This window comes from Gymnoscopelus microlampas (genome assembly GCF_963454915.1).
Source record: "Gymnoscopelus microlampas genome assembly, chromosome: 1".
NCBI lineage: Eukaryota > Metazoa > Chordata > Actinopteri > Myctophiformes > Myctophidae > Gymnoscopelus > Gymnoscopelus microlampas.
In genome coordinates, this window is record NC_139962.1 from 60,849,784 (window position 1) to 60,921,872 (window position 72,089).

The 72,089-nt window shown below is 41.4% G+C and overlaps 2 protein-coding genes across 2 annotated transcripts in view; both read left to right on the forward strand.

The window, feature by feature from the left end:
• Window positions 1-51,334: 51,334 nt before the first annotated feature.
• On the forward strand, window positions 51,335-52,501 carry LOC311044386 (ATP synthase mitochondrial F1 complex assembly factor 2-like; the record flags this gene model as incomplete). The annotated part of the gene is made up of 2 exons (XM_084055918.1): window positions 51,335-51,384; window positions 51,637-52,501. The coding sequence occupies 2 exons, from the start codon at window positions 51,335-51,337 to the stop codon at window positions 52,403-52,405; spliced, it is 819 nt and encodes a 272-aa protein (XP_083912044.1). The 3' UTR covers window positions 52,406-52,501.
• An 18,782-nt stretch (window positions 52,502-71,283) lies between these two features.
• LOC311044392 (octanoyl-[acyl-carrier-protein]:protein N-octanoyltransferase LIPT2, mitochondrial-like) overlaps window positions 71,284-72,089 on the forward strand; it is a gene marked incomplete at its 3' end in the record, with an annotated part of 5,734 nt that continues 4,928 nt past the window's right edge. Inside the window, exon 1 of the mRNA XM_084055930.1 lies at window positions 71,284-72,033. Coding sequence (XP_083912056.1) covers window positions 71,337-72,033 — 697 coding nt within the window. The 5' untranslated portion in view covers window positions 71,284-71,336. The remainder of the gene's footprint in view (window positions 72,034-72,089) is intronic.

Below are 72,089 nucleotides of genomic sequence, written 5' to 3' on the forward strand. Positions count from 1 at the left end.
GATATTTAAATCAAATATTCATCAAACTCCCCTCTATTTGACACCCATATATCTATAATATAGTGTGTGTCAGAGGATGAATTTGTTGATGAGAAAGAAAATAAATCAAACTGAAAATCAAGAGAAACATTTTTTTTTTAAATGAAAAAAAATTACAAAAATGTTAAAGTTATAATTAAAGTATTTAAAATTAAAATATAACAATGACAAATAAGGAATAAACATCTTTGTTCTGAAGAGTATATTAGTGTTAGATAAAGTATACCAAAATAAATCGAAATTTAAAATGTTCACACTGAAGACAGTGATGAGTGGGAGCCCAGTGTAGATCAGTCACCATTAAACACACTGAAGTCACACAAGACACAATATGTGGAAGGACAGAGATTGTCTTTGAGCAACAAGATGTCCCAGGACCTGAAATCATCGAAAGAAACTCACTCCATGCTGAGTTACACAAGGAAAAAAAGATTTAGTTGTACAGTGTGTTGCAAAATGTTTAATCGTAAGGGAACTCTAAAGACGCACATGATGACTCATACAGGGGAAAAGCCATTTACTTGTTCAGTTTGTAACAAAGGCTTTCATGACAACGGTAATCAAAAATACACATGAGGACTCATACAGGGGAAAAGCCAGTCACTTGTTCAGTTTGTAACAAAGGCTTTAGTCACAACGGTAATCTAAAAATACACATGAGGACTCATACAGGGGAAAAGCCATTTACTTGTTCAGTTTGTAACAAAGGCTTTTGTCATAACGGTGATCTAAAAATACACATGAGGACTCATACAGGGGAAAAGCCAGTCACTTGTACAGTTTGTAACAAAGGCTTTTGTCACAACGGTGATCTAAAAAGACACATGAGGACTCATACAGGGGAAAAGCCAGTCAATTGCACAGTTTGTAACAAAGGCTTTTGTCACAACGGTAATCTAAAAATACACATGAGGACTCATACAGGGGAAAAGCCAGTCACTTGTACAGTTTGTAACAAAGGCTTTAGTCGCAACAGTGATCTAAAAACACACATGAGGACTCATACAGGGGAAAAGCCATTTACTTGTACAGTTTGTAACAAAGGCTTTAGTGACAACAGTAATCTAAAAACACACATGAGGACTCATACAGGGGGAAAAAACCTTTAGCTGCAGTTTGTGACAAACGCTTTGGTCCAAATGCACATAGATTCATACGCAGAGAAGCTGTTAGTTAAATGGAAACAATTGTTTTTTTCAAAGGATCAATCTGAGTTGATAAATGACATCAAACAAACATATGATCTATCACCATTATTTATAGCTTCTGCCTCGATTATTTACGATTAATGAGCAGTGATAATGCATTGTATAATTATTATAATGTATTACAACTATGAGAATTATTATGAATCAAGATCCTGGCCTAAATAAAAAGTCTGTGAGTGACCTTTAATTATGAAGCTGTGTGATACTTGACCTTATACATTATAAATAAGTAGGTCGGGAGGTGGCTTATTGTCGGTATCAGCCGAGTAACACGCAGGAGTCTGTCCCCGTTACCCCTGGGAGATGGATTGCTGACCTATCCTCAGCTCCCAGTACTTACCGCACGACTTACCACACCCAAGCCGTGCTACTCATGCACTGAGTTGGCGGTGCCCGGGATCGAACCCACGACCTTGTGGTCTGAAGGCTTTATAATGTGTTACGATTATTGTTATTAAGCATTAGTATTTATGGGTTCTTATAATTATACAGTATTATAAGTATATTTATAAAGCTTTATAGACAAAGAATCCATAGCAAGTGTTACCGTCTATACAACATACTACCTACATGTAGGCTATACAACATACTATGATCACTACCTACATGTAGGCTATACAACATACTATGATCACTACCTACATGTAGGCTATACAACATACTATGATCACTACCTACATGTAGGCTATACAACAAGGCTATAACCACTTAAACACCTGTAGTATTAGAGAACTGGATTGAGTTAGCGTCTACTCCAAATGTCTTCGCCACAAATAGCAGATTTACAAGATCACAATGTGTCACAAACGTGAGGCATTGTTAACTTATAGATCTGCTATTTTGGCTAATGTTTCCCCCTAGAATATGGACGCTGGGGTTCAAGTGGTTAAATCAGTAAGTGTTCAACAGGCTGTGTGTTAAGGGTTAAAGATGCTATTTGTTGTGGCAGCTCAGGGGGAATGGAGGCAGGCCTGACAATAAAGTAAGGCCTTTGTTGATTTGTTTCTCAAATCTGATCTTTAGGACTGACTGTTCACACTGTTATTTGCAAGTGAATCAGATCAGATTTGTGCACTCAAAAACAGCCAATCTACAAGTTCACAATGTGTCACATTGTGAACTTGTATATCGTCTATTTTCGGCAAGGGACACTTGCTCGTTGTACAACAAAGTATGAAAATACTCTGCTTCAGTGTCAGAATGTCCAGACTGAGACACATCTTTTGAAATCAGATTTGAATCACATTTCAAACAAGAATCAGTCTCCATCAGGTTTTATACTGTTTAGACCTGATCAAATACATCTAGTTCCAATCTGGATAGGACAACAATGTGATTTGGGCTGCCAGTCTGAACAGGGCCTTTTAGTGAGCAGAGAGACCAAGGATGGAGAAAACAGAACAGCTTCATTACGTTGAAGGATGTTGTAGAAAGCTCAACTTCCAGATGGTTCCATGGTTAGGTTCCTTGCCTCTACTACAACACATACAGGTTGTTGCCTCTGTTGTCCTTCTGAACAAAGAGAACTGCCTGTGGGGAGTTGGGGGCTTTTAAGGGTTCCTTCATTGATTTGCTGCCACAGGTGAGTCCTGGTTCAAAGTACCGATTGGCTGCAGCAATAAGATAACGTTTCACTTCTACCACCCGCCTAGCTCCAGTTGGGGGCGCTGTTTGTCTGGATGTCCTTAAGATAAATTACTGGACATAATAATGTAATAATACTAGTTTAATCTTAGACTGGAATAGACCTTTTCAATTAAACAAATTAACACTGTGTTTCATTCAAGTCAACGTAAACAGAGTGGGTGCTGAGGACGCATCTTTTAGTCACACAGAGGAATGTCAGTCCTCAGAATTATAACAATGTGTAGAAACTGTATTTAAGCTGCCCCAACATCCAGATTATCATAAATAGCATTACAATGTGTATGTATCCTTGTAGAATCTGTATTTAAGCTGCCCCAACCCCAACATCCAGATCGATGTCAGACTCCCGTTGCCTTCCAAGACAACAGGACCCTGTCCACCTTTTCTTCTTCCATTTTCTTCACTTTTCCTTTTCCCTTTCTATTCTTTACTCTCATTTTCTCATTATAATATTTCCCATTATTACACTACATAATTATTGTCATATTATTGTCATCTTTTGTATTGAAACAATCTCCTAAAATGCATATTAGTATAAACTCATTCATTCTCTCACAGAGGAAATGTTACATTTCCACAATAATAACTAGTAACTGAAGCTGTCAAAATACGTAGACACGTACATATTTGGTACTTGTTTTTTATAATATCAACATTTTAATTAAGAATATAATAACCTCACTTTGCGTCTATATGTAAATGATATATTAGTATCATTTTTGTATAACATTCATGTTATTCAAAAGAAAGTGGAAGGCAGTCCCTCCCTCCCTCCATCCATCCATCTGTCCTTTACTCAGTTACACACGTCCTCCACCAGGTGGCGAAAGGCAACAGTGCCTGGATCCTTTGCTGCTCGTGCTTGTAAAACGTTGACCCGGAAGTAAATGCGTGTTGTTTATTTTCAGGAGCCCGGCTATCGTTATCGTTTCATTTGTTTGGGATCCTCAACGTAGGAATAGAATAGACTTATAGAGAGCTTGGTGGAAATGTCTCATAAAGATAAAGGAGGTAAAATGAGTCAAATGGAGTCTGTACGGCTGAAGATAAATGAACACATGACGTCGGTGGGAGAGGAGATATCGCGTGTTTTGGAAAAACAGCGTGGTGTTGATGTTTGTAGTGTGAAGCTTAATGTCAGAGTGTTTGTGTTGGAGCGCCTCAGTGCGGCTGCAGAGTTCATGTGCAACCTCTTCCAGAGAGAGATAGAGACACTAGAAACTCTGCTGGAGAGACAAAACAAACTGCTGGACGTTGACTTTGATATGGACATCCATCCTTACACTGCAGGTTGGTAAACACATTCTATTCAACACGAGCTGTGTGTGTGTGTGTGTGTGTGTGTGTGTGTGTGTGTGTGTGTGTGTGTGTGTGTGTGTGTGTGTGTGTGTGTGTGTGTGTGTGTGTGTGTGTGTGTGTGTGTGTGCGTGCGTGCGTGCGTGTGCGTGTGTGTGTGTGTGTTAAGCTAAGCAGAAATAATAAATATGAACAGAATCAGAATCAGGTTTATTGTCACATCACAGGTTTACAAGGTAAAAAAAGTGGGTGAAATTCGTTTTTTTTTTTTACATCATTCCCATCGCAACGTTAATTTCCATAGAAAGAAGAGGGGGGAGGGAGAAGAAGAAGAAGAGTGGGGGGGAACAACAGAAGAGAACAAGAGAACAACAGAAAGGCCAAATAAGTTTTCTACATATTTACAAAAGTACCTAAGATACACAAACAAACTAAGGTGCCTGAGCATAGCAGCAATGTATGTATACTGTGAATGATATACTTGAGTCAATATCACCATAAGGTAGGATGTCCTCACCACAATCACTCAAATATCATGAAAATGTAACAAAAATAATGAAACTCTGAGGTCTTATTATGAATGGCCAAACATTTACACACTTATCAGTACAATGATGAGTCTCTGGAAATGTGTTTCCTTCATTTTATACAGATCTGTAACATTGGATGTATATGGTTTTGGCATGTCCCACACACCACTCTGCTAACTACAGTGTGTCTAATAAGTGGTTCATTTTTTGATTTTTCTTTTTCTTTTTACATAGTTTGATTGTCCACAACACCTTATTTGATAAAACAAGTCATTTTGATCTTAAATCATATGATATAGTCTGTTTTTATAATCATATTGAACATTTTTTGTGTCCCTGACATTGCTGTCCACCCTGTCATTTGGGGGTAAACTGGCCCTTTAAGAAACTTACTTAAGTTTAAGTTCCCTTGTTGTCTTCTTCCTGTCTTACTTCAATGGAGGCTGAAGCTGTGGCAAGTTGCCAGTAAATATTTACACTTATATATATATTGTATTTTTCATAGTTTATGTGTGTAGTTGTATGTTGTCAAGCTTAGCATGTCCACTCTGTCATACTGAAATATCAATGAATATAAAAACTTTTCTGAAATTTGAAATATATCTGTTTAAAAGTATAGAGTCATCTTGCTAACTGAGCTAAGTTGCTAACAGAAGGTCCAGCATGTGCCAATTAAATCCTAAAACTGACCCAAATTTTCCTGACAGGGTGGACATATTTTACTGTTGACATATATTACAGTTCATTCATAAAAAGTGTGGGAGCTTGACCAACATGCATTTCTAACTGTACAACATCCACTTAAAAAAAAGTTAAATGGAAAATCTCAGTAAAAAAAAAAAAAAAAAAAGCTAAGTCATATTGACTCACTTATGGACGTTAAGGTGCTTAGAGAAAAAAAAGGGCACAATAAAAAAGACAAAAAGTCAGTGCGTTATACATGGGATTAAGGTGCAAAAGGTCAGTGCGTGTCCCTGAAGGTGGACTGACCCTGGTATAATCCGCAAGTAGCTCCATGAGGGAGAGCAGCAAAAAAAAAAGTCATTGTACCTGGTGTAGTCCACAGGTATGTCAACATTAACATAAAGATATTGATATCAAATGCAGTCCATATTGTCCAGCATTAATGAAGTGACGTACTGGTAAAAAGACATCTGGTTTCACTGTCCAGTCTCACTTCTTCACAACCTCTGTTCATATTCAACCTTCATCACATCAAAGTCCTTATTAATAAAGGTAAGGTACGCGGTGTGTTCTGGTTAAAACAAAAAAAAATGTGTTAAAAGGTTAAAGCTCTATATGCTGATAGTTATCATTGCTATAGAAGGGAAACATTCAGTTTAAATGTCCAGTTTGCTAATTCTTGTCTACTACTACTACTTTTGTATTTGAAACTTTAAACTTCTCTAAATATTATAAACTTTCAGGACAGCCTAAGTACAAATATCATTTATGAAAAGGTTACTTTTAAATTATATTTGTACTTAGGCTGTCCAACCTGTCAAATCAGAGACAAGCCAATTAGCAAATATCTAGTCTGGGAGACTTCGGCTTAGATCCTGGACAGCAGGGGCGCGGCCACTGCGTTCTGATTCAAATCAATAGCCAATGAAGAAAAGGGGGCGGGATCCACACGCAGTGGGTGTTGCATGTAAATAGGAGCGACTGGAAGCAATTTCTCCTTGAGAAATTGTGGCCGCCATTGTTTTGTACTGCTGTTTGCCTCTCGTCGGACTGTTTAGACGAGTTGCACAGCTCTCAGACCGGTAAGAGGCGTGTCCGCTCAGATTCTGAGCGTAAGTTACATCCCGCCCACAAATATAGGGGTTCTGGCCCAGAAGTTTCCTCGGCCGTTTGTATGCGAGAGCCGGCGAAAACCTCTGGGAACTCAGATTAGCGAATATCTGCTAAAACAAGCTGTGCGATGACGTCAGATGTAGGCGGATCCGTGGATCTCTTGTGATTGGTTTAGGGAAATTTTAATCCCCTCCCCCAGGTAATCCCGGACACTGCAGCCAATGTCAGACTGAAGCTCCACTCAGATTCAGGCTGATAATCAGGCTCATCTCACTCCGCTATACAGCTCCGAGATGAGGTCCTATGCCGAGGTCTCCCAAGATCGGTTGAACAGCCGCAAAGGGTCCGCTGTTTACCCTTTTCACCACATCGTATCCATAAACTAATGGTAGATTCCAAAGCGTACGGATGTTTAAGGTTTGGTTGGGCACAAAATATTTTAGGCCGGGGACGAAACAACCCGTTTAAATGGCTTATTTAGTCAGCCTGTGGCCATGTTTCCCATTCAACCCGGAAAACCCCCCTACGTCCGGTGCCAGTACTGCTCCCGGTTCGGCTACAATGGGAAACCAAACCTTAAACATCTGTACGCTTTGGAATCTATCATTAGTTTATGGATAAGATGTGGCGAAAAGGGTAAACAGCGGACCCTTTGCGATTCTGGGAGACCTCGGCAGAGGACCTCATCTCAGAGCTGTATTGGAGTAAGAGGTTCTTAATGGGGTTTTGTATTGTTTTATTGGATCTTGTTTAGTCGATACACTTATTTGTTTGAGCTCGTGCTCATTTGATTTTGCTATTTTGTCTCATCTGTTTAAGAAAGTAGGTAGGTGATATATTGCACTTTTACCTTAGCGCTAGGTATACTCTTGGTTGCTTGTTTTTTGCAGAAAATGCACTTAGGACTTCTGGTGATTAGTAGTTTTCGTTCCCTACCTATGTTGAATACACTTATTGGAAGTCGCTTTTGATAAAAGCGTCTGCTAAATGACTGTAATGTAATGTAGCCTAATGTAATGTAAACACAAAACACATTTCCATCCTATCAGGAGAGAGTACCCATTTATCAGCTTCATATTCATAGTTTGTTCCAGTTCCGATTGTGTCTGCTCATTTATGTGTGGGGAGGGGGCGAAGGAGCTTCGGCGTCCCTATAGGGGGTGGCCTGGTCCCCCCTCCATTCTATTCAGTTTGCCGGCATCTCCAGGCCTCCTTTTGGTTCATTCATTTGGTAAAGTATTCCTCATATTGTTTGTTTATTTCCATTGTGGCAGTTAAATAAAATTATGTAAATCTTTGCTAATTGTTTTGTGTCCAATTTATGTTGGGGTCTCCACCTCGAGCCATTGGTTTATTATATTACTTTGTGGAGACCGTAACATAATGGGGGCTCGTCAAAACTATTTTTTTTCTCTAGTTGAGTAAGTTGAACTTTGTTGGTGTGCACATTTAATTTGAAGATTTGGATTTATTTTGTCCACCTTCATTAAAATTCAATTAGTCTGGGCTATCTTTTGTTTACATAATAATAAGTATATCAGTTTCATCAGCAATAAGTTAATTTAACTTATGACTACTGAGTTTCTGATAAATGTGTTATTTGCATTGGTAGACCCAAGTTTGTACACACCACTTTATTAAGACACCACTTTTGCTGAGTGTTGTGTTGGGCAGTGTTTTTCACTTGCTGGTTCTGTGTCTCATCAAGCGTTGGCTTTTTTGCCTATTTGTATTTTTTTCTCAAGCGTCTTTGTGGTTTACGCCAATATTGCTTTTTTGCAATTTATCCGCTTGTTTTTGTCGCTTTGCGATTTAAAAGTTTCAATACAGAGAGGTTAAAAATAAATTTCAAAATGGAGTTTAAGCTGGACGATTTTGTCAAACAGCCTTCCCTTGAAGCATTTAGAAAATGTACCAAGGATAATTTAATTTCTATTGCTGATCACTACAAGGTCACGGTCTCAAAGACCCAAGCAAAGAAAACTGTAAAGCATGAATTGCATACTGCATTGTTTGGGCAAGGCATGTTGCCAAATCCTGGTATAGCCGCTTCACCGGCAAAACAGGCTGCTCCTGATCAGAGTATTAGGAGGTTGGAATTGGAGCTAGAGCTGCGCCGAATAGAATTGCAGGACAAGGACAATGAGAGGACAGCCAAGCTTAAAGAGCAGGAGTTGAGGTTTAAGCAGATGGAATTGGAAGAGCAGACTAAAAAGGAAATCCGCCTAAAAGAGTTAGAGCTAAACCAGCCCTCTCCACGACATTCAAGTGGTACCAAATCTGATTTTGATGTTAACAAATGCATTCGAATGATTCCTCCATTTAATGTTAAGAATGTGGATAATTACTTTGGTCTGTTTGAGCGCACGGCTGATGCCTTGAAATGGCCCAAAAAGTTTTGGCCATTATTACTGCAATGCGTGTTAACTGGGAAAGCCCAGGAGGCATATGCATCTTTGTCACCAGGTGACAGTCTCGATTAGGACAAAGTCAAGGCTGCAGTGCTCAGAGCATTTGAATTGGTTCCTGAAGCCTATAGGCAAAAGTTTCGCCGGTACAAGAAGTCAGACAGTCACTTGCAATTTCATGTGACTGACTTCCTGATTGGATAAAGTTGGTATCCCAACCTCAATATGCACCTGCTGTTTAATAAAGAGCTGGAGAGACATGGAGACTCCTGTTACTGAACAAACACTCTATAGAAATGAGTACCATCAGAATATTGAGCCATTTAACACTTATTTTAACCAAAGAAAATCACTTACCCTACCTTTGAAAGTCCTTATTCATGTCACATCAAAGTCCTTATTATTTAAGTTATTATTCATGTCACATCATATAAAGTCCTTATTCGTGTCACATCAAAGTCCTTATTATTTAAGTTATTATTCATTCCAGACCAGTGTGTGGAGTCCAGTCTGCAGGTGAAGATGAGTTCTCCAGCCAGGACTGTTTCTATTAAACAGGAACCTGAAGACCACCTTAAACAGGAACCTGAAGACCACATGGATCTCAGTAGGTTTAAAGCTCTTTGCAATTTTCTATTTAGGTATTTAGCAGACGCTCTTCATCCAGAGCAACTTAAAGTAATCACGGTAAACACATTCATCAAATGTATAGAGACAGTGTAGTGCCTCAGTAATCTAAGGTCATAGGTAAACCAAGAACCTAGCATCAGTCGAAACAGTATAATATCACAAAATAAATAATCTGTATATTGAAACTATACAAACTATAGGATTCCAGGTCAACATATGAATCTATCTAAATAACATGATATCTAAATTACATTTTAACCTCTGCTTCTTTTCCATGATTTGGTTTCTGGATGCACTAGTTAGGGTTAGTCACTAGTCACTCACTCGTTTAAGACTCTCTCCTGGTGAGAAAGCTTGAATTTACCTGTTTGATTAGTTGTGAGTGGAACGCACATTGTATGCTCCGAACACAAACACATCTACACACACACACACACACACACACACACACACACACACACACACACACACACACACACACACACACACACACACACACACACACACACTTGAGGCAGAATATCAAGCAGACAACAGGAGATATTTACTGTATGTAAAAATCAAATAAAACAGGAATGATGTTTTCTGTATGTAAGGTTGCTAAGTTGTTTCTACTGGTGATTTCCACAGGCCACAGGGAGAGGTCTACAGTATCTAGAGAGATGGCCTCCAAAAGATATTCAACGTTGTCAGAGGAACAGCGAGAGATGGACGAGGGACGTGGACTGTTTGATGCAAGGATGCAACCTGTAATAAAGTTGTACAGGATAAGTATGTACTGTAGTGTTATTTACTGTGGTTAAACCTGTAATGAAGTTGTACAGGACAGTGTTTTATTTACTGTGGTTTAAACCAGGAATCCACAGAATATATTTGGCCGAATAAGGCAACAAAATGCATATTCGGTTTTCGGCCGAAATGATTTTCAGGACGAATAAATATTACATAATCTTTAGAAGAAATACACAAACAGCACAATCCGATTGTTAAAACACTTTTGAATGGAGAAGTATACAGCAGCTGCTTCTCTCAGTTAAGTCCAGCTGACATTCCTAGTCATAGAGCTATTTAACACTTATTTTAACCAAAGAAAATCACTTACCCTACCTTTTAAATTCCTTATTCATGTCACATCAAAGTCCTTATTATTTAAGTCATTAGTCATGTCACATCATAAAAAGTCCTTATTCATGTCACATCAAAGTCCTTATTGTTAAAGTCCTTTCTTCTATTCCTTCATTCCAGACCAGTGTGTGGAGTCCAGTCTGCAGGTGAAGATGAGTTCTCCAGCCAGGACTGTTTTTATCAAACAGGAACCTGAAGACCACATAGATCTCAGTAAGTTTCAAGCCCTTTACAACAGTGTTGAACCAAAGTGCTGTACACTTGGTAACAAAAAAATACTAAAATATGCAATAGCAAAACAATAGAGCACCGAAGTCTGACGTCACTGCCAGTAGAGGGCGCTGTTCCAGGGTTTGTGGTTTCATTTTTTGTGTAGAAATCCCCATTTGGGAATTTTAGATCACGTCATATAAGAACTGTGTTCCAAACATGAACACACCACCCTGGCGTTTTTTATCAGGGGGTGGCTCTGCATCGTTTATGATATTCATTCATATTTGATAAAGCCTGTTTCTGGCGAAAATCGAATTAATTCTGCCTTAAAAGTCTTAAGAACTACTACTTCCGGGTGTGAAATCACTGTCCCCACAGCAGCCGCGTTCATGGGAAATGTAATCTTTGGCTCGTTTCTAGTGTTTATATTGTGTTACTCTTTGGGTAAATGTGTACATTTACACCTTCAGTCGATGCTTTGTATCCATATGAGTAAAAACGCCAGGGTGGTGTGTTTAGTTTTGGAACACAGTTCTTATATGAAGCGATCTAAGATTCCCCTACTGGCAGTGACGTCAGGACTTCGGTGCTCTATAGACAATGCCTTGTGGAAACAGCAACTCTGTCAGAATTTTTGAATGCCAAGGAGTACAAGTGAGTTTTCAACTGTGATTTAAACACGGGCAGAGGTTGAGATGCTCTAACATGGGGTGGAAGCTCGTTCCACAGTTTGGACGCTACGTCGGGTCTTCAGTTTTGTTGGTGGGACCTTAAGAAGTGACTGGTCAGTAGACCTCAATGCCCTTGTAGAGTTATTGGGAGGTAGAAGCTGCGACATGTACACTGGTGCCAACCAATTGAAAGACTTAAAAACAAACATTAAAGTCTTCAACTGAATCCTGTAATGAACAGGGAGCCAGTATAAGGAGGTAAGAATCGGATAGATCATACTTCTGTTCCCTGTTAACAATGTGATTACATCAATCCGTGTCAGATCTTCATCAGGAAATTGAGAGCGCAATTCATTTGTTGAGAACTGCAACCTGGGGATGTGTGTGCAGTAGCTTTTCATTCAACAGAGGAAGCACTGCATGAAAATAATGTTCAAACCTTTACCGGTCTCTCTTTGTATCTATTTCTTAGACGTCCTGCACCTCCCTGTGTGTAAAGAGGAGGTTTCCCCTGAAGAGGAGAGGAGCCGCAGTCTGGTCCAGGAGGAACCAGAGCCTCCACACATTAAAGAGGAGCAGGAGGAGCTTCTTCAAAGACCAGAAGAGGTTGATAGGCCAATGCTGACATTACTAGCAGTGAAAAGTGAAGGTGATGATGGTGAAAACAGAGACACAGAGCCTGTAGCCAGCACCTCAACTGAACACATGAAAACACAAGCTGATGTAGAGGACTGTGGAACATCACATCCAACTAGTGATGACCAGCTCCTCTCTTCACACTGTTCTGAATCTGACATCACTGAAGACAGTGATGAGTGGGAGCCCAGTGTAGATCAGTCACCTTTAAACACACTGAAGTCACACAAGACACAACATGTGGAAGGACAGAGATTGTCTTTGAGCAACAAGATGTCCCAGGACCTGAAATTATTGAAAGAAACTCACTCCATGCAGAGTCACACAGGGAAGAAAAGATTTAGTTGTACAGTGTGTTGCAAAATGTTTAATCAAAAGGAACATCTAAAAATACACATGAGGACTCATACAGGGGAAAAGCCATTCACTTGTACAGTATGTAACAAAGGCTTTTGTGACAGCAGTGATCTAAAAAAACACATGAGGACTCATACAGGGGAAAAGCCATTCACTTGTACAGTATGTAACAAAGGCTTTTGTGACAGCAGTGATCTAAAAAGACACATGAGGACTCATACAGGGGAAAAGCCGTTCACTTGTACAGTTTGTAACAAAGGCTTTAGTCGCAATGGTGATCTAAAAAGACACATGAGGACTCATACAGGGGAAAAGCCAGTCACTTGTACAGTTTGTAACGAAGGCTTTTGTCACAACGGTGATCTAAAAAGACACATGAGGACTCATACAGGGGAAAAGCCATTTACTTGTACAGTTTGTAACAAAGGCTTTAGTCGCAACAGTAATCTAAAAACACACATGAGGACTCATACAGGGGGGAAAAACCTTTAGCTGCAGTTTGTGACAAACACTTTGGTCCAAATGCACATAGATTCATACGCAGAGAAGCTGTTAGTTAAATGGAAACAATTGTTTTTTTCAAAGGATCAATCTGAGTTGATAAATGACATCAAACAAACATATGATTTATCACCATTATGTTTAGCTTCTGCCTCGATTATTTACGATTAATGAGCAGTGATAATGCATTGTATAATTATTATAATGTATTACAACTATGAGAATTATTATGAATCAAGATCCTGGCCTAAATAAAAAGTGTGAGTGACCTTTAATTATGAAGCTGTGTGATACTTGACCATATACATTATGAATAAGTAGGTCGGGAGGTGGCTTATTGTCGGTATCAGCCGAGTAACACGCAGGAGTCTGTCCCCGTTACCCCTGGGAGATGGATTGCTGACCTATCCTCAGCTTCCAGTACTTACCGCACGACTTACCACTCCCAAGCCGTGCTACTCATGCACTGAGTTGGCGGTGTGGTCTGAATGCTTTATAATGAAGGCTTTATAATGTGTTACGATTATTGTTATTAAGCATTAGTATTTATGGGTTCTTATAATTATACAGTATTATAAGTATATTTATAAAGCATTATAGACAAAGAATCCATAGCAAGTGTTACCGTCTATACAACATACTACCTACATGTAGGCTATACAACATACTATGATCACTACCTACATGTAGGCTATACAACATACTATGATCACTACCTACATGTAGGCTATACAACATACTATGATCACTACCTACATGTAGGCTATACAACATACTATGATCACTACCTACATGTAGGCTATACAACATACTATGATCACTACCTACATGTAGGCTATACAACATACCATGATCACTACCTACATGTAGGCTATACAACATACTATGATCAATTACACTCAAAGGTGATGATGGGCCAATACAAGGTTGTTGTTTTTAACCACTTAAACACCTGTAGTCTTAGAGAACTAGATTGAGTTAGCGTCTACTCCATCTCTTCGCCACACATAGCAGATCTACAAGTTCACAATGTGTCGCAAAAGTGAGGCATTGTTAACGTGTAGATCTGCTATTTTGGCTAATGTTTCCCCCTAGAATATGGACGCTGGGGTTCAAGTGGTTAAATCAGTAAGTGTTTAACAGTCTGTGTGTTAAGGGTTAAAGATGCTATTTGTTGTGGCAGCTCAGGGGGAATGGAGGCAGGCCTGACAATAAAGTAAGACCTTTGTTGATTTGTTTCTCAAATCTGATCTTTAGGACTGACTGTTCACACTGTTATTTGCAAGTGAATTAGATCAAATGTGTTTATTAAAAAATAGCCAATCTACAAGTTCGCAACACGTCACATTGTGAACTTGTATATTGTCTATTGGGAGTTTGGGACACCGTTGTACAACAAAATATAAATCCTGCTTCAGTGTCAGAATGTCCAGACTGAGACACATCTTTAGAAATCACATTTGAATCACATTTCAAACAAGAATCTGTTTCCATGTGGTTTTATGCTGTTCAGACCTGATCAAATACATCTAGTTCCAATCTGGATAGGACAACAATGTGATTTGGGCTGCCAGTCTGAACAGGGCCTTTTAGTGAGCAGAGAGACCAAGGATGGAGAAAACAGAACAGCTTCATTACGTTGAAGGAAGTGATGTTGTAGAAAGATCATCTTCCAGATGGTTCCATGGTTCCTTGCCTCTACAACACATACAGGTTGTTGCCTCTGTTGTCCTTCTGAACAAAGAGAACTGCCAATGGGGAGTTGGGGGCTTTTAAGGGTTCCTTAATTGATTTGCTGCCACAGGTGAGTCCTGGTTCAAAGTACCAATTGGCTGCAGCAATAAGATAACGTTTCACTTCTACCACCCCACTTAGCTCCAGTTGGGGGCGCTGTTTGTCTGGCTGTCCTTAAGAAAAATTACTGGACATAATAATGTCATAATTCTAGTTTTAGACTGGAATAGACCTTTTCAATGATACACATTAAGGCTGTGTTTCATTCAAGTCAAAGTAAACAGAGTGGGTGCTGCTATCTTGCATGTTTATTTAATTAGTATCATTGGTGACACCTGTACAGGGTGTAACATTACACAACTATTTATGTTAATATTCAGGCAGAAGAGAAGTGCTGAGGACGCATCTTTTAGTCAATGACAATGTGTAGAATATGTATTTAAGCTGCCCCAACATCCAGATTATCATAAATATCATAACAATGTGTATGTATCCTTGTAGAATCTGTATTTAAGCTGCCCCAACCCCAACATCCAGATCGATGTCAGACTCCCGTTGCCTTCCAAGACAACAGGACCCTGTCCACCTTTTCTTCTTCCATTTTCTTCACTTTTCCTTTTCCCTATCTATTCTTTACTCTCATTTTCTCATTATAATATTTCCCATTATTATATTACATAATTATTGTCATATTATTGTCATCTTTTGTATTGAAACAATCTCCTAAAATGCATATTAGTATAAACTCATTCATTCTCTCACAGAGGAAATGTTACATTTCCACAATAATAACTAGTAACTGAAGCTGTCAAAATATGTAGACACGTACATATGTTTGGTACTTGTTTTTGATAATATCAACATTTTGATTAAGAATATAATAACCTCACTTTGCGTCTATATGTAAATGATATATTAGTATCATTTTTGTATAACATTCATGTTATTAAAAAGAAAGTGGAAGGCAGTCCCTCCATCCATCCATCTGTCCTTTACTCAGTTACACACGTCCTCCACCAGGTGGCGAAAGGCAACAGTGCCTGGATCCTTTGCTGCTCGTGCTTGTAAAACGTTGACCCGGAAGTAAATGCGTGTTGTTTATTTTCAGGAGCCCGGCTATCGTTATCGTTACATTTGTTTGGGATCCTCAACGTAGGAATAGACTTATAGAGAGCTTGGTGGAAATGTCTCATAAAGATGAAGGAGGTAAAATGAGTCAAATGGAGTCTGTACGGCTGAAGATAAATGAACACATGACGTCGGTGGGAGAGGAGATATCGTGTGTTTTGGAAAAACAGCGTGGTGTTGATGTTTGTAGTGTGAAGCTTAATGTCAGAGTGTTTGTGTTGGAGCGCCTCAGTGCGGCTGCAGAGTTCATGTGCAACCTCTTCCAGAGAGAGATAGAGACACTAGAAACTCTGCTGGAGACACAAAACAAACTGCTGGACGTTGACTTTGATATGGACATCCATCCTTACACTGCAGGTTGGTAAACACATTCTATTCAACACGAGCTCTGTGTGTGTGTGTGTGTGTGTGTGTGTGTGTGTGTGTGTGTGTGTGTGTGTGTGTGTGTGTGTGTGTGTGTGTGTGTGTGTGTTAAGCTAAGCAGAGACAATACATATTAACAGAATCAGAATCAGGTTTATTGTCACATCACAGGTTTACAAGGTAAAAAAAGATGGTGAAATTCGTTTTTTTACATCATTCCCATCGCAACGTAGCCTGGTAAACCCTCCCTCCGGAAATCTCATTTCAATTCGATTTCAGAAAGGAGTCTGGTCTGAAACGCCTTTCTCCAATAATCGCTCTGCTCGCCGAGCCGACGAGCCTATCAGCGTCGTCGCTCATTGTTCTGTGATTGACAGCGACAGTTGGCCAATCAGGTGGCGAGTTCGAGTGAGCCCGAATGAACCCGAGTGCAGCCTGAGAGCCGCCGAAAAAAGACGAACGGCAGCCATTGTTGTTTGTGCGAGTGCCTTCACTTCTTACTTTCAGTTTTATAACGCTTTCAAACTTCTTTTTTGAGGCACGGAATTTACTTATAAGATATCGTTTGGATATAATTTAGTTGTTTAACTTCATATATGTGGTCAATTAATCATGACAGAGCCTATTTAAAAATATAAATTTAGAGAACCGGCAGGGGCGGGGAGTGACACGCATGTATCCCAATAAGGCAACCTATTTTCGGCATGGCCGTCCCAAAAGTCCCGTTGCGTCACATAGTCTGGAGCTCGTCAAATTGAACTGCTCATTGGCTGAAGGGGAAAAACGATCATTGGTTGAAGGGGTTGTCAGTCAACGGTATTACTCCCGCCCAACTCCAGCCCACAGCGATTATTGCAGAAAGGCGTTTCAGACCAGACTCCTTTCTGAAATCGAATTGAAATGAGATTTCCGGAGGGAGGGTTTACCAGGCTAATCGCAACGTTAATTTCCTTAGAAAGAAGAGGGGGGGGGGGTAAGTGGGAAGGAGATCAAACAAGAGAATAACAGAAAGGCCAAACAAGTTTTCTACATATTTACAAAAGTACCTGAGATAAGAAACAAACTAAGGTGCCTGAGCATAGCAGCAATGTATGTATACTGTGCATGATATACTTATGGACGTTAAGGTGCTTAGAGAAAAAAAAGAGCACAATAAAAAAGACAAAAAGTCAGTGCGTTATACATAGGATTAAGGTGCAAAAGGTCAGTGCGTGTCCCTGAAGGTGGACTGACCCTGGTATAATCCGCAAGTAGCTCCATGAGGGAGAGCAGCAAAAAAAAAGTCATTGTACTTGGTGTAATCCACAGGTATGTCAACATTAACATAAAGATATTGATATCAAATGCAGTCCATATTGTCCAGCATTAATGAAGTGACGTACTGGTAAAAAGACATCTGGTTTCATTGTCCAGTCTCACTTCTTAACAACCTCTGTTCCCTCTGTTTCATATTCAACCTTCATCACATCAGAGTCCTTATTAATAAAGGTAAGGTACGTGATGTGTTCTGGTTAAAACTAAAAGTTTTTTGTTACAAGTAAGACGCGCGAACGCTGGAAGCGAACGCAGCTCGAAAATATTGTGTATTTACAGACTTGTGTGTGTGTGTGTGTGTGTGTGTGAGTGAGTGTGTTTTGACTGTAGCTGCACTCTGGCGCACTCTGTCGGCCGCGCCCAGGCAGTGCACTGCACACAGACAGACACACACACAAGCCGAGCAGAGTTTCATAGTAGGCTCCACTTGGGCGCCTCCTTCCGCGTTCGCAAAAAGGTTAAAGCTCTATATGCTGATAGTTATCATTGCTATAGAAGGGAAACATTCAGTTTAAATGTCCAATTTGCTAATTCTTGTCTACTACCACTACTTTTGAATTTGAAACTTTAAATTTCTCTGAATATTATAAACTTTCAGGACAGCCTAAGTACAAATATCATTTATGAAAAGGTTACTTTTAAATTATATTTGTACTTGGGCTGTCCTGAAAGTTTAAGCAAATTATTATAATTAGAAAACTGGACATTTAAACTGAATGTTTCCCTTATCCTCATCTTGCGCTAATGCACGCACCTGTTTTGCCAGGTTTTATTTGTGGTGTTTCTCATAAGCGTGCATCCGTTGTCCGTCAACAACACAGTAGTCTGTGCCTTGACTTAAGTGCGCTGACTCTCTCCCCACCCGCCCGCCCCCTTTCGCTTCAACAATATGGGATAAGGCAGTTCGCCTCACTCCTAGCCTGGTTCCAGACCATAGACCCCGCCCACTCTCTGAGTGGACTCCTCCGCTTGGTCTGGTGTCATAATGTGAGCCTATGGCTTTTCACGGTCGAAGAAAAACCTGTCAAATCAGAGACAAGCAATTAGCAAATATCTAGTCTGGGAGACTTCGGCTTAGATCCTGAACAGCAGGGGCGCGGCCACTGCGTTCTGATTCAAATCAATAGCCAATGAAGAAAAGGGGGCGGGATCCACACGCAGTGGGTGTTGCATGTAAATAGGAGCGACTGGAAGCAATTTCTCCTTGAGAAATTGCGGCCGCCATTGTTGTGTACTGCTGTTTGCCTCTCGTCGGACTGTTTAGACGAGTTGCACAGCTCTCAGACCGGTAAGAGGCGTGCCCGCTCAGATTCTGAGCGTAAGTTACATCCCGCCCACAAATATAGGGGTTCTGGCCCAGAAGTTTCCTCGGCCCAACCGTTTGTAGGCGAGAGCTGGCGAAAACCTCTGGGAACTCAGATTAGCGAATATCTGCTAAAACAAGCTGTGCGATGACGTCAGATGTAGGCGGATCCGTGGATCTCTTGTGATTGGTTTAGGGAAATTTTAATCCCCTCCCCCTGGTAATCCCGGACACTGCAGCCAATGTCAGACTGAAGCTCCACTCAGATTCAGGCTGATAATCAGGCACGGATCTCACTCCGCTATACAGCTCCGAGATGAGGTCCTATGCCGAGGTCTCCCAAGATCGGTTGAACGGCCGCAAAGGGTCCGCTGTTTACCCTTTTCACCACATCGTATCCATAAACTAATGGTAGCTTCCAAAGCGTACGGATGTTTAAGGTTTGGTTGGGCACAAAATATTTTAGGCCGGGGACGAAACAACCCGTTTAAATGGCTTATTTAGTCAGCCTGTGGCCATGTTTCCCATTCAACCCGGACAACCCCCCACGTCCGGTGCCAGTACTGCTCCCGGTTCGGCTACAATGGGAAACCAAACCTTAAACATCTGTACGCTTTGGAATCTATCATTAGTTTATGGATAAGATGTGGCGAAAAGGGTAAACAGCGGACCCTTTGCGATTCTGGGAGACCTCGGCATAGGACCTCATCTCTGAGCTGTATTGGAGTGAGAGGTTCTTAATGGGGCTATGCTATAGAGTGTTTGTTCAGTAACAGGGGTCTCCCTGTCTCTCCAGCTTTTTAGTTACATTACATTACAGTCATTTAGCAGACGCCTTTATCCAAAGCGACTTAAATAAACACAAAACACATTTCCATCCTATCAGGAGAGAGTACCCATTTATCAGCTTCATTTTCATAGTTTGTTCCAGTTCCGATTGTGTCTGCTCATTTATGTGTGTCATCACTTGCAATTTCATGTGACTGAATTCTCTATCCTGATTGGATAAAGTTGGTATCCCAACCTGAATATGCACCTGCTGTTTAATAAAGAGCTGGAGAGACATGGAGACTCCTGTTACTGAACAAACACTCTATAGAAATGAGTACCATCAGAATATTGAGCCATTTAACACTTATTTTAACCAAACACTTACCCTACCTTTGAAAGTCCTTATTCATGTCACATCAAAGTCCTTATTATTTAAGTCATTATTCATGTCACATCATAAAAGTCCTTATTCATGTCACATCAAAGTCCTTATTATTTAAGTCATTAGTCATGTCACTTAAAAGTCCTTATTTAAGTTAATATTCATGTCACATCATATAAAGTCCTTATTCATGTCACATAAAAGTCCTTATTATTTAAGTTATTATTCATGTCACATCATATAAAGTCCTTATTCATGTCACATCATATAAAGTCCTTATTATTTAAGTCATTATTCATGTCACATCATATAAAGTCCTTATTCATGTCACATCAAAGTCCTTATTATTTAAGTCATTATTCATGTCACATCATATAAAGTCCTTATTCATGTCACATCAAAGTCCTTATTATTTAAGTTATTATTCATTCCAGACCAGTGTGTGGAGTCCAGTCTGCAGGTGAAGATGAGTTCTCCAGCCAGGACTGTTTCTATTAAACAGGAACCTGAAGACCACATGGATCTCAGTAGGTTTCAAGCTCTTTGCAATTTTCTATTTAGGTATTTAGCAGACGCTCTTCATCCAGAGCAACTTAAAGTAATCACGGTAAACACATTCATCAAATGTATAGAGACAGTGTAGTGCCTCAGTAATCTAAGGTCATAGGTAAACCAAGAACCTAGCATCAGTCGAAACAGTATAATATCACAAAATAAATAATCTGTATATTGAAACTATACAAACTATAGGATTCCAGGTCAACATATGAATCTATCTAAATAATATGCTATCTAAATGACATTTTAACCTCTGCTTCTTTTCCATGATTTGGTTTCTCGATGCACTTGTTAGGGTTAGTCACTAGTCACTCACTCGTTTAATACTCTCTCGTGGTGAGAAAGCTTGAATTTACCTGTTTGATTAGTTGTGAGTGGAACGCACATTGTATGCTCCGAACACAAACACATCTGCACACACACGCACGCGCACACACACACACACACACACACACACACACACACACACACACACACACACACACACACACACACACACACACACACACACACACACACTTGAGGCAGAATATCAAGCAGACAACAGAATAATTTTACTGTATGTAAAAATCAAATAAAACAGGAATGATGTTTTCTGTATGTAAGGTTGCTAAGTTGTTTCTACTGGTAACTCAAAAGAGTGGGTCCATGCGATGGATGAGGAAATGCAATCGCTTAAAGAAAATAACACATTTACTCTAACCAACTTACCTGAGGGTAAGAAAGCAGTGGGGGGTAGATGGGTTTATGCAATGAAGAACAACATTGATGGGTCTGAAAAATACAAGGCTAGGTATGTGGCTAAAGGGTACAGTCAAAAAATGGGAGTTGACTATGAGGAGACATTTTCTCCTACAGCTTAACAAGTATCAGAGTGTTGATGCAGAAAGCAGCACAGGAAAACCTGATTTTGCACCAGATGGATGTTAAAACTGCCTACTTAAATGCACCTATAGATTGTGAAATTTATATGGAACAACCCGAGGGTTACGAGGTGAAATCTAGCACCAATGAAAAATTGGTTTGTAAGCTAGAAAGGTCATTGTATGGTCTAAAACAATCTGGCAGAAATTGGAACAAGGTTTTGCATGAATACCTGACCAAAATCCACTTTGTGCAAAATCAAGCTGACAATTGTGTGTACACCAGAGAAACTGAAAATGAAAAAGTAATCATGATAATATGGGTTGATGACTTAATCATTGCTGCAAGTGATGAAAATGCTCTGAGAACTGTGAAGGACATGCTTGTTTCGAGATTCCAAATGAAAGATTTGGGGAAACTTAGACATTTTCTAGGTATTGATTTCAACCAAATTGATAACTGTGTAAAAATGTCACAAGCAAAGTATGTGGAAAAAATCCTAGAAAGGTTTGACATGCAGGATTGTAAGCCTAGATCGACACCTTGTGAACAAAAACTTAATTATACTGATGGTGCCGACATGATGCCTGATGTCAGAAAATACAGAGGCAGTGGGTAGCCTTATTTATTTAACTGTCTGCACAAGACCTGATTTGAGCTATGTTATCAGCAAACTGTCACAGTACTTTACAGAGCCAACTGATGAGCAATGGGTCACAGTTAAACATGTACTGAGGTATCTTTGAGAAGGAGTTGTGTTACAGAAAATCTGATGAGACACTAGGTCTACAAGCATATAGTGATGCAGATTGGGCGGCTGATGATGATAGACGTAGTACAACTGGTTATTGTGTAAGCCTAACCACAAAAGGCAATTTGGTTTCATGGAAGACCAAAAAGCAACCCACTGTCGCACTGTCCACTTGTGAGGCAGAGTATATGGCTCTAGCCGCAACAATACAGGAGTGTCTTTACCTGAAACAACTTCTAGAAGGTCTTGATGAATATGAGTATGCACTACCTAAGGTTTACGAAGACAACCAGGGTACAATTGCTTTGGCAAAGAATCCTGTCAACAGACAGAGATGCAAACATATTGACATAAAGTACCACTTCATTAGGTCCACTGTGAATGATGGTAACATGTATTACAATGTTGTCCGCCTGAGGAAATGGTAGCAGATGTCATGACAAAACCTGCTACTAAATCTAAGTTACTTAAGTTTGCTGAATTTATGTTTGGAATGTGAAAAAAAAAATGTACAAGGTTCATGATGATAACAAAGTGAGAACAAGTGGGGGTGTTGAGTTATGCTCTCATTTGTAATAATTATTTGTTTTATTAAGGGCAAACTTAATGATGACTGTTTCTTTGTATGATTTGATTATTGACACTGACACTGGTTGCTTGAACGATGCCATCTGTGATGGGCGTGTATTATTGAGCTGATTTGGGTGTGGTGCGTGTTCAATAAAAAACCTCACTGCTAGGTGAGGGCAGCTAGAACCTAGAAGCTGTGTATGACGAAGCTCCGTGTCTCCTGTCTCCATATGTTATAATTTATTTATTTCCCCCGTGAAGTTCGGTATTATTATGTGTTGTATGGTTCTCATGCAGAGCCGCTGAAGTTTGACCTCTGCTAACAGGGCTTGCTTCACAATTGTTCAATTGTTTTAACCGGTGGTTCTCAAATATTTATATGTCATGGACCCCCAAGTTAATATGTAGGCTAATTTATCCCTATAAGCCCCATCTGAAAATGTTTTGTGCCAGCTGGAGGCAGATTTGTGTTGTTAGAATGTTTAAAAAATCTTCCAAATATTCCACATTTTATTACAATATATTTTTTTAAATATAGCAGATCTACAAGCTCACAACGGTTTAATTAAAGTGCTTATAATGGCCTAAGTGCCAGTTGCTTCTTTTGGGCTTATTTTCATAGACTTGGTTGCTTATTTGTCTCTAAAAATCTGGCAACACCGGAGTTTAACTTCTCGTCCAAACTTACAGCTCTCGGCCGCAATGCCTTGACACTGACAGAGAACTTGAACATCATTCTGATCTGTCTGGAAGCGAGTCCCACTATTGCACGATGGATCAGCTGAACGTAATGTGTAATGTTTACAAGGTTTAACCCCGCCAGCAAATAATAGACTAATAACCTGAAAAGGATATAACATGCTCACGTTTACCAGGTAAAAAGATGATGTTGAGAATAAATCCAGGGCATACAAGTGGAACGATTATGGACCAGAGCTTATTGATTACTTATTGATTAAATTAGTTAATTTTGGATTAATATATCACTGTCCTACGTCTGAATGGGGAATGGATCTTCTGGACGGGTGCGCTCTTCCATTTCGAAACACCTCCACATCGAACCACCGGGGGTCCGTCACACCGCTACGCTAGTCCGACACATTGCCCCCCACACTCCGAAAGGGATTTTTCAAGTCAGCGGTTCTATTATTATTATTATTACCCTTATTATTATTATTATTGTTAATAGACGGGCTGGAAGGCTCGGTATATCAGTCATACTTAATATAACCGCTTACCTAGATTATATTGTTCTGCGGCAGAATGAACCATGCTTCACTGGTGTAGTAGTTCACGGGGGCTCTTTATTTTAACCCCATGTAGACAACAACAACGTGAAAAACTGCAATCACAAAAACAAATAATATCTTTTTAAACAATGAATTATAAACATCATGAAATACAAATGTCCATGTTGACAATCATACTGTCTTTTTAAATGTCGATGAATGAAATGTCCGTGTTGATGAATGAATGAATTGTTTGTACATATTATCAATCAAATGTCCATTTTCACATAAACATAAAACATCCAATACAACAACAATGGTGACATTTTACACAAAGGAAACTGTAAAGGGAATCAGACCCTGGGCGAGTTAGACCCAGACTCCCTCACCAGAACCCCTTCGAGGCGTGCTAATTCCTCTCCGGTTACTGGAATTGTAACCTTACTCCTACTTACCGCTTTATCTAGAATGGATAAACTCTGTCTCTTGAGTTCAACCTAGAGGACCTATTCTCGGTAGATTACAAGTGGCTTCCGACAACGACTAGACTCAGGACTAGACATTGTTCAAAACTCAGGCACAAATCTAAAATAAGATTTAATAACACTCAGTGATCGGAGACCAATACTATTTCCTTGGCGTCTTTTGACCAGCAGTTACGGGACACAACTACTGTTGTATCTGCGTGTGCTCCAACATCAACTGTAACAGACCTAATTTCACTCCTGGCTCTGCGTTATTACACGGCAGCTAGTGTCTAGTGATCTCTCGTGAGTAGCGCTCTGTATCCTGCTTTTATAGGAAATAAATGAGAGCCACTCGTTGAGAAATGAACCTAGCACCAACCACCTTACTTAGTAATAAATAGCAGATAGCTGAGAATGAAACTTTAGACCGTTGACAGGGCCTGTCCCAACCCGTGTCAGTTAGAGAGAAACTCTCAAACACGGGTTAGCTCCTATACTAATGTAGTAATATGTGTTAGCAATCTTACCACAAAAATACAGGAAAAGGACAAAATACCCGGATATCTTTCTTGGCTAATGAGGCAGTGGGGAGGCAGCCGTCACACGAAAATGAAGTTCAATAAAAAGATTTATTAAGGAAGTGAGTTACAAATATAGAGAGTAAAGTATTGAGAAGAGGAAAAGGCCACCGAAGTGGCTAGCAGCTAAATATGAGCAAAACAGAAGTCTCTAGATGCAAAGTCCAGGAAAAATCTTCCCCATCCCTGGGCGACCGGAGGTTAAGTACATCAACCCCTGTGGCAGAACACTGTCATTACATGGCATCGCTCACCCCTCCCTTCCAGTCCAACTTCCAACTCTCGAAGCACGTGATTACTTCCTGTCACGTCTCACCTCCGCCAAGCAGACAGTGCGTGACCTTGGCTGTCTGGCCTGTTATCAGCTTACACAGGCAGCTGGTGAGAAAATGTGTGTGGGAAGCGATCTAAGCAAAAACATAGCAGAGCTATAATGCTATAAGCTAAACATCAGTTTTGCATGTTTCAATGGTCTCTAAATGTATGGACCATGTTGGCTTCTTGGATCGGGTCGGTATTGGCTGGGGGGTGCCCCGTAGAATCCTGTTGTAGGATCGGGGCCGGGGTAGGGTCCTTGTTGGGGTCCCCTTGGCGGATACGGGTGGGGGTACGGCGGTGGTCCCCCCCCTGTTGTATGGACAGCGTTGTAAGGTGGATTCCAATTGTTCCATCTCTCGCTGCCTTCGGGCCAGGCAGCGGCAGCAGCAGGTGCCCTGGCAGCACGGTTGTGTTTCAGCTTCTCTCTTTTCTTCTTGGAGGCCGACATGGCAGGTGTCTGTGGCTGGGGCCTCGCAGGAGCTGGTGGTCTAGGGGTCACATTGGTGGCTTGGGCCTCGCTCTCAACAGAAACGCATAACAAAAACATACCGTGTGCGCCTTCCGCACAGATTAGATTTGCTATAGTTTTTAGAAACTGCACTTATTGTAAGACGCTTTGGATAAAAGCGTCTGCTAAATGACTGTAATGTAATGTAATGTAGAAACTCTTTTTAGCTGAAGGAGAGCTCCTTCCCTCTTCAGCAACTCAGTTGTACTGATTACAGACCTCAAAGGTATAACAGCTGAACCCAATGTTCAGTGATTGGGGCTACGTGACTGACCAGGTAATACCATGACACGACCTGAACTGTAGAGGGCACTGAAGTAATATACAAATAATCAATACAGTGTTTCACTCATAAATCACATTCAAAAAATGTAAATAAAATACAAAAAATGTACAACCCTTTTATAGTAGGGTCCGAAAGTGAGGTTCTGTGACCATCCTTTGGCAAGTACGTTTTGACGATTGATTTGACCTCTATGGACCCTTTAGAAAAGATTTAGCCCCCAGGTCCCTCTCAAAAATCCCGGCATTTTTTGCTAGACAGCCAAATTCAAAATGGCGCCCGGCGCCATCTCTAAAAATTAACTTTTGATCTGAATGACCTAGAATCATGTATGAAGGCACTTTTCCATACAAGTCAACCATGAGGATTCCAAATCTGACACAATTTTAATTGTAAGACCTCGTTTTGACTCCGAAATTTAAGATGGCCGACATCCAGTAGAGTAAAAACTTATACCCAGGGGGCAAAGGGGGGTATGCTGCATTTGCCCTGCCATAAAAGGTTGGCCACCAGAAATAATATCTATGACCCAGTAGGATCACAACCTATATGGACAACCCGGTCACCTTGCTGCTGGAAATCCAATATGGCCGCCTCAATATTATCAGAAAATAGCTTTGGCAATAACTTTTGAACCAGATGGGCTAGAAATAAAAACGTGGTGTCTATTTCATGGTTTCAGAGCATGAGAAACTCAATGGAATACTTATCTTTATGATTGGGTGTGTCTGGACCTTTCATTTGCATATTTCCAAGATGGACGCCACGCGAAAATGAGTTTTACTATGACTTTTACAGTGACAGCTGACTGTTATGGCAAAAAGTCTGCTTTTTAAGCAATATGAACACATTTGGTCAGTTTGCGCTTTAATTTATATGTTGTCAATATGGCTGCAGTCATAAATAATGTATGGTATTACATTTTCCCTCAGATGTATTGATTTATAGATCTATAGTTGTGGGGATGATTGCAGAGAAAAATCGGAGAAAAAGCCCACAATGTATCTTATGTATCATTTTAATAAACTAAATACAATATAAACAGACACATGCACACTCCAAGACTTGCCAAAAACTTCAACTTTAGGGCTTTACAAATTAACATAGTGGTATGCATTCAAGTAACATAACAAAAGATAGACTACTTAGTGACAAATAGAGTAAAGGCGGAGTTGAGGTTGCCTACAAAAGGTTCATTTTGACCTCTATGGTGCTGTCTTGCCTGCTTCTAAAGCCAATGATACTATGGTACAATGCTATTCACTGTCACTGTTGTCATGTGTTGCACTGATCCTGCTGCGTGTCTCCAGTCCCTGGCAACGACATCCTAAGTAGCATGGAATTGCCTTCTTTGCACGGGAACAGTTTTTCTGGCAGCCTTTGATACAGCTGCATGATATTGCCTTGTTCATTGACACAGGCCAGGCTGGCTCGGTAGATGCAAGGGGGACTGCATTGCTAGCACTGAGAGACCATCCATACTCTGTGAAAGAAGGAATATCCGGCTCGGCGATATCTATTATGGTTGCTAGAACAGCTCTTCTCAGGTGCAGGTCAAAGGCATTCTCTGTCGGGGGCAGCAGCTTTAAGAGGGTTGATCTATTATTGAGGAACTTGTACACTCTAAGCTTACTCAGGTCAAAATCCTCCTGGTGGTCCGCTTTGGATGTATATACAGCAATTGTGAGGTCTTGTGCCTGATTGATGTACGTCATCTGAGAGGGAATCATAAGAGTTTTCACCAAACTCCTCAAGTGCAGAGATCCAGACGCATGATGGCCTTGAACCATGCCTTCTTCCCAGTGAAGAAGGGATAGCTGGTGGTACAGTATCTCTGCCACTTAAACTATGGATAAAGGGCAGGGCACGACACTGTGCGAGCCCCAGTACAGATACCATTTGATGGATAGGAAGGTATGAATTTTGCTCTGTTCTCACCCACAGCTCTGGAAGGCATCTGAGATGGGTTGCTGCATAGTAAAGGCACATGATGATGATGTCTGTGTCATTGGCATGGATGACAACTCTGTCAACTTTGTCATTCTGGACACTGTACAGGGTGTGGAGTATTATTCTTGTATCAGCCTCCTGTTGTGTGGATTCTAGTGCAAGGGCATCTTCAATAGACCCCTCCTTGATCACCACACTCCTTGTCTCTTCTTTAAACCCCCCACCCAGGTAAAGATGTGTTGGACCAAGGGCCGACTTAAGTTTCACATTTTCACACCATTCGTCACAGAGGAAACTCAATAGGTTTGCCTTGTTAGCTGACACAGCAAAAAAACTCCTGAGGATCTGGAGCTGTGTAATGCATACTGACTTCATATTCTTTGGTAGGTTTTGGTCAAGCATACAGTATCTGTGTTCTTGCTCAGCTGTCTTAAGACTAGGTCCACTGTACCGGTCAAAACAGAAGTGAATGATCTCTGTGCCAGCAGGCACATCATTCAACAGCAGACGTTGGTATCGTTCAGCGATTGTTCCAAATGCTTCACCTTTCAGGAGCGACCAATGGCGCATGGCATACATGGCATCAATAACTACTGCTGTTTTTATGTCTTCTGTAGGCAGGTCAGGGATGCATGCAACTTTGGTCTCCTCTTTCAGGACCTTAACAAGGCTTGCCTTGGTACCTGTTCTCATCCTGCCATCTTCCTGGAAGAGGGAAAGTCACTGCACTCGTGGTTGCCTATAAAGTCAACAAGGTTGAGTTCTCCACCACTGGCTATGATTTGGGTCATGCGCAGGAGGGCAGTAATTTCATTGCTCTTGCAGGTGCTGAGGTTTTCCCCTTAGATTTTTTAGATTTTGTGTTTTGAGTGTAGAAAGTGTTAAGCTTCATTATGCTTGTCTTCTTCTGTTCACTGGACAGTGACTCACACAGTGCCTTCAGACCCAGTTCTTTCACACTCATCAAGTCGTCCTTGACTGTGGAATCAGCACACTGTCCTGTAGATATGTTGATCATGGATGATGTGCTCACTGTAAATGGGTTAGTCTCCACTGCTGCCTTGACTACCATCTCTGCATCCCGGATTACACGACTCTGACCAGACTCATGGTGTGGGTCTGCCATATTGACAACATATAAATTAAAGCTCAAACTGACCAAATGTGTTCATATTACTTAAAAAGCAGACTTTTTGCCATAACAGTCAGCTGTCACTGTAAAAGTCATAGTAAAACTCATTTTCGCGTGGCGTCCATCTTGGAAATATGCAAATGAAAGGTCCAGACACACCCAATCATAAAGATAAGTATTCCATTGAGTTTCTCATGCTCTGAAACCATGAAATAGACACCAAGTTTTTATTTCTAGCCCATCTGGTTCAAAAGTTATTGCCAAAGCTATTTTCTGATAATATTGAGGCGGCCATATTGGATTTCCAGCAGCAAGGTGACCGGGTTGTCCATATAGGTTGTGATCCTACTGGGTCATAGATATTATTTCTGGTGGCCAACCTTTTATGGCAGGGCAAATGCAGCATACCCCCCTTTGCCCCCTGGGTATAAGTTTTTACTCTACTGGATGTCGGCCATCTTGAATTTCGGAGTCAAAATTGTGTCAGATTTGGAATCCTCATGGTTGACTTGTATGGAAAAGTGCCTTCATACATGATTCTAGGTCATTCAGATCAAAAGTTAATTTTTAGAGATGGCGCCGGGCGCCATTTTGAATTTGGCTGTTTAGCAAAAAATGCCGGGATTTTTGGGAGGGACCTGGGGGCTAAATCTTTTCTAAAGGGTCCATAGAGGTCAAATCAATCGTCAAAACGTACTTGCCAAAGGATGGTCACAGAACCTCACTTTCGGACCCTACTATTATGGCGACAGCTACACTTAATATAATATTAAAATAACGAAATCTTATTTTAAATGGCTACAAAAAAGTAAGTCAACTTCATTGTGCTTGCGTTGCATAGCCTAATGCATGGTCGCAAATGAAATGCTTAATTTGATATTTAAATAACGAAATCTTATTTTAAATGCGGTCCGTTATTTGCGGTCCGTTATTACGGGGCCAGAGCTCAGCTCTGGACCTGTTTTGTTATTGGCAGTATTCTGTCACTTCTTCTTTTTCTTCTTCTGCCACTTTTCGCAGTTCTGGCTGAACCGTGCAGTCGCTTTTTACGAAACTCGGCCATATGGTAGATGGTCATGAAAAACTATCAAGAAATAATTCTCACAATCTTTCGTCCAAAGGTGGCGCTATAGCACTCAATTGAAAATGGCAACTTTGAACAGGTACAACTCATGCCCTGTTTGACCTACAGCCATGAAACTTGGATACACATATGCGTCTCCTCATGCTGAACAACTTTCACCCTCTGACTTTTGACCTCTGACCTTTAGATCTCCCACCATTTTGAATTATATGAAAAACAGTCATTGGCTCCTAACTTCTGCATTTTTTCACTTATGGAAATTCCGCCGCCTAGAAGTTGTCGGCAGAGGTCCAAAGTTCAAGTGTTAAACGTTTCGTGCAGATTGCTCCAAAATCCTAGGATTCCATAGATTTTAACTATTGCAGTTTTATGAAAATTATTCATCTGCGCCTAAAACATACATGCAGACTCACATTTCTTTGAAACTTTGCAGAAATGTACAGGGTCATTCCAAATATCACTGAAACCAATCTTACTCCAATTGGCCAAAGGGGGGCGCTATAGCAATTTTTTGAAAATGCAGACTTTAAACAGGCATAAGTCATGCCTCGTTTGGCCGAAAGTCGTGAAACTTGCTTACACATGTGCCTTGACTCACGAGGAACACACGTATCGATTTGACCATTAAGCTCCGCCCTTAGATTTTCCGCAATTTTGAGCAGTTTGAAAAATACTTGTTTTTGCCAGTTCTGGCTTAACCGTGCATACACTTTTTACGAAACTCGGCCATATGGTAGATGCTCATGAAAAACTACCAAGAAATAATTCTCACACTCATTCGTCAAAGGGTGGCGTTATAGCACTCAATTGAAAGTGCCAACTTTGAACAGGTACAACTCATGCCCTGTTTGACCTACAACCATGAAACTTCGATACACACATGCGTCTCTTCATGCCCGACAACTTTTGTGGTCTGACTTTTGACCTCTGACCTTTAGATCGCCCACCATTTTGAATTACATGAAAAACAGTCATTGGCTCCTAACTTCTGCATTTTTTCACTTATGGAAATTCCGCCGCCTAGAAGTTGTCGGCAGAGGTCCAAAGTTCAAGTGTTAAACGTTTCGTGCAGATTGCTCCAAAATCCCAGGATTCCATAGATTTTAACTATTGCAGTTTTATGAAAATTATTCATCTGCCCCTAACACATACATGCAAGACTCACATTTCTTTGAAACGTTGCAGTAATGTAGAGAGTCATTCCAAATATCACTGAAACCAATCTCACTCCAATTGGCCAAAGGGGGGCGCTATAGCAATTTTTTGAAAATGCAAACTTTAAACAGGCAAAAGTCATGCCTCGTTTGGCCGAAAGTTGTGAAACTTGCTTACACTTGTGCCTTGACTCATGAGGAACACATCTATCGCTTTGACCAGTAAGCTCCGCCCTTAGATTGTCCGCAATTTTGAGCAGTTTGAAAAACACTTAAACCCAGGATTTTTCAGCTATTTGCGTGAAACTGTATCATCTGTGTGATCTCCTTTTTCACAGTTACTTGTCTGTTGGGCCAATGGCGTCTCCCTTAAATGAATGCCTCACAATCTCAAGGTCGCCAGTTCAAGCCTCACTTGACTTAATTTAAGTTGAATTGCAAACAACATGACTGTATCAATGAATACATGTGCAAAGGGTAAAGATAACCTGAAATGCTTATTTGAGAGTACGTTTTTTCAACGTATGACATACTTCATTCTGAAAATAGCTGATCTACAATCTCACAACTTTTCATGGTTTGTGAGCTTGTAGATCGGCTACTTTCACTAGTTTTGGTTCTGAGGAGATGTACAATTTCTTCATTGGTAAATGGTTTGTGAACGAGTGATCTTAGTGTTAGTGAAACAGGGGCTTGGTTCATGAAAGAAGGCAAGAGTTTATGATCTTCAACAGACAATATCAGCCTGGACAAAGCTATAGCACTATAGGTAGTGTTGCAGCCTATTAGTCTGAAGGTTGAGAGTTCGAATCCTGTTAATGGCAATAGGTTGAGATGTCCAATCAAACCATTATGTTTCCATCTCTCTCTCTCATCAATCTATTGTTTCCATGTCACTCTCTCTCTCTTCAATCTATTCCGTTTCCATGTCTCTCTCTCTCTCTCTATTCACTGGCCCCGTATTATCGCTGCTTGCAGCTATATTTTGAATATTATATTTAGCAAGGTTTGGCATTATAGATCAACGGACTCTTTTATGTGTGTCTATGTAGCCAATTCATAAAAGAAACAAGTCTATAAGGCCAAATAAAGAGCATAAACGCCATTTGTTATCTTAATGGAGTAAACAACAAAATAATAAAATAAAGTTATTATTCCGCTATTATTATTATTATGACTCTTTGCTCAGGTACATTTCAAGGCTACTGGAATGTGGAAGGACATGTGCGCTCCTGCGCCCTCATTTATCAAATCATTCCAAGTGACATAAAGCAATTAAAATCGATTTAAAAATAATATTTATAACATATTTACAATGTTAAGATGCTTAATCATTCAACAAGTCCTATAACAGTAGGATGCAGATCTATACATTTGCAGATCTTGCCAGATCAGAGATGCTGCTAGCCCTGTGTCCTGCGTCTCTGACGCACCTTTTTAATAAAGGACGCATTAAACCAACCATCACTGCGTCCACGGGACGCATACAACTAAAGCGAGCCGTGAGCCACGCAGCCCTGCTCCAAAGCGAGCCGCGCACCAAACCGAGCCGCGACCCGCGCGCCAAGCCGAGCCGCGACCCGCGCGCCAAACCGAGCCGCGACCTGCGAGCCAAACCGGGCCGCGACCCGCGCACCAAACCGAGCCGCGACCCGCGCACCAAACCGAGCCGCGAGCGGAAAACAGCGACGCGCAAGTCGCGACACGTTGTTTTCAGATCGTTATTTTCGGTGTTCCTGGGACCCATTTGAATGGGTTGGATTAATACAAAAACTTAAAGGCCGGGTTCTCAAGTCCACGGTGCTGTTACGTGTCTGCCCAACAGGCTTAAACAGCACGCACGTAAGACCTCCTGGACGAAGTAATTTAGAAGCAAACCTGACCCCTTCGCAGCCTATGTAGTGCTGTCCTATAGGCAGCAGTTTGAACACCCTTTGTAGTGAATATATACAGTGAAATATATCGATAAAACACACACACACACACACACACACACACACACACACACACACACACACACACACACACACACACACACACACACACGTCATGTGCGACACTTACCCACAGAAAAAAACATAAAAGCTATCAACAAACATGTATGTTTCCATATCTATCTATCTATCTATCTATCTATCTATCTATCTATCTGTCAATCTCTTAGCCGATCTACAAGCTCACAACGCTAAGAAGACCCCAAGAATGTTAGCCTACAGTGAGCTACAGTACACGTTGTGTATTATTACGTTACAACATGCACTTACGTGCGTAATTACGCACGTGTAGAATTCCGCTGTTACGGTAGTTGTGCCACTCAGAGGAGGGGGGGGGACACCTTCATGTCGAGAGAGAGAGAGAGAGAGAGAGAGATGCTGTGTTCTGCAGACAATTAGCCTACATCAAATTTTGGGGGTCCTTGGCATGACAAGTACCCACACACGCTGGTGGGGTCCCCCCCACCAGCCCCCCAGTGTTTTCCACACCTGTCAGCTGGTACAATTACCTAACATCGTTGCTTATCTGCGCGTCATTACGCACGCACGCGGTCATATTTAATACACAATAGTAAATCCTCTAATAGTGACCCAGGCTTGTATTTGTTTCAACTGGGTACCGGGCTTTTATTAAAAGGAGGCATGTAGGCCTATAAGAGAGAGGCCTATATTTCTATTTCTATTTTTCATTTTACTGGAACCCAGTAAAATGTACTGGGTTCATTTATTAAAATCAAGTAGGCTGCTGTGTGAAATAAACAGTGCATTTACAGGTGGTCGCGGCTTGTTTTCATAGACTTGGTTGCTGATTTGTCTCGCAGAATCTGGCAACACTACTAGGCTCCACATTGGCTTAGACAGGTCATGTGACAAGTCTAAAGCCAAATTCCAATACCGAAAATCTCGGCCACTCGCTCACTCCCACTCGGTCACTCCGACTTCAAACCGGAAGTAGTCGCGGTCCAATTGTTCATGTGCGTCTTGGAGGAGGCGAGTGGAGTCGAGTGGAGGAGGCGAGGAGGCTCTCCACTTCCGCATTGAGCGAGTGTACATCAAGTGTATCCTCGACCACTCTCAACAGCTCCTCCGCGGCAGACTTCCGCATCACGTGTACACTTTTTTTTGTTTTTTTCCCCTTCTCCCGTGACGTATACATGGTCCTCCTCCTCCACATGTGCCGAAAACACCGGCCGCATCCCCCCCCCCCCTCGTCCCCGCCGCTCACTCGTTGCGCATCTCTCTCTCTCACACACACACACACACACACACACACACACACACACACACACAGTGTAAAGTAACTGAAAAGACCGCAACAAGCCACTGGCTTTATTGCGTTGTATGATATAAAGCATAATACAATTATACATTGTAAAATATATTGTGCACATTTATTCTCTCTCAAAAGCTGATAGTTTCTCTTCGTGCATGCCTCAATGCAGTGCACGGACTACTAATTACTGTGACAAAGATTATGTAAACATTGTTAACTTCTGGGACGAAGAAAAAGAAAAGACAACAGGAGGAAAACGGAACGCTCGTCCAAAACCCATTTTTTTTCGCGGGCCGAGGCCGCCGGATTAGACCTAGGGCGAAGGTGTTTTAGGACGAGAGGTGCGCGATCAGCGCAATGGAGAAGAAGGACCCGCCGATATTTCCTTTTTGCTTGTTATTGTTTGATGGCGAAACAATCATGACTGATACACATGGAAGAAGACCCTTCACAGCTAATAGGGAATTTTACATTTTAAGAATCTGTTCATATTTGAATGAGTATGGCTGTAGTTAAATGTGTAGCTGTTTCTGCTATAAATATGTATCCACCGTTCTGCGCGCCCCTCGGCTGCGACGTTTCCTTTTTGACACACATCTACACTTCATGGAGTACATTTTTGTACTGGGGTTCTGGGGACTGTACGAGCAAAAAGAGGGACAGGTCAGGATTAAATTCATAAATGTACGTTTGCTCATCCTGGCGCTTCATTCACTATTTCAGGAATAAATGGCCTTGCACAACAATGTTAACTATAAAGATAACAATGTTGTGGCCGTCCACATTGAGGAATTGTCTATTCTTATATTCTGTATAATTCTATAGCTGCATATTATTCTATGCATGTATATTTTCATCCACGGCTCTGGTCCAGCTGTGTGAGATGTCATAAGTGATCGCGGAATTTGCCGTCGCTTTGAAATGACGCTGCTGAGTGCAGTCCGATCCTTTGAGGGAAACCGCTCGACCACTCGTCCTCTCAAATAACCCTCGGCTCCTCGCAGGGGCGGGGCTTAGGCGCGAGTGGAGGAAGCGAGGAGAGTGAGCGAGTGACCGAGTTTTGGGGAATGGAATTCAGACTAAGCCAATGTGGAGCCACTAGCAGTGTGAGAGAGAGAGAGAGAGACGATGTGAGCTTGTAGATCGGCTATTTTTGGCTTGTAGCTTGCAGAGATATAGATAGATAGTTCGACTGATAGACAGACAGGCCGTCCGTGGGAGCGCACTCACGTCAATGCGCTATAATATAATAATAATAGCAATAATAACAATATCAACAATAATAAAATAATACAAAGTAAAAGCACCGAACATTTGAAATACTCCAGTAAAGTAAAAATACCTCAGAATTGTACTTAAAGGGCAAGACCACTTTGGTAGAGGTCTGGGTTGTGTAGTTACCTCGCCATGATGTAACTCCAAAGGTAGGCAAGAAATAAAAAATAATTGCTCCATTGATTAGAAATTGATAATTCAAAATATGCTCCTCATTGACTTACATTGTACGGTAAAACAGCTGTCAAAGTCACTCTTTTCGCACATAAACAAACGCAAACAAAGTTGATTCAGACAATATAGAACATCACCAAACCCAGTACTGTTTTTTTTTTTAATAAAAATGTCAACTTCCTGTTGATTTTGCCATTTTTAATAAGTAGAAAACCTGGACTGGATCCGCGGATCCGGATCCAGATCTTCAAATAGTAAAATCAACAGGAAGTTGACATTTTTATTTAAAAAAAAAAACAGTACTGGGTTTGGTGATGCTCTATATTGCCTGAATCAGCTATGTTTGCGTTCATTTATGTGCTAAAAGAGTGACTTTGAGAGCTGTTTTACCGTACAATGTAAGTCAATGAGGAGCATATTTTGAATTATCAATTTCTAATCAATGGAGCAATTATTTTTGATTTCTTGCCCACCTTTGGGGTTACATCATGGCAAGGTAACTACACAACCCAAACCTCTACCAAAGTGGTCTTACCCTTTAAGTATAGGCTACAGTACAGTACTTGAGTAAATGTACTTAGTTACTTTACACCACTGCACGTACAGGCCGTTCATCTATAGAGAGAACAGGCAATTTCTAGTGAAAATTACGTCACTGTCAAACTATGATGGAGCAATGTTGTCAGCTTGTAGATCGGCTATTTTAGTTGCGCGACCCTGTCATATGCTAATAATAATAATAATAATAACAACAATAATACTTTATGGAGTATCTGCTGGCTATTTGTTTCAATGAAGTTGACAGGCCTAGAGTTGGCCTATAGATGTGTGGCTACCTTAAACAAATACAGGTCATGATGTTTAAGCTTTATTATAATAATTGGAGAGAGTGCTTTGCCGTGCTGCCGTGCGCGCGAGGCGCTCCATGGTCAGAATATTAGATGTCCTAATTAATTATGGGTTTGAAATGGCAGATCGGAACATTATTTCATGCCAGTATTTGATCTCTTTATTGGTTTTTAGGTCTTGCATTTTGGGTTGTTATTTGGGTGGTTGACTGTAGGTTATAGGCTACTCTTTCATTATTCTGTGTTTAGTTAGCCTCTTTTACTATTTTGTCTACTTCGGTTATTTCATGCAGTCGTGCAGATGTGAAGCATATCTGTTGCACATAATATGAAAAATAGTTGCTCAATCTCTCTTTCGTTTGGGGTGTTTTTTTTGTAACCCCAAACGGCTCATAATGGAACCAAATGGACCCCGACGGGCGCTAATGGAACCAAATGGACCCCAACGGGCGCTAATTTGCCTATAATAAACGACCAGCATTAGTTTTATATTCTCCTACAGTTGTGTGAATATAAAAAATACGGTTTATGGTGGTCGGGGGGTTGGATCATTTTCCTGCAGTCACTCGGAGGGAAGGGGGGAGCTAGATTTGGATCCGAGATATAGAGGAGTAGAAGTAAAAGTATTGGAAATTGGAAATACTCAAGGAAAGTATAAATACCTAAAGATTGCACTTAAGTACAGTACTTGAGTAAATGTACTTTGTTGCTTTGACCACTGGTCTTTTGTCTCAGTTGGGCACATTGGTTTGACTGAGTGCAAATTTAGGATTCATAACTTTATAGTTCAACTTTATTAGTAAATTAGTCCATTAACCTATAGTAGTATCCAACTTTAAAGTGGTACTTAACTGCCTCTTTTGTGTTCTTTTGATCTAATTTGCATGTAATTATTATTGAACAATTGCTACCAATGTGCATTTAAACTAACACACTGCATTACAATATTATTCAAGGGACAGATGAGGAAACCCTGGCCCTCATTACCTGGCGGGGGAATAATGACCGGTTCTTCACAGGAAAGAAAAATACTTTCAAATGTGGATGGGAGTAAGTATTGAGTGTAGAGATGCGCAGATAGGGTTTATCGTCACCCGAATCCACATACACATGTTCATTATCCACCCGCCATCCAACTGCGGTTAATTATACCATCATATTTCTAGATCCGCACCGACCGCATCAAATTATTATTATTTCCCTGACGTTAGTTTTCAACAATGTTACTCACCACTGTCTGTCGCATTGTAGTGACTCATAGGTACGGTCCCATACAATCCATATCTATGGTAACAACAAGACGGAGCTTGAAGCTTCATTTATTACGGGGCCAGGCTTCCAGCATGGACCCGTTTTGTTATTGGCATTATTCCATTTCTTCTTCTTCTTCTGCCGTTTTTGCCAGTTCTGGCTGAACCGTGCATACGCTTTTTATGAAACTCGGCCATATGGTAGATGGTCATGAAAAACGATCAAGAAATAAATCTCACAATCTTTCGTCAAAAGGTGGCGCTATAGCACTCAGTTGAAAATGCCAACTTTGAACAGGTACAACTCATGCCCCATTTGACCTACAGCCATGAAACTTCGATGCACACATGCGTCTCCTCATGCCTAACAACTTTCACTGTTTCACCCAGCTGCGGCTCAAGACTGTGACTGCAGACCGGGCCTTTCCATGGAGCACGACCGTGGATTTCTACTACACTGCACTATACCACTATACTATATATACTGTATATTATCTTAATATTCTTATATTATACCATTATATACTACATACACATTATTGCTGTACTATATTATACTATCATATATATCATATATTACACTATTATATGTGCTACTATTGTTACTGTTACTACCTGCACTGTATCTCTCTCTCTCTCTCTGTCTCTGTCTCTGTGTCTGTGTCTGTGTCTCTATTGAATTGAATTGAATTGACTGTTTGACTTTTGACCTCTGACCTTTAGATCTCCCACCATTTCGAATTATATGAAAAGCAGTAAAAAGCAGTTAAAACCTATCTCCTCCTGGGATTTTTGAGCAATCTGCACGAAACGTTTTACACATGAACTTTGTACCTATGCCGACAAAAATATGCAGCGGATTTTCCTTAAGTGAAAAAATGAAGCTTTAATGAGCCAATGAATATTGCAGTTTTATGACAATTATTCATCTGCCGCTAACACATACATGCAGACTTACCATTCTTTGAAACTTTGCAGAAATGTAAAGGGCCATTCCAAATATCACTGAAACCAATCTTACTCCAATTGGTCAAACGGGGGCGCTATAGCAATTTTTTTTAAATTGAAACTTTAAACAGGCAAAAGTCATGCCTCGTTTGGCCGAAAGCCATTAGACCTGCTTACACATGTGCCTTGACTAATGAGGAACACATCTATCACGTTGACCAGTAAGCACCGCCCTTAGATTGTCCGCAATCTTGAGCAGTTTGAAAAACACTTAAACCCAGGATTTTTCAGCTATTTGCGTGAAACTGTATGATCAGTGTGATCTCTTTTTTCAGAGGTTTGTCTGTTGGTCCAATAGCGTCCTGCTTAAGTGTATGTCTCACAACCTCAAGGTCACAGGTTCAAGCCTCACTTGGTGCAGACTTCATCTAAGTTGCATTTCACACAACATGACTATCAATGAATACATCTGCAATTGTTAAAGATAACATGAAATACTTAATTGAGTGTTTTTTTACATACGTCATTGTGAAAATAGCTGATCTACAATCTCACAACTTTTCAGATAGCAATGAGAGTATGTTTTTTCAATGTATGACATACTTCATTGTGAAAATAGCCGATGTACAATCTGACAACTTTTAATGGTTTGTGAGCTTGTAGAACGGCTACTTTCACTAGTTTTGGTTCTGAGGAGATGTACAATTTCTTCATTGGTAAATGGTTTGTGAACGAGTGATCTTAGTGTTAGTGAAACAGGGGCTTGGGTCATGACAGAAGGGAACACATAAACATTACAATGTAACTCCAAGTCAATCACTTCTGGGATATCAACCTGTCCAGTTAGGAAGCAATACTGATTGTGAATAAATTTCACCTGCTGTTGTGCAAATGGAACAGACAACAGGTGGAAATGAGAGGCAATTTGCAAGCCAACCCCTACAAAGGAATGGTTTTGCAGGTGGTGGCCGCAGACCATTTCCCTGTCCTCATCCTTTCTGGCTGTTTTTTGGGTACTTTTGCATTTTGCCAGTGCCCTCAGAGGTAGCATGAGGCCGTTTCTGCAACCCACAGAAGTTGCTCAGGTAGTGCAGCTCATCCAGGATGGCACATCAATGCGCGCTGTGGCAAGAAGGTTTGCTGTGTCTCCCAGCACAGTGTAAAGAGCATGGAGGAGATACCAGAAGACAGGCCAGTACACCAGGAGACGTGGAGGGGGCCGTAGGAGGACAACAACCCAGCAGCAGGAGCGCTATCTGGTCCTTTGTGCAAGGAGGAACAGGAGGAGCACTGCCAGAGCCCTACAAAACGACCTCCAGCAGGCCACTAATGTGCATGTTTCTGCTCAAACTGTGAGAAACAGACTCCATGAGGGTGGTATGAGGGCCCGACATCCACAAGTGGGGCCTGTGCTCACAGCCCAACACCGTGCAGCCCGATTGGCATTTGCCAGAGAACACCAGGATTGGCAGATTCGCCATTGGCACCTTCTTCTTCTTTCCTGTATCATCCTCAAATGTCCAACTCAGTAACGTGTAGCCACGCCCTTGTCTTTGGTCCCAATTGGAAGAGGCCAGCCTCCGAAGGTGGTCGATACAGGGGGCAGGTGTTAATAATGTGTTCGGCAGACTGCTCAGGCTCGCCACACTCGCATGCTGCACTGTCTGTCAAGCCCCACTTCTTCATAGCTGATTTGAAGCAGCTGACTCCAGTGCGTAGGCGGTTCAGTAGGGTCCATTGCCGACGTGGTAGGTCCGCTCCTTCAACACCACCTCCCGGGTCTCAGATGTAACTGTGGATACGGGAGGGCCCAGCAGACTCCCACTCCTGCCTCCAGGATGCCGCCATCCATGCATTTGCGGACAAGTCCTCCGGGATGGAGCGGAGCATCTCTTGTGCCGCCTTGTTGTAAGGGTGGCGGGACTTGAGTCTGTTTGGAGGCTCTATTTCCACAGAAGTGTTGTGCAGGATGTGCCAGTCATGTATTTGGGCTTTCCTTGCTAGCTTAATGATTAAAGACACTCGTCGGAGGCCAGCCGGAGCAATTCCTGCAAGGACTGGCAGATAGGACACAGGAGTGGGCTTCCGGCAGCCTGTTATGATTCGGAGGGAGGTGTTGATTATGGTGTCTACCTTTTTGACATGTGGACTCCTACACCAGGCTGGGGCACAGTATTCAGCTACCGAGAAGACCAGGGCTTGGGTGGAAATTCTTAGCGTATTAGGGAAGCCAAAAGGGAAATTAACGTGTTTGTCGACAACAAGCGCTGTTACTCAGCTGTTATGAAGTCTCCTGAAAGGTTCGCATTGGCACTAGCCACCTCTCGTGATGTCAGGGGGGCAAAGTTCTTGTCTGCCCCTCGGGAACTGGCTGTTCCTGAGGAGCTGACACGCGATGGCAGGGTGCCATTGGCACTTCACAGATGAGAGTAGGTTCACACTGAGCACATGTGACAGACGTGACAGAGTCTGGAGACGCCGTGGAGAACGTTCTGCTGCATGCAACATCCTCCAGCATGACCGATTTGGCGGTGGGTCAGTGATGGTCTGGGGAGGCATATCCTTGACAATGATGATGATCTGACTCTGAACAAATGATCCATCTTTTGTGCTTACTTAGAGTATAATACCCTGTTTGTGTTGTCCTATGTGTTGTTTCTTGTCCGGTTGATGTTTTGTTTTCAGTTTTTTGTTATTCGTTTTTTTTTAAAATGTTACTGTATACTGTACTGCTGTCTGTAGGACCCCCTCGAAAACGAGATCCTGAATCTCAAGGGGTTACTCCTAATAAAGAATTTCAATATATATATCCTTGGAGGGCCGCACAGACCTCTATGTGCTTGCCAGAGGTACCATGACTACCATTAGGTACCGGGATGAGATCCTCAGACCCATTGTCAGACCATATGCTGGTGCAGTGGGCCCTGGGTTCCTTCTCATGCATGACAATGCTCGGCCTCATGTGGCTGGAGTGTGTCAGCAGTTACTACATGACGAAGGCATTGATGCTATGGACTGGCCAGCCCGTTCCCCAGACCTGAATCCAATCGAGCACCTCTGGGACATCATGTCTCGTTCCATCCACCGACGCCACGTCGCACCACAGACTGTCCAGGAGTTGACTGATGCCCTGATCCAGGTCTGGGAGGAGATCCCTCAGGAGAACATCCGTCATCTCATCAGGAGCATGCCCATACGTTGTAGGGAGTGCATACAGGCACGTTGAGGCCACACACACTACTGAGCCTCATTTTGAATTGTCTTGAGGAATTTCCACAGAAGTTGGATCAGCCTGTGATAATTTTTTTCCACTTTTATTTTGAGTATGATTCTGAATACAGACCTCCATGGGTTAATGATTTTTATTTCCATTTATCATTCTTATGTTATTTTGTTCTCAACGCATTCCACTATGTAATGAATAAAGTTTTTCAACTGAAATATTTCATTCATCGAGATCTAGGATGTGTTGTTTATGTGTTCCCTTTATTTTTTTGAGCAGTGTATAATCCAATGTAAAAATGATGGTTGGTTGTACAGAATGACCATTTGAATGTTTTTCATAACCGTTAACTGAAGCTCGATAATGGTTAAGCAACCATTAACCGATAAGAATACAATGTAGGCTACTGTTTAGAATGGAGGAATGTTTGTGACTCACTTAGGGTCCTAAATTAACATCCACCAGTACTGCAGTACATACAAGAACCCAAATGTGTGAAAATGTAATCTTTGGTGAATATGTATTGTATTTCCTAATGTACTACTGTAGATCTGCTGTGCTGTGCTGCGTGTTGTCGTAACACATCTAGATTAGGTAGAAGGCCACAGTTAGACAAGTTGGGGGCCACAAGACAACAAAAATGAACAAATGGTTAACCGTTTAACCGCAAACTATTAAGGAATGTGTAACTGGTTGGTTAAAGGGTTAATTTGTTATGCTAGAAATGTTGTCTACTTCTTACTACTTTCAGAAAAATGTAGCTTTCAAGTAGTTCAGGTGTTTTTTTTCACCTAGCTGGGTAGCTTGACAAAAGGGTATGTTCCCCGGGTTCTATGTTCCCCCACTAAGGTTAGGGTTAGGTTTAGGTTAGGTCCTATGTTCCCCGCTCTCCCTAGGAAAGCGGGGAACATAGGACCCGGGGAACATAGGTACGGTCCCCATTTCATTCATCACATGCCACCCATTTGTAGCTGTTTCTGAGTTTTGAGTGGTTGTCGTCCATTACACCAAAAAAATAATTCTCCTTCTGCATCCATTAGCTTTTGAGTGGATTTTCGATTTCACACAGATGTTTCATTCGTCATCAATAGCAACCTGGGCTGGGGACCGTACCTATATTCCCCGGGTCCGACGAATGGTGTAATGGACGACAACCACTCAAAACTCAGAAACAGCTACAAATGGGTGGCATGTGATGAATGAAATGTAAGTATAATGTGCTTCTGAAATGTAGCGATGTAGCTTTTGTCGGGACCGTACCTATAGCTTTTGAGTGGATTTTCGATTTCACACAGTATGTTTCATTCGTCATCAATAGCAACCTGGGCTGACCCATTTTTATGGGTCACTCTGACACTCTCAACTGATGGTTCTTCAAATACATCATAAGAGCTTGGGCTCTTATCAGCCGTGTGGTAAAAAAGATAAAGTAAACACCTTTCCTTCATACGAACATGTAAACACTCTCACCTTGCCAGCCTGCCTCCACCACTTTTCTCACAAAGATATGCTTCCATGCCAGGGATCATTGCACAGAACACACTGAAATATCTATTTCCTATTTTCTCAATATCCAAATCAAAGCCTGTGTATTATAAAGAACTGGCACAGAAATTATCCTATCAAACATCAAAAGGCATAAATGCAGTATGAAGCTGCCCCTAATAAGTTACCATAATGGACATAATTTGGCCATTGTTGTGTCCTATAGCACACAACAAACAGCCATACATTAACCACGAACACGTGTGTCTTGTGGCCCTCGCCTTTAAGTCATTTACACATGTGGCCCCCTGTCTAATCTAGTTGAATACCATTGGTCTAGTTCCTTAAAGAAATGTGCAGATACCCTGTGTACTTATACTGTATGTTGGTTTGTTTACTTTGGAGTGAGCAAACAATGTTGCACTGTAACCCATTAAAACTGGGAAAGTATCTGTGTCATAGCATCACAGTCTTTTTTACCACTTTAACCATATTTGATACTTTGGCTATTCACAAATGGCAGATGTACAAGCTCACAGTGTGTCACTTTTTGCCGCACTTTGAGCTTGTAGATCTGCTATTTTTGAAAGAATGCAAATATTTTAACACATTTACATTTTTAACTAAAGTCTTTGCTTCTCGGGGTCCCTGGAACAAAAAAGTTGGAACAATGTTTGAGCACCACTGATATAGCAACTCAAGTTTTTCAGAAAACTTTTAAGATTTAGAAGACATTTTTTAGAATCAGCCTCAGGTCTTCATGGATTAAGCTGTTCATCTGAGGACCCTCCCCCCAAAAAAAAACTACCCCCCTGGGTAGTGTACCGTTAATATTTAATATATGTTGTCTGTTTTGTTCACTTCCCAGGGATTTGTTTCATTTGTCAATTGTTGTACATGTGATAAGTAATTACATTTTAACACATTCTTGAAAGTAAATTATATTATTTAATTTGATTTACAACAAAAATGAAAAGACACCATTGCATGAAATGAATATAATACAATATATATATATATATATATATATATATATATATATATATATATATATATATATATATATATATATATATATATATATACATATATATACATATATATACATATATACGGTATATATATATATATATATATATATATATATATATATATATACACACACACACACACAACTATTTACAATATGATTATATGAAATTAAATTAAACTAGAAAAAGTGCTCCTCGGAGCACAACTCTCCGCCAGAAGACTTGTGTTGGGAATGTTGGGAATGTTCTATCTGTATAAGTGTCCTATCCGTCCTGTCTGTATAAGTGTCCTATCCCTCCTGTCTGTATAAGTGTCCTATCCGTCCTGTCTATGTAAGTGTCCTATCCGTCCTGTCTGTGTAAGTGTCCTATCTGTCCATTTCTCAGCCATGTCAACTCGAAATCATGCTCGCTGGCTTGGGCGCTTAGCTGTTAACTAAGCATTTGTAGGATCGAGGCCGTCCCATCTAGAGAGGCTTTAGCTCAGACGCGTCGCTAGGTCTCTACTAGGTCGGGGGCTTAGCCCCGCAGGCAACGGGCACATGCGCGCGCGTGCATGTGGCCCTCCTCCCGCGCGCGCGTTTTTTACCGCGGATTTCGCGGATTAGGGTGCTTTTTCCCCCGTTTTGGGTTACTTTATTTCGGTTTTAGGGTTAGGGGTAGGGTTAGATTAGGGTGATACATATAATTCAAAAAGAAAAAAAAAACTTTTAATTTTTTATTATTTTTTAAATTTTTATTGGTGGCTTTGGACAAAACATTGGTGGCTATAGCCACCGAAGCCCACCCCTAACGACGCCACTGCTTTAGCTTAATTAAAGTATCTGCTTTGCATGCAGGATTGTTGGAACTGTCTTACCTCACTTTGAAAGAGGCACAGACTCTTTAAAAGTGACACATGTATTTTATAGGCCGCTATACGTCACTAGCCAATCGGATCACACTATTTCACCGTATTGTCACGTGTCACGTGAGGCTTGACCAATGTTAGTCCCAGTTTCAGAAAGTGAAAACAAACTCTCCTGGCGGAGAGAATTATGCAACTTGTACTATAGTCAACTTGACCGTAGGCCTCTGTACTTGTCTGCTCTTTTTCCCTCTACAGCAATTCTTCGAGGTGTTGTGAGCTTATAGATTTGCTATTTTCAATAAAATAGCAGATCTATAAGCTTGTTACCCATCAAACAAAGATTTGGCAGACCACCTTTAGTAACTCTGAGAACCACTTAGAGGTCCCGGAACCCCCTGTTGAACACCCTTCCTGTGACTGTAGATCAGGGGTCTTCAATGTTTTTCAGGCCAAGGACCCCTATAGCTGAGAGAGAGATGAAGCAGGGACCCCTTACTACGGGTGCAATACTTTAGTCCGACAGCGCATTCCTCCGACAGCGCAGTGCTCCGACATTAAACAGTAAACCCGAACCAAACCCGCACCCTAACCCTAACCGCACGCGGATGCCACATAGTCGGAGAAAAGGTCTGTCGGATTAACGCATGCCTCCCCTTACTACATATGTTGCAGATTAAACCTTTTCATAGAATTCATAGATAGATCCATAGACTTTTTTGACAGCACTATCATTGTGTTTATCATTGTGTTAGATTCATGTTAATGTGTATTTTCAGACAGTTAACCACTTGAAATATCAATACTTAGTAAACTTGACCTTGCACTCTGTACTTGGTCTGCTCCTGATCTGCTATTTCCGGCTAATATAATATTCCTCTCAGAATAGGGATGCTAGGGTTCAAGTGGTTAATGTAAGTTCCTATAACACAAAGATTTGGTGGACCCCCCTGTAGTAACTCTGAGGACCCCCTAGGGGTCCCGGACCCCCGTTGAAGACCTCTGCTCTACATGTAATCATGGTCTCCTAGCCATGCATCCAGTTCATCAGGAGCACTGATTTCATCGGCAAGCCTCTCTCGGAGACCGTTCCCAGACAGGTCTCTCTCAGCGCCGTCTGCGCCATCCTCCTCAACTGGGCCCGGGCCTTCCTCCTGCTCCTCCTCCTCCTCGTCCAGGATATCCCCTGCTGCCTTGCAAATGTTGTGGAGTATGCAGCATGCGGTGATCACCTTTGGGGCGAAGATGGGCCTGATCTCCAAGGCCCGAAGGAAGATCGAGCGCCAGCGAGTCTTCAGCATCCCAACGGTACGCTCAATGATGTTACGTCCTTTGGCGTGGTGCCGGTTGTACCTCGCTTGAACTTGGCCTGTGAATTAAAATATACTTTGTAAACCTATTGTGTATTTCAAAGTCACCAAAGTAGGCCTACTCTCTGTGTGTGTGTTTATGTGTGTGTGTTTTTTTTATGACAGAGGAAGAGCGTTCTTACCTGCCAAAGGCTTGCGGTATGGAGTCATAAGAGCAACAGGGTGCTGAAAACACGGATAGCCTCCATCAACCAACAGGAAGTACCCGTAGTATCTGGTGGATACAGGGCCTCCTTGTACATGGGTGATCGCCGCATGACAAGGGCATCATGTACAGTACCTGGTTGGCCAATGTATGTTGAATATGTTAATGTTAATGTTTTGAATAGCCAAAGAAATCTTAAAATGACACACAGTCTTAATGGGCTAACTGATTTGTTTTTTAAATGTTTGGATATAATTTGCATTGACAATTGATTTCATGTTTTGTCCCAAAACATGCCTAGCATTACTTGAAATACGTGCGGCCTAGGGTCCCCACGGTCATGAAATTCCTGGAAATATTTTTAAATTCTAAAATGTATCAAGGGTCCTGGAATTTATCAAGGGTCCTTGTGTTTGTTAATAAAAAACATTTTCCAAACCATGTACATTACACAAAATATGTAACATAAGTACTTTTTCGCTGAACTGGCTGTGTGATTGCAGCCTAAATAGTACTACCCATCGAAAAGTTGCTCGATTGTATAGGACAATGTTCATCCATTTCCCGGACATTGCAACAACCAACGCCTTCATCCTCCACAAAGAGCTTTTCAAAGGACACTGATCCACCCCCGGAACACAAAAGACAAACAAAGAAGTAATTAAAAATTGACAAATTAAAAGAAAAGGATTATGTCGTTGCTGAACACCCTGAACACCCTTTACGTCTGTGTGTTGCTAAAAAAAAATCACACCTGTGTGAAGGTAGCGGCGCCTTTGATATATTTTGTCATAGATATGTGTTTCTACTAGAGAAACAATATTAAATCTCTGTACATTTATTTCAAGGCTTCCAGTGGCACTAAATAGTGCCATTGGAAGCGAATCACCAAATGCATTCCAAGGTAAGTGGCAAAAACTGATCTGTCATAGCTGATAGAGTGGGTACCTAAAAAATAAACTTTGTGTGTGCGTGTGTATAAATGTGGTACCAGAAAGATATGTATGTGTTATGAAATAATCTATACAATTTATAAGCCGTACCCAGAGTGTTTATGTTCCGGACTTTTACAGTTTATATAAACCATCTAATTTTGTATTCATGATATAATATTGATGTCATGAATAGTTCCCTTGCCTGACCAATCAGAACGTTGACGGGCCTGACCAATCAGAACGTTGACGGAAAAGCCAGGTATAGAGCAGGACCTGGCTTTTCCGTCATATTCCGATCATGAATAGTAACATAGTGATGTCAAGAATAGTGACCAATCAGAACGTTGACGGACCTGACCAATCAGAACGTTGACGGACCTGACCAATCAGAACCTTGGCGAGCCTGACCAATCAGAACGTTGACGCAAAAGCCAGGTATAGAGGGCTAATATCCGCGCCGCTAAAAATATTGAACCAATGAAAAGTATTAAAAGTGCTTCTGACAAAAGCAGCTAACTCCATTGGATCCTCAAACTTTCTGCTAAACTCCAGCAAAGGGGGGTGGAGTTAGCTGGTTTTGCTGACTCCAGGCTCCACCCCCTTTTGACCTCCAACCTCATTGTGAGCTTGGAGGTCCATTCAGCTGTTCTTATCAATGATAAACAAAACCTCCTAACATTTTTGTTTTTTTCAGTTTAGTTTTTTTTTTTCATTTCCTGAAAAATTAACATTTTGGAGTTCCTGCCGGACAGCAGAGATATACAATATGAGATTATTTTGGGATTAATCTTCCATGGTTTAGTACACTTCTGGTTACTACCTGTTCTCTAAGTGTTCTCTCTTGTTGTTTGTTTGTTAGGTTGTCCACTAAGTTTGGACGTGGGTCCTGGTTGTTACGGTCATTGATTGCTGTTAGCGGTCCACATCATGGACGTCATTTTAGGGAATGATTGAACATCCAGAACACCATATGGAGCTGGCTGACACATCCAAGTCTGACATTGTTGACTCCATACAGTATATGGGTATGGCTGACCTTGGGACTTGATATACGGTATGGAGCCAACTCATCGTACTGCAATTTCACATCACAGAGTTGACTGTCTAGCCAACAGTATAAAGGCAACCGCAGCAGCAGAGAGAGACCAAATTCACCCAATGACATCCCAACTCCAGTACTTGGCTATTAATCACAGATATTCGAGACTATAATATCTCCAGGGCCATTCCGAGTTCAGCATACTGGTGTGCTCATGTAGGGTTCCATATGACATGATATGATGCAACCATATGACATAATCAATGATGTTGCACCTTCAAATAAGAGGTCCAAAATGTGAACTTAAGACGTACCCAAATATGGAGATGACTGACATCATAGTACTTGTCAGAAACTGGAAGGTTCATTTCCCCTCCGCTCCACAAGGAGACACCACAATGGGATTCAGACTGGTACCTGTGGTGGTGACCTCACTTCCTCCCACTATAAAAGCAGGACTGGATTCCCATTCTCCCCTTGTCCTTTGTTTACAAACACATGCGGCCGGCCTGTGTGTTTGCCGTGTGCTGCCCATGTTGTTAGCATTAGTTAACAGTGGAAGCTAAGTTAGGCTGCAACGTTAGCACAGTTGAAGTTGTGTCATATTTCTCGTTAAAAAACATACAATACATCCGAGACAATGGATGTTGGCGTTCGTAAGTTGCAGTGTTCAGTTGCACAATATTCATTTGTGTTGAACGGTGTTCACTCTCCATTCCGACATCTCACCACTCCGACTAGTGGCTTCCGCGTGCGGTTAGGGTTAGGGTTAGGGTTAGGTATAGGGTTCGTCAACGTCGGAAAGGCGACATGTCGGAAAGGAGAAATGCACCCGTGTTGAACCAAGCTTCAACGTGTTTACAACGGGCATCGGTATCTCTCCTGCATCCAGTTCATGGGGGCTCATCTCCAGCCAATGCCCACGAAAAAAGACAATAAAACAAATTGTACAATTGTGTCACCATAACCTCCTTGTCAGCGATAATACAAACCTGATTTGCTTACTCGGTTGGGCTCATTTAACTTTTTATGAGGCATGTCATTCCACAAGGGTAAGCATTTGGATTGTGTCTGGCTATGTTGGTTTATTTGCATGTAGGATCAACATTATTATTAGTGACTGGAACCCATTTTATACATGTCATGTGTTTTGCTGGTCCGCAGTGTTTGATCAGATTGGACTTCCTGGTTACTCAGAAAACAGCATGCTCAAATGCTGGAGCCTTCTATAGCCCCAGTACAGCACTGTTGGGTTCCACACACCGTGTCACTGATAGTAACGGATGCAGTCTCTATTATCAGCTGACAAAAACTGACATTGCAACAACCAACGCCTTCATCCTCCACAAAGAGCTGTTAAAAGGACACTGATCCACCCCGGAAAATAAAAGACAAACAAAGAAGTAATATAAAAAAATTGACAAATTAAAAGAAAATGATTATGTCGTTGCTGAACACCCTGAACACCCTTTACATCTGTGTGTTGCTAAAAAAAATATTGAACCAATGAAAAGTATTAAAAGTGCTTCTGACAAAAGCAGCTAACTCCATTGGATCCTCAAACTTTCTGCTAAACTCCAGCAAAGGGGGGTGGTGTTAGCTGGTTTTGCTGACTCCAGGCTCCACCTCCTTTTGACCTCCAACCTCATTGTGAGCTTGGAGGTCCATTCAGTTGTTCTTATCAATGATAAACAAAACCTAACATTTTTTGTTTGTTTTTTCAGTTGATTTTTTTTTTCATTTCCTGAAAAATTTACATTTTGGAGTTCCTGCCGGACAGCAAAGATATACAATATGAGATTATTTTGGGATTAATCTACCATGGTTTAGTACACTTCTGGTTACTACCTGTTCTCTAATTGTTCTCTCTTGTTCTGTTTGTTTGTTAGGTTGTCCACTAAGTTTGGACGTGGGTCCTGGTTGTTACGGTCATTGATTGCTGTTAGCGGTCCACATCATGGACGTCATTTTAGGGAATGATTGAACATCCAGAACAACATGGAGCTGGCTGACACATCCAAGTCTGACATTGTTGACTCCATATATGGGTATGGCTGACCTTGGGACTTGATATATATGGTATGGAGCCAACTCATTGTGACATCACAGAGTTGACTGTCTAGCCAACAGTATAAAGGCAACCGCAGCATCAGAGAGAGACCAAATTCACCCAATGACATCCCAACTCCTTATTCCACTACAATGTTGAAAGGTATTGTGAGACTGTCCACTTGTTTGAGACATGGAGGCATTTCACCCCGCAATGTGCGTCCAGGTCATGTGTCACTTCTTTCTTTGAGGCGCAATCCATATTCTACTGCTCTCCAAGAGAGGAGGAAGTTTTATGAAGATGTCAGCGTATCACAGGGAGAAGGTGGCCTGTACGAGATCAACCTGGACCGCAGGAAACTGAAAACGCCAGGCGGGAAGCTGTTCACGGCGCCAAATGAACCTCTGGCCATTGCTGTAGCAACAGAATGGGATACTCAGAAGGACACACTAAAGTTCTACACCATGCACATGACCACTCTGTGTAACACAGCGCTGGACAATCCAACTGAACGCAACGAGGACCAAATGATCAATGCTGCTCTCAAGTTCTTGGACACTGATACTGTCTGTTACAGAGTGGATGAGCCTCCAGGTTTGGTTGAGCTACAGAATAATGAGTGGGACCCTGTGCTGCACTGGATTGAAAACAGATATGATGTTGTCATCGGTTCCTCGTCTAATATATTAGGTCCTGTGATTCCCGAGAGGACCAAGGACACATTCCAACAGCACCTCAAATCGTACAACTTCTGGTCCTTAACAGGTCTTGAGTATGTGATTACCCAGCTAAAGTCAGTTGTGCTGTCCCTTGGGGTGATTGACAGACACATAACTGTGGAAGAGGCTGTGCTGCTTTCCAGACTAGAGGAGGAATACCAGATTCAGCATTGGGGAAACGTAGAGTGGGCCCATGACTATGACATGTACGAGCTGAGGGCGCGCAGTGCTGCTGGAGCTCTGTTTGTGCAACTTTCATCTGAGAGTTCCTCTGTCAAACGAAAACTCCTACAGGACTGAAGCAGGATTAAAAACCCTGTTAGTGCAGTGTGTAAAATATAGTTACCTACTGTATGGTACCTGATAAAACATAATCTGCAGGAAGAAACATGCTCAGTGGTGGCCCTTACCCACAACAACCTCCGCAACAAGGCAACAGCGGAAAAAAATTACTGGCGTTGCGCCCGCCCTGGGTGAAACGTTTTCATGCACACACGGTGGCTGGATGTGGAGGCGGAAGATCCAGCCATCGTGGTGCTAAAGCCACCAGGTAACCATGGCCACGCGGCGGAGGAGGACGACCTGGTCGCCACCACGGCTTTAATTCAGCAGATGCTGCAGCAGGTGGCGGCCGACCCTACGATCCCCGTCAAGCGGGTCTATGACCAGATAGTGGCCCGAACTGCCGAAGTTCGGCATCTGCCCCCCTTCAAGGCCGCGAAATCCCGCTTGGAGAGACTGCGGGCCAACCTTATGCCCCCCATCCTCCACACCGAACAGGAGGTCAACGTGGAGGGCGAGTGGGCCCAGACCTGGCAAGGGGACGGCTTTCTGTCAAAGCACAACCAGCAGCACGGGCTCCTCGTGTTTGGGACAGAGGCTAACGTCCTCAAACTGAGCCAGTGTGACCAGGTTAGAACCCCTCTCCCATAAAACGTCCTGTCAGTCAAATTAAATGTAGCCTATCATTTAAATATTAAATATTATAAATGCTTGATCAAGCAAGGTGCTGGGGCAGAATATTTGGGTGCACGCAAGGGTTTTCCGCAACAATTTGATACAAGTCTAATTTATATCAGTATGAATAAAATGAAATTTGAATTTTGTTATAGATCTACTATGTGGACGGCACCTTCCGATCCTGTCCAGGCCCGTACTACCAGTTTGTCACCATCCACGGCCGGTACATGGAAAGGGTGGTGCCGTTCCTCATGGTGCTCATGAGCGGGAAGACGGAGATGTATTGCGCTCTTCTCCGTCATGTGAAGAGGAGGGTCGAGCGCCTCACAGGACAACGGTAAGTCACACAAAAGTATTGGCATCAAAATGTACTTAAAGTGCCAAAAGTAAGAAGTACTCATTTGGGCATAATGCCCCATTTCACAAGTTAAAAATGTATTAAATTATTTAGGAAATAGGCCTAGCAGATCTACAAGCTCACAATGCCTTGCATTACGACGCATTGTGAGCTTGTAGATCGACTATTTTCAAATGGCTGAAGTGTATAGGGCTGACGTGGTTAATTTTTGTAGTAAAAAGTAAAATATTCGTCTCTGAGAGTAGGAGAAAAACTATTAATTTTGAGGTATTTTTACTTTACTCGAGTATTTAGTATTTTCTGTACTTTTACTTCTACTCCACTACATCTCAGAGGCAAATATTGTACTTTTACTCCACTACAATTATTTTTAAGCTTTAGTTACTTTGTAGATTTTGATTATTATTCAAAAAAAACATACATTAACCACTTCAGCGCATATACATTTCGGCCTTTTGAAAACGGCCGATCTACAAGCTCACTGTATCTCACTGAACCTGGCTTTTTAACATTTTGTGGAAACTAGAATAATCATGTTTTCCCTTTCTTATCTCTCCCATCTATCTGTCTGTCCATGCGTCCATCCGTCCGTCCGTCCGTCCGTCCGTCCGTCCATCCATCCATCCATTCATACATGTACAAGATGGAGCCCTGACAAAGTCCTGATGGACTTTGAGATGGGCTGATGAACACCTTCCGGGTTGAGCTGCCAGAAACCCACATTACTGGATGCTTTTTCCACCTCTGTCAGAGTTTGTGGCGTAAAATACAGCACCTTGGTCTGGCAGGTCAGCGATTGTGTATTAACAGAACACAACAAAAAGTTAGTTTGTGTGTTTTTTTCACAGGTTGAAGAAGAAATGATTTCAATTTAGAGGTGTTGTAGGTTATGTCTAGCATGGTTGTGAGTAAAATCTGTATAATAATAATAACAGCCAACATCTTGCCTGGCTATCCTAAAGCCCAGTTGACAGGAAAGATTTCTAATACTGATTGCAAATCTGACTTATTGGAATTTAGGCAGTACAATTTATATTCTAAAAAGAATTAAAAAAATAATTTAAAAAATGAATAATATTAACATTGATAATAATAATAATAACTTTTTTTTCTTCACTCAACTTTTTACAGGTCCATATGGGCGGGATTGGCACCTGAAAGAGTGGGTCAGGAAAGCCATGGCTACAGGCTACCTCCCTGTTGCCGTCCTGAGGCAAAATTTCAGGGTCTTTTCCATGAGCAGACAGACCTGCCGACTGGTTCGTCGCTACCCCGCAGTAGGTGACTTCCTAGCCTACATGGAAGCCACCTACGTGGGGGAGCAAGCACTATTCTCGCCGGCATTATGGAGCGTTTATCGCCGTCGCTCCGATAACCGCAGCAACAACGCAGTGGAGGGTAAGAACTTTAGAAGATTTATTAACTTTATTATTATTATTATTAGTAGTAGTATTATTATTATTAATATTTTTATTATCATTTTGAAAAGGCTTATAGTTTTAATTACATTTTTGATCAGCTATAAGTTAGTTTTTAATTGCTATGGGCTATTTCAGGGGAAAGGTCTCCAAAAATGTTTAAACAATATATTATAAAACACTATCGAAAAAGTATTAACATGCAGTTAAAACACGCCAAAAAAGCCGCAGTCAAAATTAACACATTGTGGCCTTTCTGGCATCGTCAGCACCATCACCATGTTGGAGCTTTGTGTTAAACTTTAAAGCAAGAAGTGTGCTGTCCTTCGTTTGTCATGACTAGGCCAACTGTTAATTCATTTCGTATTACCTTTTGTAGAACTAATGGGTGACCCAATCGCTTCAAGCACCCCGGTGGACGAGGAGACTCTGGAGGAAGGTAAATGCATCACGCATCTTGCATTTTTAATAAATTAATTTAGGCTATTGAAGTTCATAAACAGTATGTTCCTGAAATAGAAGGTGATATGAGTCTTAAATCCAGGTTGTGATATAAAGTTATCTAAAGTAATATGTCGTCCAGGTCATTTGTGATGACGGCCAGTTAATTGTATTTCTTTTTAATACCAGAGCTTGCAGTGAAAAGACGGAGGTTGTTTGTGGAGTGGGAGGACACCCCAGACCTGATCGAGCCAGATGAAGTAGAGCGTTACCTACAGGCTCACTTCACCGTGGACCAGTGTCAGGATGAGGTCCTCCTTGAGTTCTGGAAGGAGCAGCGTTTCACATTCCCGCTCCTTTCCATGCTGGCTAGAGCGGTGCTGTGTGTTCCAGCAAGAAGCGCATCTAGTGAGCGCGCTTTCCTCTCAGCTGGTCGCGTGCTCGAAGCACGTCGAAATAGATTAAATCTGGGAACTGTGGATTCCATTCTTTTTCTACACAGCGCAGCCAGCCATGATAAAGTACACTAATATGGTGTATATGCATGTATAGCCGAGCTGCAACATAGGTTAAGGTTATATATTACTATTGAGTGAAATCAGGGTTGAGAGATGTAAAATAATGGCGCACACACACACACACACACACACACACACACACACACACACACACACACACGCTAAACTATCCACAAATACATTGGCTATTAATTTGGTTTGCCTCATTCATGCAGGTTGATGCTTTAATTCTTGCTGAAAAATAATTGTTTATAAAATAAGTTGGCCTGCTGCGTTTCTTTATCGCATGCTTACCTATTCATGTTCTAGGTATCATTCATGTTCTATGCGTACCCTGACCTAATGCTATAGAGGCTTTTTGATAATTTCATTTGTAGATTGTTTAAGAATACATAATAAGAGACATCTTATTTTATTTTTTTCTATATTTCTCAGAAAGACAGAGCTATGTTTAGGCTAGAGAGAACTAACGGATTCTCAAAAAGAGAGGCCGAGTCATATGTCTTTTTGCTGTCAATAAAAAAAATAATAACCCTATTTTGAACAACATGATTGTTTATTTAGCCCATGACAATGTTGTGCACTGTGGACATTTAAAGTGACTTTGGGTACTTAAAAGAGCGCTATATAAATCTGAGCTATTATGATGATGATTATCATGTTTTTTTCCACCGCGGGTCGCGGGGCGGGTTGAGTCATAGATTTATATATTGGTTCGCGGGGCGGGTTGAGGCGGGTTGGGTTCCGTTGCGGGGCGGGGCGGGTCATGAAAAAACCCGACCCGCACATCACTACTCCATACCCTCCCCAAGAGGAACAGAGACTCAAACAACTTCGTGCAGAGTTTGCGCGTACCAGCCGTGGCGGTCTCACATTCCACGGGCCGGGGCAGTTGGACCCCTATTCAAGGACCACTTGGAGAAAACCGCTAGTTTCGGAGTGCGGACTAGGCAAGAGGCGTTGCCCCACAAAATTTGGTATTCTGTGGTACTCCCCCGCCCCGCAAAACACCTGCGCTCCCCGTTACATTATGCATAGGTGTGGTTTGGGCGTTACAATGATAAAACCAATCACCGTGCCAGAAGCCATTGCCTTTAAGAGAAGACTGCGCTAGCCGTCATCCGCCGTCATCCCCGATCCAATATATGCTCTAGCCTATCTCCCCCTCTGCACTGTTGCCTGGTCTGATTATTATAAGCCACATTGGGCTTGTTTTCCTTCTTTTTTATTTTATTTATCCAAATACATTTTTATATTAATTTGTAGCCTATTGTGTTAACAATAAGCGTGTCATATTAGTCAGATCCGGAATATTATGAAACTTAAAGCCATTTAAAATATTTATACTATTGGTACACACCGGCTGCTCCCAAATAATGAATTACATCATGTTGCCACAACGCTCCTACAGGCACCCATGGACCTCCAGCTGGTCGACCACAGGGCTGGGCGGTGGTACACTGACATACAGTAGCACATGGGTATAATAAATGGAACAGTTTTAGGAAAGGTCTATATGTACTCACTTTGGCTGTTATTGTTCTATTTCCACCATTCTAATGGATTCCAGGGGTGTGTAAACAGGGGTGTGAAGTTGCTCCATAGTTTCCTCTGAAGTGACGCAGTTAAAGTTAACTTATACATCCATATTGTCCCCGTTATCTTTCATCATCCACCTTTGTTCAGTAATCCCGAACAGAGCTACACTTTAAGTTTACATCAATCATATCCTCTCAAACCCAGACACATTGCTGCGATCCGCGGTTTGGGTGGGTTCGGGTCAATCAAATATAGTTATTAATTAATATCGGATAAACCGCGGGTGAAATATTGCGGTAAATAAATTAATGACATCTAATAGCCTATATTTATCCATAAAATAGCTAAATGTCTGCGTGCTTGTGTCTGTGCAGAGTGTGTAGAGCAGTGTGCGATGCGATGACAAAATGCATTGATTTAGCCTATGGAATGTCGGTGCGTCTTTTTTCTTTTTTTTAAACCGGTGCTGCAGTGGTGGAAAAAGTACTCAAATTCTTTACTTAAGTAAAAGTACCGATACTGCAATATAGAAATACTCTGTTACAAGTAAAAGTCCAGAATTCAAAATTGACTTGAGTAAAAGTACAAAAGTATTGGCATCAAAATGTACTTAAAGTATCAAAAGTAAAAGTATTTGAAAAATATTTGAAAATAGCAGATCTACAAGCTCTCAACCGTCCACCCTTGAGAGCTTGTAGATCGGCTATTTTCACAATATTTATCTGTGGAACCGAGTCAAACAAAATGGGGGGGGGGGGGTCCCCAGTTCAAATATGGTTATTTTGGGGGGTCGATGGCCTGAAAAGATTGAGAACCTTTAACAGTAAACATGAACGTAGCGTTTACGTGGGGAATATCATAATAATATAATATATATAATATATAATATAATATTCACCCGCAGCATGGGTTTAACGACACAGCAGCCAAAATTAAAATCACACTAGATGATCCGATCATCTTATAAAAAATGTAAGTGCTTAAGATTTTAGCCCAAACCCAACGGGACCCGACCCGGGCCGGGTCGACCTTTTTATCCAAATAAATTCATATATTAATTAATTTGTAGCGTATTGTGGTCCCAATAAGCAACGGCTTTCCAAGAGTATATGAAAGCCATTTAAAATAGTTATACTCTTACACAGCTGTTGCCAAATAATTAATCATCAGGGCAGAAGCGCAAAAGTAGGTCAAATCAATCAATCAGCCAGCTGTTTTCTGTCACTGCGCAGCACTCTTTAAAGTTTAAACCAACATGACATATAATGGATCTTCAGACAAATTGGATTATTTCTTCAAATGACAAGAGCAGGCAGCGGCAGTACGAGGTAACATTGGATGTCAATTCAATTCAATTCAATTTTATTATAGTGTCAAATCACAACAAGTTGTCTCAAGACACTTTACATGTAGAGAAGAGACCCACAATCCCACCCTGAGCAAGCAATTTTTGCGACAGTGGCAACGAAAACTCTTTCCCATCAAACAAAGTAATCCGAACTGTTTTGTAGCCTACTGCTTATTTTGCTTGCTGAAAGCATGATTTTATTAAGACATGCAGACAGCAATATGGAAAAAACGAAAATATCTCAATTAAAAGTATATTTCGTATAATAACCGAATATCATTCTTAAAATGGTTATGGGGCAGTGTATATATTTATATAGCCCTATTTGCTCCAAGCTGTTTTTAAAATAAAATATAGACTTTTGGAATAGGGTGGAATGACTCCTGTTCTTAACGAATTACCAAGATTTAATGCAGCAATTAAGCTTCTTTAGAAAAATGACTGACGGGCTGGGCTGGGTCTAATTTGTCAATTATTTGTCAAGCCGGGCTAAAATATTTAGGGGATATGAAAGCTCTAGTTAGTAGTTTGAAGTGCTCATGTGGCCTTATAGTTGCTTCTTTTTGTTTTCATAGATGCGGTTGCTTATTTCTCAAGGCTGAATGGCAACAGGGCTCATAGTCCAACGCACAAAGCCATTGCAGGGTCTGTGTGCACTTGGCGGGTGGTTTGAGAAACGGGCGGGTGCTTTTAGAATCCACTATCCCCCCTCCACAAGCCGTACCCATGTGTGGGTTGAGAATGGCAATGTGGGGGAGATAGCAACAACACGCCCACGGGCACACCTCCACGCGCAACTAACGGCGTCGGCATAATGGGGGACGGGGAGCGCAGGTGCTAGCAGGTGCTAGAATAACATATAGGGGGTGCGCAGCTCCAATTCTCCCTATTTAACGGTAGTAGGGGCGGGCATGTGGTCCTTGAATAGGACCCTTGGTGTGCTACCCCATCCTGCACCTGGTCAGTTTTAAGAAGAGCGTGCACTGGTACGTGTGTGAACTGGAGTGAACTGCAGAAAGCTCGGCATCCAGGCCTCAACGTCCCCACACACCGGAGTCGGAGACAACAAGATATGTGCTATAGGGATACATTGTGGGCTGGAGGTACTGGAGCAAGAGAAGGAACACCGTAATGGACAGTAAACTCTTATAAATGGTGGGTTGTTTTGTCAACCCAACCACTAGGTTGAGCCTGTTGGTTATATAATTGGGTTATTTTTATGGAAATGGGTGTTCTGAGCTCTCTACTGTCGGTGGCTGTACAGACTGCTGTGCTCCTCCGCCTCCTCCTCCAGTGCGAGCCTCAGTCTCAGTCAGTCGACTCCGACATTTTAAACTATGGTAATGTTAGCGTTAGGTCTAAATGTTATGTTAAAACAGTGAAAAGACGTTTGGACTACTGAATCTTATTTCATTTTTCCTCTGCCACTGATCTCCCCGCAAGCCGAGAACGCTGCTGCTTTGAGCATTATTTTTCTTACTATACTTTTTTCTTACAGATTCCAAATCAACTGTAAATAGTTTTTTGGTAATAAATAAAACCAAATAAAATATGAATGGTCTAGGACTAGGTTCAATGGGACTGGGAGTTCCCAGTTCTGGGGCTCTGTGTATTTATGATACATATTGCATGTCATCTCACCATCATAATATTCAGGTCAATTAACTTTGTGCTGATCATCTCAGTATTGAAACAAGCACCGCACCGGGTAAATGTCAACAATGAAGCAAACCAACGCTGATCGGGATTAGGAATTGCATTTGCCAACGAGGGAAAAGTGTCTTGTGGCTGTGATTTCACTCAATAAAAAAATAATTGAGTGAAATTCTGATCTACAAGCTATCATCGCGTCGCAGTTCAATGTGTGGATACCTTGTAGATTTGTTTAGCAACTGTTGTACGACTGCTTCATCGATCGCGTCCCAAAAATAAACTGATCTACAAGCTATCATCGTTTCGCAGTTCAATGTGTGGATACCTTGTAGATTTGTTTAGCAACACTGTTTAGCAACACTGTACGATGTGAGTTTCACTCACACAAACCTATGCTGCCACGCCCACCGGGGCGAAACACCAGAGAGAATCCGGTGACGTTACGTGGATTTGACTGGAGGCGGTGCGCACACGTGATCCTTCGCCTGTCAATCACTAAATCCACACAGCTGAGATAAATTGCACTAATTTGGCTAAAGGAGCAAGAAGGCTAAAGACCGTCAGAAGAGACGACGACAACAAAGCAAACATTTAAGTTATTTTGTCATTGAAATGTCATTACATCTATGCAAATTAACACTGATAATACAACAATGTGGTAGCCTAATGCAATTCAATAACATTTAATTGGACTAATTAAAGAGCATTAGCTAGCTGCTAGCTTACAGCAAAAAAAGTGGGGTGTTGAATTGATTCTCACAGAGTCAATTTCAACTCTTTTTCAGGGTTTATATAGGTCCACACTTTCTAGAGTTAAATTAACACTTTGTAAATAGTTAACATTTAACACTACGCCAGGAGTTCCTCCTTTAACTCTTTACCAGAGTTAAAGTAATTAGACAAATAACACTGCTCTGAGTTAAATGTTTACTCTTTACCAGAGTTAGATAAATAACACTGCTCTGAGTTAATGGTTTACTCTTTACCAGAGTTAAAGTAATTAGACAAATAACACTGCTCTGAGTTAATGGTTTACTCTTTACCAGAGTTAAAGTAATTAGACAAATAACACTGCTCTGAGTTAATGGTTTACTCTTTACCAGAGTTAAAGTAATTAGACAAATAACACTGCTCTGAGTTAATGGTTTACTCTTTACCAGAGTTAGATAAATAACTCTGCTCTGAGTTAAATGTTTTACTCTTTACGAGAGTTAGATAAATAACACTGTGTTCTGAGTTAAATGTAATCTTTACCAGAGTTAAAGTAACACACAAATAACACTTATTTAAATAAAACATTTATTTTCAGATTTTAATTCCAAAATGTCAAAATATAAATAATAGAGGCTACTGAGAAATATTTTAACCCCCCCCCACACAAAAAAAAATATATTAACCAGTTGAACTTGGCCTAACAAGTATTTTTTTTTTATTCCACAATTCTTAGCTGCATTTTAACATTAAACAAAATAGCCACTTCATTCTCCTCCAAGTAACAGTTCGGAATTCAGAATTTACTTTAGTAAAAGTACAAAGTATTGGAATCAAAATGTACTTACAGTACCAAAAGTAGAAAGTAATCATTCTGCAGAATGTCTCATTTCAAAAGAGCAGACTGCTATTTTTAAAATGGCCAAAATGTATATAGGGGTGAAGTGGTTAATGTATATTTTGTAATATAATAATCAAAATCTACAAACTAACTAGGAACTAAAGTTTTCAAATAATTGTAGTGGAGTGAAATAAACAGTTGACTGCTGGGATAGGCTTTCTTACACATGAAACAGCTCAGTATACAGTAGCTTTACTCAAAGAGTGCAGTTATGATCTGGTTCAGCAGCCTGGATCTCAATTCCCTAACTCTGGGTGTCTCCTTCATTTTCCCCACATCAATGTTATACACTGTCGTCTGCAGGAATGTGTAGAAGCTCACAAGTGCAGCATCGTAAGACACATTAAACACAAAATGTGCTTTGAAAAGTTCATCAAATGCCCCGAGTGAGCGGTTTGCCTGGCATGGGATGAGATGCTGATCCATGACGATGTAGAAACTGTCGATCTTGCTCTTCTGACGCCCAACAGCAAGGAGGTACGGCTGCGGATTCTTCTGGTTGCGTAGATGCTCTTCCAAACTGCAGCATGACTAGGGTTGAGATAAGAAAACTGAACATTAGACAAGAATAATGTGCAGCTGTGAAGATCTTGCCACGCTCTCTACAGTACATCACACTCTGCAAATGGACATGCTACCAACTGTACCAAGAGAGCTAGATCCCTTGGTGGAGCATGGGTTTCTGAGGAGTGAGCTTAACCCATCCCAAGGATCATGTTCTATTCAGTTACACAGCCACAGAGAAAACTACATAATAGAAGTGATCATTCAAACATTGCCTCACTGGCTAGTGCAAGATGGGATACCAAGACTTATTTTCAGCTCTGGACTGGATGGAGTGCTACAGTGATGGTCAGGTCTATATCTACCGTTACTGTACAGGAACACTGAAGCTCTTGTGAAAATTGAGTAGCCCAATACCTCACTGATGATAGAGCATAACAGGGCTGCTATAAAACAAGAATATAACACAGCGAGCAGGAATTACTGTTACATTAAGGAAAATCACATCCCTGAAGACACATTTTTTGTATCCTTAATATTATTACCTTATGAAAGACTACAAGTCTATCCACTGCATCACAGGCACTGACTTTTGGAGACTTCGGTCCCCCAGGTGGTGGTGGAAGGAGATGTAACAGCAACAACAGGGAGGCCATTTCTGGGTCGTAGGCTGAGGTCACAACAACAGAGAAAAAAGTCATTTAGTTGGGGATGAGAGGTAATGCTTTTGGTTTCTGTCCGTTCATCCGTCACATCACGTCTGCCCATCAAGCAAGATTACGCGAAACATACCAAACCTATTTTCATGATGGGTATCGCATGTGCCATGTAAGAGCCCATGACATTTTGGAGCGGATCCAACAGGTCACCACGCATGGCCAAATTAATCATAATAGTGATGAAAATGAATGATGCAACTGTACCTGTGATAATTGTAAATAAGTTAAAGGAGATACACCATGAATTTAAAAAATAATAATAATATTTGATATCATATTGTTTATGTCCCTCAAACGTTTTTCAAAAGGTTTGAGCCTAAATCAAGTCTCAGATATACTCATTCCAACTAACTTCTCTCTGGCTTATAAAGCACTTTCACCTGCAATACCACATTGTCCTGTTTGGCACGGGGCGCTATTGAGCCAGTTTGTATGCATGTTATGTCCTGGTTCTGTGTGGAAAAAGTAAAAAAAAAAAAATAAGAAAAATTTAAAAAAAATAAATAAATAAAAAAAACTTTTTTTTTTTTTTTTTAAATTTCTTTTTTTTGGTTAGAACTGAAAAACGGGAGGAATTGTTCCCAGACGTGACGTAGGGTGGGGGAACAAATCTGACGGACTGTTTTCAGACCAATTTACATAAAAACTACAGATAGCCTATGAAAGCCTGCATGCTCAAAGTCGGGTATTTGTTGGAACAGAAGAGAGGTGGGGGAGACCAAAAACACACAAAAATGAAGAAAAAGTAAAAATTCATGGTGTAGACCCTTTAAAACAAATACAACTCACTTGTTGCATCATCAGGATCACTTCCTGGGGGACTTTCTGCTGACTGCACCAAGCGACGCAACCCTGGTGTTGAAGTGAGCTGCGAGGCCTCTTTTATGATATTTGCCTTGAAGATCACATCCCATCTCTGAAGCAGCTGGGAGGAGATGTCATCATTAAATAGGAGAGCGAAGTCTTGCTCCACCTTTAAAGGAAGACAATATTACTGTACATTACTACAACAGGAAATGATTTCAAATTTCAAGCCATTCTAAACATCTCATTCCAACTTACCAGTCCTTTTGTATCCATGAATCTCGGAAAGGCAGCAAGGACATCAACACTTTTGCCGGGGTCATTAACAAGCTTCTGGCGGTGCTGAAAGGTCTGTCTCATCTTCTGGAAGATCTGGGAGTTGTCAGTAGTATGGTTGAGCAAAGACATGGCCTCTTTGCAAGCATCCCCCTCAAGCTGCTCTTCAATAATAACAACCCTCTGGGAAGTTGGGCCTCCAGGAGAATGACCAGTAGAGCTGCTTGGTGGCAGTGCAGATCCTTGTTTCCTTCGTTTGGACTTCCTTTGGACTGTTTTCAGACGCCAAGCAATGTATCCTGTGTTGCTGGGAGCATCATAGAAGTGTTCCTGAAAATAAATAAATAAATGTGTTGTCATACTTGGCTCATAGGAAATCTCAGAATTCAACTGTCAATGTCATATGCACACATGATAGTGTCATGCAAACAATAATAATGTCTATTACATAGCCTTTCTTGGAATATGGATCCTTGAGGGAAGGGAACAGCATCACTATCCCAAGAGCATACTCTTCTCTGGTTGCTTTAGTGGGGAGGTACCTGAGAGGATATATTAGATTAGTAATCTAAATGTATGCAATGAACATGCAGTTATTTGACACAAATAAAGAGAACATATAACACATACCCATGATTATCCACCATGTGAGATACCAGGATGTTAACCATTTCTCGTCTTGTGCTATCTGTTAGGGTTGCTGTTGTTTGGTACTCCTGTAGTACGTCTTCACCACCAGACTTGCCTCGCAACACAGCTTCAATCAACTTATAAAAATAAAACACATCAGAAAGCAACACATGGTGATAAATCACCTTTCCAGAGACTGAGGGTCAAAACATTTGAAGCAACACATGAGAATAAAACTGATACCTGTTTAGCAGACACTGCACCAGTTGCTTCCTCAATTCTTGGTCTCTTGCTAGGGACCACATCTAGTATTAGAGTTGATGCATTTGAGCTGAGGCTTGAGTTAGACAACTCAGAAGCGGAGGTGGAGCAATCAGAGAATTCTAAAGGAAAAGAAAAAAAGTAGGCTAAGTAATTGTAGGGTGTGTAGAGTGCTTGCTAAAAAAAGGCCTGTCTTTAGACCTCACCATCATTTGAGAAAACTGTTAGCACCACATTGCCTTGTCCAACGAGGTCACTGAATATCTCAGCATCAACATCTGTCCCTGTTACATCCTTGTATGTGACTTGTGCATCAGGTGGCAGGCAAAATCTCTCTATGACTGGAAAAGATAGTACAGTGAGAATAAACTGAATGTGCTTTTCAAGGCAGCACTGTTTGTCTCACAGGAAATTACTTCACATTAAATGCATTCATCCACCACTGTATAATCATAAATAAACCTAGAACATGTTCCCTTACAAAACCCATCCCCACTATGAGTTCAAATTTGATGTGCCATGATATATGCTAAATCAGTGGTTCTCAAACTTTTTCATGTCAAGGACCCCCAAATTGACACTTATGAGCCCGCGGACCCCCATTTGAAAAGATAAGCCAGGGACCCCCATAAGATTTTTTTAAATTTTAATTTCAAGGACCCCCAGTTTGACATGCATTAGGCTATACGGACCCCCATTTAATGGCATTCATATTTCTAGGACCCCGATTCATATTGTAAAATCAATGTTAATTTAACTCTGAGAGTGTACAAATGGAACCAAATGGACCCGTTAGGGTCCATTTGGTTCCATTTGTACACTCAGAGTTACAGACCCATAAGGGTCCATTTGGTTCCTGTCCATCATTTAGCTGGGGACCCCCTGGAACCCCCTCAAGTACCCTTGGGGGTCCCCGGACCCCACTTTGAGAACCAATGTGCTAAATGTTACCTTTTTCATGGAACTGCATAAAGTCAAACCGTCCATCCACTTCTTCCAACTTCACATACTTCTGCAGTTCTCTGTACTTCACCTGGACCAGCATTTTTACTCAGACCTGCAGAAAGTTTGACAAAATAAATTAACAAAAATAACTACAAATTAAGCTTAGTTACTATATGCAGTAGTTATAGTAGGCTACAAACAAAACAAAGCTTTGTTTTCATCCTTGTGAATTACAAAATTGTCATGTTAAATCATGATAAAGTAGGAGACTTTTTTACCATGGTTATTTTATTAGAAAACAATGCTAGACAAGCTCCCTCATCTTAAAGTAGCAACAACATCCTACCTTCATTGACACCACACTAACAGGATCGATCAGGATCTAATTTTAATGTTCTGTGATTCTTCTACACATATAAGTAATGCAGCCATCCTCTTTAAATCATGCCTTTTGCAACAGGTGGTGGTCGCTAATTAATTAAGGCTACACACAGAGCACAATGAATTAGAATGCTATGGGGGTAAATAAGAATAATGTTCACCGTTTGTAGCCTTTACAGAATAAACTTGTGAGCATTTGGCTTAGTCTATTTTCAGTGCAAATGGCCATGCAAGGCCACAGACTCCATGGTTTATGTAACCTGTTCACCATTACTAGTCTTGACAAACATTTTGTAAAGCATAATAGGCCTACATCTCCGTGGATGTTAACTTGTAGCTACATATTGCAGTTTGCAGCACACATTTACAATTATTTCAATAAGTCTGCACTTACCATGAAATGGTGTTGTTGGAAGAACACATTGAAGAAAATGTCCACCGTGTCAGTTGTACTGATCAATTCAAAATGAATTGCAGGTGCGGACAGACAGGAGGAGCTTAATTACATCTCTGCAGAGTTGGGTTAACACTGATGTGAACACCATTTAAATCAGAGAGTGTTAAAATTACACTTTGGGAGTGAAAATCAACTCTGGGCGGAGTTGGGTAACACTGATTTTAATCAACTATTTAAAACAACTCCAAACACTTAACCATTACATCAGAAAAATGTTAAAATTACACTTTGGGAGTGAAAATCAACTCTGGGCGGAGTTGGTTAACACTGATTTTAATCAACTATTTAAAACAACTCCAAACACTTAACCATTACATCAGAAAAATGTTAAAATTACACTTTGGGAGTGAAAATCAACTCTGGGCGGAGTTGGGTAACACTGATTTTAATCAACTATTTAAAACAACTCCAAACACTTAACCATTACATCAGAAAAATGTTAAAATGACACTTTGGGAGTGGAATTAACTCTGGGCTGAGTTGGGTAACACTGAAGTGATCAACTCTTTCAAATAACTCCAACATTTAACCCAATTTAAATATGAAGGTGTTAAAATTACACTTTGGGAGTGGAATTAACTCTGGGCTGAGTTGGGTAACACTGAAGTGATCAACTCTTTCAAATAACTCCAACATTTAACCCAATTTAAATATGAAGGTGTTAAAATGACACTTTGGGAGTTGAAATCAACTCTGCAATGTTTAACCCTGAAATTTCAACTCTTTAATTTTTGCTGTGTTGGATGTAAATGGTGAGGCTCACACAAACTAATAGCTTGTTTGTCAAATTACGTTTTAATTTTCAGATGAAAAGTTTAAAAGACTAGCTGATCAAAAAAAGAAAGCATGAGGGTGATGAGGAGGAGGTGAGTTGGGGTTTTGAAAGTTGATTTTAACCTTTTGTAGTAGGTTTTACTAGCCTGACACTCAGCCTGAATTTTCATTTCATTTCACTCCATTATTCAGTCTGAAAGCCCTCTCATTGCAGCCGAGTTTTGAGATGGGGGCGTGGCCAAAGTGGGACTCCACTATGAACCAACGCGATTGGTTCATACTGGATTATCCCGATCCCGATTCGTCGTACAGATTTTCAACCGAGAAACACCCGCCTTTGACAGCGTCACCAGACCCTAAATCGAATGCGAGGCAAACGATTCAGGGGGTGGAGCCAGGCTAAGGTTTTACAGCAGGGGCCTTCAACGTTTTCAGGCCAGGGACCCCCAAACTATTCAAAATGGACCAAATAATGATTTATCTTAAATGTGGAAAATGTTTTAAAGATATTGAAAGACAAATTGACTTTTTAAGTAAAAATGAAAAATATATAATGTGTGTGTGTGTGTGTGTGTGTGTGTGTGTGTGTGTGTGTGTGTGTGTGTGTGTGTGTGTGTGCGTGTGCGTGTGTAATTTTGTAATTGTCTAATCAATAAAGCAACAATTTCGGACCCCTGTTGAAGAGCTCTGTCTGTTTTACAGGTTTCTAAATTTGACTCCATCTCCTTCTAGACAAGACAGGTGGTGGACCAGGGAAGCCCAGGAGTGAGTGGAGGCCAGAACAGAGGAAGTGAAGGAGATGAAGGATAGGAGCAGGGAGGAGGGAAGAGGAGCAAAGTGTTATTGCTGCTGCTGTTGCTGCTATAGCTGGTGTTCCAGCTATAGCAGATACACCAGCTATAGCTGGAGGAACAAAACACAGGCTGTCTGGTTTTGATCCGGGGTGGATTGAGGAGCCAAGATTCAAGCCTTGGCTTTATTATACTCCTGACCATGGTGAGTACCTCATAACACTCCAGTTTATTGTTAATCTCTCAGATGTTTTAACAATCATGTTCATCACTGAGGATTAGTGATATTGTTTGGTCAAAACAAAGTTGTTGTTTTTTGTGAATAACACAAAAATAATCTTGTCCCCATAGGAATGTACTGCCGCTTGTGCCGTCAACACAAACGAGCACCTAAACAAGGGCTGTCCACACGGCCATTTATTGAGAGTGGGAGCCAGCTATTCCGAAGGGACTATTTAGCATGCTACTACTCAACACCATAAGGACAGTGTGAAGGCACACGCCTCACTGATTCAAGGTAAAATTCACTAAGCTTATTTTGAAGGAAAAAAAAATCACCCCACATTCAATTTGTTTTGAATTTAATTCACCCTTTTTAACCTCTGAACAGGATCCTCAGTGCTTGTTGCATTTGATCCCGTTATCATCCTGGAACATGAGGCTGTGATTGGTGGCTTCAAATGCCTCTACCACCTCACACAAAAAGAACAGGCTCATCATACTAATTATGCTGACCTCCTGGAGCTTGCTGAACTTTAATCAACATCATGACCAAGTTTGTAATATTTAATCTAAGCTCATTTGGTCTCTTTAAGATTGGGAAGAGAACCAATTATACATCACACCGAATTGTGGATGAGATGCTGGAGATCCTGGGCACTGTTGTTGAGGAGCCAATCCTCAAAGACATCTGTAGCTCTGGCAATTGGTCTGGAAGTGGATGAGACCACAGATGTGTCTGTTAAGAAACAGCTTGATTTACACATCAGGTAACATGTTATTCAGAGGCTGGCAACAATTATCTAATAATTGGAATGATTTTGAATGCATGATCTTGTGTTTAATATATTCTCTCTGTTCATCAGATACATGGATAAGGAGGGGATGCTTTACAGACAGTTTTTGGACCTGGTGTCACTCAGTGACGGCAGAGCTGACACAATTTTCCACGCCATAAGAGAGGTCCTGATCAAAAAGAATATTCCCACCCATAAGATCTACGGCCTGGGGGACAGATGGAGCAGCAGTCATGACTGGTATGAACTACCGGTAACCGTCTTCCATGCCGACATCTCTCATAGTGGCTTCCGCGTGCGGTTAGGGTTAGGGTGAGGGTTAGGTATAGGGTTCGTTAACGTCGGAAAGGCGACATGTCGGAAAGCCGCCATGTAACCTGAACTACCCCCCCCCCGTGTTGTTGAACAGGGAGATTGAATGGGGTAGCTAAGCAGCTACAGGACACCTTCCCATGGTTAGTGCCATTTGCCTGTGCTGCACACCGCCTCGCCCTGTGCTGCAAAGATGCATCCTCAGGAGTGGCTTATATGGACTCCTTCAGGGACCTCCTAGCTGAACTTCCTAGCTGTGAAAGTTCAGGTACCTTCCAATATATTATATTTTGAGACACCAGTGACCATTACTCATACTGACCCGATGCTTTTAGTTTGTTTTCACCTATCTCTTTCTTTTTGTTATTAGGTTCCTGTGACGATGGCTTGCCTCAGAGCTATTAAGGATGCTGGAGACCGTCAGCCACCTGGGTCTTTCCTATCGAGATTTCACAGAGACCTGGACAACCCTGAAGGACTTGGGACATACAACATTGTCCATGAGGAGGAGAGGAACAAGAGAGGAAGTCGGGGCCAGGGACTGGCAAGGGATGAGCTCTGGGAACGGTTCAGAAGCCAGGTATGTTTGTTTTTGGTGCTTATTAAGTTTGTATAATATGGACAAAGTTTCAGCTCATTAATCTGTTGTTAGGTGATGGATCCCTATATAGATGACCTGCTGGAGACCTCGGCGAGGAGGTTCGAGAACCTCATATGTCAACTATACTATTGTTCATGCTCATTACTGTGCACATGTACTCTAAGTCTTCGTGTTTGAGCACAAATATGCTCCATGTATGGTTGTGATTGCTCTAGAGCTCATATATGGAGCTGACTGATTTGTTTGTGTATGATGCCATGACGACACATTGAGGTTGGACAACACACTCATATTTGGGCGTAGCTGCATTGGGAACTCCTTATATGGCGATGGCTCAGTCATAGTGACATGAGCGTGATGACATACAGTAGGCATACTGCTGGGCACAGTATAAAGGGGCAAACGCAGCGACAGAGACACCTGTGGACTAGCGAACTTGGAGTAGTACAGCGGCTGACACTCTTCAGACATTTGGGAAATACAGAACTGCGATTCATTGAAGACATCGAGAAAACCTCTAGTTCTCATAGACGAGACATCAATTTGGTTAAGATCTATTTGACACCACTGCAGTGAGTCTTGAATTAAACAGCAAACCGCTCATGGGATGTGGACTCACCTCAACGGACGAGCTGAAAAGTTGTGCAGTTGAATAACAATCCAAGTTTCATTAATTTAAACCTTCTGTGTTGACACACAAGTGTTTTATTACAATGTAGTATGTAAAACATTAACCTTATAAGACATATTAATTTTAAAACAATTTATGGTGTTGGTGACGCATTTGAAAATCGTGAGCACAACATTCTGTCTGGAGAGAGTTATCAGTGGTAGTCTAACCACTACGCTAGTAACAGTAATAATGCAGTGGTTATAACCAATAGTAAAGCAGTGGTTATAACCAGTAGTGAGCATGCTGCAGAAGGGCAGGGCGGTGGTGGAGGTGGTCAACCTGGGTCTGAAGTCTTACTCCAGTGCTCTGCAGGTCCAGCAGTCCTACATTAGACAGCATCTGGACGGAGGAGGGAAGAACGTGTTGCTGTTATGTGAACATCCTCCGGTTTACACCACAGGTCTGAGACAGGCTCCATACCCTCCCCAAGAGGAACAGAGACTCAAACAACTCGGTGCAGAGTTTGTGCGTACCAGCCGGGGCGGTCTCATAACCTTCCACGGGCCGGGCCAGTTGGTGTGCTACCCCATCCTGCACCTGGCCTGTTTTAAGAAGAGCGTGCGCTGGTACGTGTGTGAACTGGAGAGGACGGTCATACGACTCTGCAGTAAGCTCGGCATCCAGGCCTCAACGTCCCCACACACTGGAGTCTGGGTCGGAGACAACAAGATATGTGCTATAGGGATCCATTGTGGGCGGTACATCACGTCTCATGGCATAGCTCTGAACTGTAGCACTGACCTGACCTGGTTCCAGCACATTGTGCCCTGTGGAATCCAGGGCAAAGGAGTGACGTCTCTGAGCACTGAGCTGGGAAGGACCGTGACTCCTGCTGAGGGCGCTCCCTACCTGCTGGAGGCCTTCGGAGAACAATTTGACTGTGAGGTACTGGAGCAAGAGAAGGAACACCATAATGAACAGTACACTCTTATACATGGTGGGTAGTTTTGTCAACCCAACCACTAGGTTGAGCCTGTTGGTTCATTTAATTGG